At 41.3% G+C, this 72089-nt stretch overlaps 2 protein-coding genes across 2 annotated transcripts in view; both read left to right on the top strand.

The window, feature by feature from the left end:
- zbtb38 (zinc finger and BTB domain containing 38) overlaps positions 1 to 3313 on the top strand; it is an 11265-nt gene extending 7952 nt beyond the window's left edge. Inside the window, exon 2 of the mRNA XM_083695497.1 lies at positions 1 to 3313. This exon is cut by the window's left edge and continues 1877 nt beyond it. Coding sequence (XP_083551623.1) covers positions 1 to 1906 — 1906 coding nt within the window. The 3' untranslated portion in view covers positions 1907 to 3313.
- Positions 3314 to 12240: 8927 nt separating this feature from the next.
- On the top strand, positions 12241 to 57749 carry rasa2 (RAS p21 protein activator 2). The gene is made up of 24 exons (XM_083695442.1): positions 12241 to 12315; positions 17667 to 17790; positions 24872 to 24975; positions 25099 to 25193; positions 27117 to 27193; positions 28322 to 28405; positions 28528 to 28600; positions 28741 to 28817; positions 30854 to 30955; positions 32175 to 32328; positions 32458 to 32606; positions 33279 to 33393; positions 33527 to 33601; positions 35020 to 35143; positions 35606 to 35712; positions 36043 to 36129; positions 36562 to 36639; positions 43287 to 43360; positions 43524 to 43630; positions 52413 to 52495; positions 52660 to 52868; positions 53033 to 53136; positions 53468 to 53648; positions 53739 to 57749. The coding sequence occupies exons 1-24, from the start codon at positions 12258 to 12260 to the stop codon at positions 53767 to 53769; spliced, it is 2472 nt and encodes an 823-aa protein (XP_083551568.1). The 5' UTR covers positions 12241 to 12257; the 3' UTR covers positions 53770 to 57749.
- Positions 57750 to 72089: the final 14340 nt, after the last annotated feature.

Genomic DNA, 72089 nt, shown 5'->3' with positions numbered 1-72089 from the left:
ACTGGGCTGCAGCTCTCCCATCCCTCCATTTGAGGATAGTGTTGCTATAAACAACCCAGATGCTGGTTGTGGGACACAGCCTTTATTCTCAATGCCAGTGACATTCATGGCCACCCCAAAGGTGGTAGCATCAGTTATGCCTCGCATCAGTTTTGATCAGCCCTGTGACCAAGATGTTGACCAATACATGGGCATTGAGGTAGAAGGGTGTTTGCAGGGAGGCAGTAAATTCTCATCTACATGCGTAGGTAAACAGGCTGCTCCATCACATTCTGAACTTAATGGGCCGCCTTTGATCAGCTATAACTATAGAACCCCCTTGGTCACAATGCAGCCAGATGGGGAGGCCACTGCACTGGATTATGGAGATGGTGCTGGTGCAGCATCTCAAGCATTCAAGAGCTCAAGACGCAGCAGTCACAAAATGCCATTCTTAGAGCTGAATCCACTAAGCACTATGAACAGACTGGGTGAGCTGTCAGCTGCAGCACATAGACTTGAGGCCATGACTGATCAGCTATTTCAGCCAGGGGCAGAGAGTATAGCACTTAGCAGGGCAGTCAGGGGGAAAACTGAAACATACATTGCCAAGCCCGCCTGCCCAGGTCCATCCATGGACAACCACGTTCTGCCCCTCTGCCAGATAACAGTTAAGATAGGCAATGAGGCCATCATCCGCCGGAGGATCAAGGGCTCCAAACTGTTCCCCAGGAAAAGAAAGAGAAGCCAGTGCAACAAGATGGAGGATACAGGACGGGACCGACCTACAGAGGCCAGTGTGGAAAGCCCCAGCCTCCGTCTGAGGACAGAGGTCACTTCTGTCATAGAGCCAGACCCATGTGATGATCCGACTGACCGGGACACAGCTGACAAGCTTTGGCGTCCATATTATTCATACAAACCTAAAAAGAAGAAGAGTAAAAAGCTGAGATCAAAACACAAGAAAAAGAGACGTTTGAGCTACTCCATGACATCCACAGCTCCCAAGTCCAATGAAGACTATTTGGATACAAGCTGCAGGAGTGCAGATGAGAGCATCTCAAGTGAGAGTATGGAGATAAAACACCGTCTCAGAAACAGCATCCCAAAAACTATACACACCTGTGACATCTGTGCAAGCCCCTTTATCACTGTGTCTGGTCTGAGAGCACATATAATCGGCTCCCACCCAAATTTCTGTCGCACATGTGGGAAGCAGTGCCCATCCGGTGAGCCCCCCAGCTGTGACACCAATCGAGGCGGCAGGGATTTCATATGCAAGAACTGTATGGAAAATGGCTCTTGCTTTGACAACACTGCCCGCAGTCCCAGCACGGAAAAGCGATATCGCTGTTCCTTTTGCCCCCAGCGCTTCCTCTACCTTGCCACCAAGAGGAGCCATGAGAAAAAACATCAGGAGACGACTAGTAATGGGTACAACTGCGATTACTACCCCATACCTCTCAATAACTTAGCCACCCTGGACGTAAATCTGAAAAAACATGCCATCAAAAAAGAGGAAGGGGAGGATCAAGAAGATACAGATATAGAGAGCAAAGAGTCATTAGAATCAACAGGCAATTTCTCAAATGAGAAGATGGAGCCTAAGATTGAGCAATGGGAGGGCACAGGTGACTACATGTCAGTGTCTCCAAATATGGAGGATCCAGTGAGGATAAATAGTGATGGACACTATCATAAGATCACAAGATCTAACAGAAAAACACCAATGTCACTCCCCTGCACTGACACCCCCTTTTGTCGGTCCCCTGTGCAACATAGAAAGCCACAAAAAAGTTCAAAAACCACCCTGCAACATCAGACAAGCCTCACTTCAAAAAAGCAGAAGAAAGACTGTATGGATAGAGAGGTGCCCACCTATAAGGGCCCTCTGACCATGCCAAGAACAGACAGCTATGATAACTAGGGACAGTCTTCTCCTACGTGTCAGAAAGTGGAATCTGTCACCAGGGGAACTCCTCCCATCTGGCACAGGGCAGAGAGGCATGTGTGCAAAGAGGAGCCTTCTTTTCAAACTACTGACTATTCAGAAGGACATCCTTGTAAGTGATTATCTGTAGTGGTAAACTGGTATCAGTTTAACTCCAAGGCAAACAATTTGTTTCAAAGTTGCTTGTGCACAGCAGGCATTGCATTTCGGGATCTATTTGACACTATATTGCAATTTCTTCACTCTCAAAATTCAACTGGTAGTTTATAGTGTTTTTAAAAGAGTGTTTTATTTTTGTATGTTTTTGGCTCTCCGAGGCAAGTCAATGATTCTTGTGTTTTCCATCGTCTATATCTATGCATTAAGATAAACATTCATATACGTTCCTTCTTGGGTAGTTTTATCACCGCTGCACCACATGGACCATCAAATTGAATGAAAATTATTGCACATGTTTTTTTGTTTGATATAGACCACATGTTACTGTTGAGATTCTAATTGGACATCTAGACATGTTGACAAAAGCAGTTTGTGGCACAATCTTAAAAAAAATGTATGGCGCATCATGACAGCCATAGAGCACAGTGGCGACATGCCTGTTTTCCATTTTCATGTGTCTTGGGTTATTTTGCTTAAATAAATAGTCAGCCTGCCCAGAATTGCTGTGAAGAGCACTCAGATATTTGCACCTAACAATTTCATTAAAAAACAAGTCTACAGTAAACAAGTTGTCCCCACAATGATGTAGCTCCCCTCCTTGTGTGAATTGCCGACAATTATTCAAACATAGGTTTTGTGTCTTGACTATAGCTCAAATGAGACAGGAGAATTTAAGAATTGGGAGATTTGGAATTGAAGTTGTTACTATAGCATCACCCTTGGGCCAATAAGTGTCATTTCGGAATTTAAAAAAAAAAACTATTGTTTTTTACTTCTTATTAGAGGGCTTGCTTTGCCTTTCAAGCTATTCACACCAATCCAACTGTAAAATGTGCCCAAAACTCCAAATTATGAACTATGGTAAAAGCTTTCTGAAACCTATTCAACTTTTTCAAATATTAAGCCTTTTGTAACTCAAAAAACTTGCATCCGTTTACATGCTGTAATGTTGGTTGAAATTTTCAGAAAAGGGTAAACACGCACATCTCTCAGTTGGAGTCCAAAAAGATTTAATTAATGTGCTCAAACAAAAAGGTGCATAGTGATACAAGAATAAATAACTGCAGGCACGTTTCAGTCATGCGACCATCATCAGTGCATTAATAGCAGGTAGATATAGGAACATCAAAGGTGTTCAATCAGTTTTACAATCACATGTATAAGGTGAACTAGCCCTGGAGGGAGAGTTAACAGGGCTACATCATAGTTTCACACAGAAAAAAACATAAAATAGGTTCACAGAGAAAACATTGCATGATCTCTAGATATTGAGCATGCCACATATAGGCACATATGAGTGGCATCGGGACTCGTTGGTACATGCCGGCCCAACCTGCAAGGGCCTGGGAGGGGGGAGCATTGTTAGGGAAAACATGACAGGTTGAAGTCTTCATTCAAGCTATAAGGAGATTTAGTTTTGACATCAAAAATCCATTTGGTTTCCAGATATAAAAGTTTTGTTTCAAAGCCTGTGTCTCTGTGGTGCTGTAGTTCTTTTATCAATCCCTAACCCTATCCTAACCACAAAAACTGAGGCTTTCAGGTGGGGGCTTGGCTTGGGAAAAGTGTCCCATGTGAGGAGATTTCTCATCAGCTCTGTGGATAGCACTTTTGTGCTCTGTGATGCAAACACTTAACTGGCGATGGGTCTTGCCAATGTACTGTAGGCCATAAGGACAAGAGAGGAGATAAATATCATTGCTGGATCAACAGGTGATAAACTTGACCTCAGGGTCACAAGGCAATCTTTTGTAGAATCGATCATCAGGAAGTTGTCTCATTACCTCTTGTATGGTAGATTTATTCATGAGTACCAGCCCACCTCCTTTGTCGGCTGGTTACAACCTTGTGGATTGACTTCTGGTACTCATGAATGCGGACTACCATACAGAGCTAATGAGAGAACATTCTACAAAAGATTGCCATGTGACCCTACTTGTAAATTCAAATCTGAGATAGAAATCTTTTCTTATTAGTGAATGTGAAGTCAGACATTTATCTACTGAAAGATGTTACTTTGTGTATAACCATCCCTCTCAACCTGCATTATACATCTTACCCAAAGTGCACAAATCTTAAAGTAATGTTCCCAGTAGACCAATTATTAGTGGCATTAATAGCCTTACTGAGCCCTGTCTAACTACATTGGACCCCTAGTTGTGCAGCTTTATTGAACAGTACAAATCCTCAGAATAATGTTTTTTGGTGTTGTTTGATGTCACCAGTCTCTATACAAACATCCCTCATTCAAGGATTCAAGGCGCTGTGCTTTTTTGTAGACTCTAGGGATATTCCGATTCCCTCTACTGATCTACTTGTTGACATGGCAAATCTTGTTTAATCCCAAAATTATTCTTACGAAAAATACTTTTTACAACCTGTGGGCACTGCGATGGGAGCTACATTCACCCCTAACTATGCAAATCTTTCTATGGGCCTACTTGAGAATCAATATATTCATGCTGGTAACACTTCACATTAAGGTCACATTTGTAAAGGGTTTATAAATGGTTTATAATTAGTTAATAAATCACTTATAACCAGATTATTAGTCAATTATAAGCCATCTACACACAGTTATAACTCATTAGTTTAGATTGTTCGATATTCACTTGGTGTTTGCCAAATCAGGAGCCAGTTATTAATTCTTCATAAATGCACTTTAAATGCTATATATAATAAATGCTTTAAAAACTAACCCTGGTGTGAAGTCATGCAAAATTTGCAGAGTTGGTAAAGTTGTTTCCTGAATTGTGGGGATGATTCGGCTGGCACCAAACCGATTCAACGCATCTTTACATACAGTACAATGTGAACATCTCCCAAAGCACAGCACAGCTGTCACCATGTTTTTTTTAACCATGACCCTTGAAATCCTGATGTCCTTGTCAATATATTCCTCATTTAAACATGTCCACTGTGCAGCTTAACAGATTTTATTTCTTGATGTATCTATCCACTACATACCCCTTCTCTGTGTTCACTAATGAGTGGTTAGTGCTCTGAGCTGGTTTGGGTATATCAATGAGTAGACCACAATGATAATTAAGTCACGTGAGTACTCTTCTATCCTGTGTACTTATGGAGGAAACCTCTGACCATATAAGAGGTACCAACATATATAACTGATGAAATGTCACACCATTGATCATTTATGAATGACTTACCAACATTTATTAATGGGTTACCAATATTTCTAACTGATGAAATGTGACCTTAATATAAAGTGTAACACTGTTAACCATTTATTAATGAGTTACCAGCATAATTAATGTGCACCTACAGTACAACATCTAAAATAAGGCACTCCATGTAAAGTAGCCTTACCCTTCATAAGTAATTATGAACATTAATACATGGTTATAGGGGACATCAAGTAAAGTGATCCAACATTAAATGATTCATAGTAAGCAGTCATAAACTAATAATTCACATCAATTGTGTATTCATGCTTGTCTATACTAAAGTAATGACAGAGATGGCTTTCACTTTTAACAAAACATAACCCAATAACAAACTGCAGAAAGGCTACTGGCCTTCTTGCTAGCGCTACGTAATTTACATCTTCCTCTTTTTCTTCAAGGCAGCAGCTGGCCATAGCCTACCGATTGTTTGTAGATGTAATATATCATTTGATAGTTTTGACCAAATGCTGAGTAAAGATAGCAATACGAGAGAGAGCTGTCAAACCCAGTTCCACGTTTGTGATGTTTTTTGAAAGTCCTTCAAAATAGTAGTTATTTTTCACTTTAAAATAAGAGTACTGCCCTATAAACGGTTTAAATACTAGTCTAGCTGAATTGTTACCAGATAACCTGCTGTAACATACAGTGACCTGTATATTGTGTCCCAGTAGCAGCCATTAAATCCAAACTTACAGACCTTGACCATCGTTGCTTCAGACTATGATTCTTAGCACAGCGTTGCATGTGCATTATATCTCTTTCATTATACCATTGTACCATTTAGACAACATAGGGCACACACTGGACTATAGGGACATTTTATAGAGACATTATTACAGTGTTAGACAATCATCATGAAATATTATTGTTGTTGTTAATTAATCAATTTTCAAACTGTTTTCAATTATTATAAAACTGTACCCAGAGAGGCTTGGAGAACCGGTCTGCTATTGCTGTTGTCCAATAAGGTCTTGCCATACCAGAAATGACTCAATAAGTGGAGGGTCTCTGTTAACTCTCCCTCCAGGGCTAGTTTCAACCATATCTGATGATGGTAGTCATGGGGGTAATTGTAGGATAGAGGCATAGATAGATAGAGTACATTAATTAAGAGTAATTGCACCCATAATTACACAAATCCAGTGTAAAAACTAGCAAATACAATTTCTCAATTGTGCAACTACTATGCAACAATTGCGAATAATATTGCATTATTTCACATTAGGGTTCTTTAACGAAGCATTTATGAGTGCATTTATAAAGCATTAATAACTGGCTCCTGATTGCAAGCTCCCTATTTGACAAGCACCAAGTGAATATCAATCAGTCTAAACTAATGACATATTACTGTTTGTAAATGGTTTATAATTGAAAATAAACTGATTATAAGTGATATATTAACCAATGTGAATAAATGTGATCTTAATGTAGTGTTACCTTCATGCTAATAATACATTTTCTTCCCAAATCCTCTTCTACCAACGTTAAATTGACGAGCCTCTGAGGCTAGTTCGCCTTACACACCTGATTGTAAGACTGATTGAATACCTGTGATGTTCCTACTGTATATCTACCTACTATTAATGCCATTGTATTTCTCGCACTGATGATGGTGACACAAAACGCGTCTGTATTTATTTACTCTTGTATCACTATGCACTTTTTAGTTTGAGCACATTAATTAAATCACTTATATCTCAGCATTATTTATTTTTTTGGACTCCTGGTTTATCAAGTTTATCCTTTTCTAAACATATACAGTGGGGGAAATAATTATTTGATCCCGTGCTGATTTTGTTAATTTGCCCAATTACAAAGAAATGAGCAGTCTATAATTTTTATGGTACTTTTAGTTCAACAAATAGAGACAGAATATCAACAAAGAAGTCCAGAAAAAACACATTATATAAAGTTATAAATTAATTTGCATTTGATCGAAGGAAATAAGTATTTGATCCCCTACAAACCAGCAAGAATTCTGGCTCATACAGACCGGTTATATGCCCATGAGGCACACAGATTAGTCCTGTCACTTTAGGAAAAGTACTCCTAATCTCTACTTGTTATGGGTATAAAGGACACCTGTCAATAGAATCAATCTCTTCCATTCCAACCTCTCCACCACCATGGGCAAGACCAAAGAACATTCAAAGGACATCAGGGTAAGAGTTGTAGACCTGCACAAGGCTGGAATGGGCTACAAGACCATCAGCAAGAAGCTTGGTGAGAAGGAGACAACTGTTGGTGCAATTATTAGAAAATGGAAGAAATACAAAATAACCATCAATCGCCCTCGGCCTGGAGCTCCATGCAAGATCTTGCCTCGTGGGGTAAGGATGATCATGAGAAGGGTGAGGGATCAGCCCAGAACTACACGGGAGGAGCTTGGTAATGATCTCAAGGCAGCTGGGACCACAGTCACCAAGAAAACCATTGGTAACACACTACACCGTAACGGATTGAAATCCTGCAGTGCCCGCAAGGTCCCCCTGCTCAAGAAGGCACATGTACAGGCCCATCTGAAGTTTGCCAATGAACACCTAAATGATTCAGAGAAGGCTTGGGAGAAGGTGATGTGGTCAGATGAGACCAAAATTTAACTCTTTGGCATAAATTCGACTCTTCGTGTTTGGAGGGAGAGACATGCTGAATGCTACAATCCCAAGAACACCATCCCCACTGTCAAACACGGAGGTGGAAACATTATGCTTTGGGGTTGTTTCTCTGCTAAGGGTACAGGACGACTTCACTGCATTGAGGGGCCAATGGACAGGGCCATGTACCATAAGATCTTGGACGAGAACCTCCTTCCCTCAGCCAGTGCACTGAGGATGGGTCGTGGATGGGTCTTCCAGCATGACAATGCCCCAAAACATATAGCCAAGGCAACAAAGGAGTGGCTCAAGAAGAAGCACACTAAGGTCATGGAGTGGCCTAGCTAGTCTCCAGACCTTAATCCTATAGACAATTTGTGGAGGGAGCTGAAGCTTCGAGTTGCCAAGCAAAAGCCTTGAAACCTTCAGGATTTGGAGAGGATCTGTAAAGAGGAGTGGACCAAAATCCCTCCTGAGATGTGTGCAAACCTGGTGACCAACTATAAGAAACGTCTGACTTCTGTGCTTGCCAGCAATGGTTCTGCCACTAAGTACTAAGTCATGTTTTGCTTGGGGATCAAATACTTATTTCCTTCGATCAAATGCAAATGAATTTATAACTTTATATAATGTATTTTTTCTGGACTTCTTTGTTGATATTCTGTCTCTATTTGTTAAAATAAAAGTACCATAAAAATTATAGACCGCTCCTTTCTTTGTAATCGGGCAAACTAACAAAATCAGCAGGGGATCAAATAATTATTTCCCCCACTGTATGTACCCTTAACTAATGCACCCACGGAAAACACTCTTTACTGCTGGGTATTATGTGCAGTCTCTTTCCAATTATTACCTAGAAATGTTGGTTTAGGCCAGCATTCTGTGAGCTCCATTGTTACTGCAACTGCCATAGAACTTTCAGAACTCTTGAATATAAACACAGGAGACCTACCAAACAAATTGTTAGACTGATTACACAACAATGCACTCTCTTGGCAACCAGTTCTACTCCAATAAATTCACCTTACACTCTCTCTTTCTATTCATCTTACCTTAACAATCCTCAACCAGTTAACCAACCAACTCTACCATTCTCAACCAACCAACTCTCTACTAGAGCCCGACTGATGTCAATTTATGGGGGGCAAAATTCACAGATAACTGATATACAGTGCCTTCGGAAAGTATTCAGACTCCTTCACTTTTTCCACATTTTGTTGTGTTATAGACTCAATTTAAAATGCATTAAATTAAAAGAATTTGCTATCAATCCACACACAATACCCCAAAATGACAAAGCGAAAACACGTTTTTTGAAATTTCAGTAAATTTATACAATAAATAATTTATAAATACAAAAATACCTCATGTACATAAGTATTCAGACCCTTTGCTATGACACACTTACAATTAGCTAAAATGCAAAAATGTCATCAACAATAAGTTGAACTGAGTCCATCTTAATGCAAGGATAACAGTTCATGTAATTTTGTAATTAATATCTTTCTTTTTATAGGGTCTCTGCTTTGCATAGGAATCAATTACACACTGTGTAGATTAGGATGTCATTACCAACTCAGCCTTGGCCCTGAAATACTCCCTAGTTGCTGTATGCAGTATGTTTTGGGTCATTGTCTGATGAACCGCCATCCAAATCAAATTAAATCAAATCAAATCAAATTTTATTTGTCACTTATATGGCATACAGTTGTAATTGACAGTGAAATGTTTTGGGATCTTGCTCCACGCTCAACAGCGGACCAAGGAAGACATTTAGAGTGGATGACCGAGGATTGACTATAATTAAGAAAAACAAATCAGGATGTTTGTCCTACTATTGTACTATTGTCACTTATTGTCACTTTGTATGAGTTATTATTGAATTGTTGATTGTTTGCTGACTGCTGCTGTTGAGCGCGGAGCAAGATCCCAAAACATTTCACTGTCAATTACAACTGCATGCAATATAAGCGACAAATAAAATTTGATTTGATTTAATTTGATTTGGATGGCAGTTCATCATACAGTAAGACCCAAAACATACTGCCATTGAGTGATTTGTTGATGACATTTTTGCATTTTAGCTAATTTTAAGAGTGTCATAGCAAAGGGTCTGAATACTTACATACATGAGGTATTTCTGTATTTAAATTGTAATAAATTTACTGAAATTTCAAAAAACGTGTTTTCGCTTTGTCATTCTGGGGTATTGTGTGTGGATTGATAGCAAATTCTTTTAATTTAATCCATTTTAAATTGAGTCTATAACACAACAAAATGTGGAAAAAGTGAAGGGGTCTGAAAAGTGAAGGGGTCCAAACCATCTTTAAACTTTTTCCATTAACAAAATAAGACTTTGCAACTTATTTTTCTTGTTATTATTTGCCTTCTTCCAAATGTTCCCACTGCTACTCCCTCTACAAGTTTTAACCTATTCAAACCAATCCAACTTGACAATGTGCAGAGGTGTCTAACTTGGTGTGCTTGCACTGAACTTTGAATTTTGAAACTAATTATATTTTTTTAAATATTCAGCTTTTTGTAACTCAAAAACTCGATTTTAACTCAAAAACTCAATCTTGATTTAGGTCAACATTCTGAGAGCCCCATTGTTACTGCAAATGCTATCTATCCATCCATCCAACCTTCTCTCATCCATCTGTGCTTCTTTCATCCATCAGTCCATCCTACTATCTCACTTTCTTTCAACTACCTAGCTAATCTATCTATCGTCCAAACCACCTTTACACTTTTTCCACTCCCAAAATAAGACTTTGCAAGCCCACAAAGTTTCTTTTGGAACTTGTTTTTCTAGTTTACTCGACTCCCTTGGGCCAATCAGTGTAATTGTGTAGATGCCGAACCTTTATGGCAAGAAGCATCATTCACCCAAGTTTCATCAAAATTGTGGTGGTGTCTGAGATATCGTGTGTGACATACAAACGGATGGAGACAGATCCACAGTCCTCTCCTGGATTTCATCGTGGAGGACAGTTATAGTCAAAGCTAAACCATAAATACCCCAATGTTACCACATGCTAATACAATTTTGTTATTAAAGTTATATGTTACTACACAGGTATAGGAGCAACCTAATGTAAAGTGTTCACAATTGTGGTTAATTATTCAACTTTTCTCTTTTGTTCTCTCTAGGAAATAATGGGTGACTTTCATCCAGTGAAAATGGTTTAGTAAATCTAATACCCAAACCCTGTGTATTTACTCTAGCCTTCTGAGGATTCACTTCTACAGTTACTTGATGGCCTCAGGGGCCAACCCATCTGAGAAATTAATTCATTTTCCATCATCCCAAAGACAAAGCAGCATTTAGGCTAGAGCCTAGGCCTCTTGACACAATCTCTAGATGTGGCCTCTCTCTTTGCACCGACTGGCTCTGACATGGTAACAGAACTCTACTTAGCAACTCCTCTGTAAACCCTGTTTTCCTCATACAACATAATCATATCCATTCATAGAGCCTAACTAGTACTCTCTGCGCCACTGTATCAATAAAGATTTGAGAATTAAGTGTCTCACAGACCATGAGAGATGGTTATTTACATTTTAGGTAACACTTTACATAAAGTTGGTCAGCTGTTACAGATGTAGGCTTACTGCAGAATGGCCAAGACCCAAAATGCAAAGCAGGTCAGATGTGTGGAGGTCCCAACTGGAACTCCCTCTGACACTGGTCTCATTACAAACCTCTGGCAATCTAATCTGCTTCCTTCAGAGGTACGTGGTAATTTACTTACATACTAAACACTGATCAGATATACTGTATAAGACCCTTACTGTAAGGTCAGGGTTAAGATTAGTCATCTAGGCAAAACAGTAGTCACCTTGAGGGAAGAAAAAGAGGAGAGAATCAGTGAACAAATTAACATCAGTCAATGGCAAGTAATTTTCCCATTGTTACATGCTTTCAATATATTGCAAGGTTTTTAACTTTCAATATCTAACTACATCACAGCGTTTTTCCAACAACAGTAACAACGACACATTTCAAATATCAGCCTGCAAAATCGAATCGTTCGCTGAAGCAGTTCCTGGTTATATAAAAATCTGCATGTCCGTGGGGTACACCCCATTGCATTGATAACAGATACAGTATAGTGCACCCTCTGGGCAAGCTCTATGGGGTCGGAGTGTCGGTGGAGCATAATTTCTTATCCTTTGCAAATCCTTCACAAAGCTTTCGATTGTTTTACAACAGAGCCCGTGCCGTAAGTGGATTCACACAAGTATCCAGTCTAGCCTAGTAAGCGTACGACCAATAGCGCTCATAGTGACGCTATAGTAGGCTGGCCCTTTGCTAGCATTCATAAAAGGATATGATAACTGAGCGTTGAATGTACTGTAGCTACAGATACACAGTCAAGTCGGACCATGGCGGAAGAAGACGACACGACAATTCGGATTTTGCAAAGCCTACGAGGAAAAATATGTAAGTGCGAATAGTAATAACTAGCTATGGGTATTCTTAAACTGAGAGGGTTAAATTGGCGAACAAACTGTGAACGACGTGTAAAGAGGGGCGCGGTAGCTACGATCTACACGGCCAATGAATTCACCTATCTAGTAGTATCTAGCCAGCGTTAGCTAGCCAGTTAGCTAGCTGTTCAGGCATTGATTGACTGGTGCGAATGATTCATTCATGAATGTTGCCTGGGCATGATCAAACTTGCTAGCTATACGTTAGCTGTTTTCAGAAAACGTCGTCCCTAAGTGTTCTTTAAAAACACATTCTCATCCAACGACAAATGTAACAGCTCATGACAAAAGCCTACACAAAGACGATCATGTCAAGCCAGATCAGCTAGCAACACACAACATGGACAGGCAGCACCATCGTCAAAACATAGAACTTGCCACCTACTACAGCACTAGGTTGTACCGCATTTGCTAGCTAACCTGTCGCAATGCAAGTGAAGCACGCGCTAGCTGTCAATTAAATTGTAGGCCTTCCACTCGATAGACATGCAATGTTGTCTTATTTTAGTATTTGGATTGTAAACTATTTAATTGGTCATATTCACGTGTGCTTGCCAGCTAGCTAAATTAGTTATTTAGCTACCTTCCGTCTCTGTTTTCAACGAAACTTGCGAAATGCTCGTGGCAGGAAGTTGTGCCAGTCCAGTGTGGGTGAGATCAACATTCTGTCATTCATTAAAAGAAAAAGATTCACGTATGACACATACATATAGGCTACAATGTATTCGGTTACACTTTCTCACGCAGTCTACTCAAGCGAAGCATGAATATTGCCATTGGTTCTCAAACCCTGCTGGTTTAATAGTTGCCCATCATCCAGGAAAAGTTGTGCTGAAATCAATGAGGCTGAAATTGAACCGTTTGGGTCAATGGTCACACTTTACCCACATGTTGGTGTTAAACATACTTACATTTCAGCATTACATTTCGCCCTGGATCCACCAGGATTTCCCTAATTAAATCATTACATTTATACCACTGCATATACATGTGTAGTAGTAACTCTGTAATTACAATAGTAACAACATGCTGTATATTGGTAATGTCTTTGCATGTCTTTGAAATTGCATTACAACATGACAATGTAACAACATGTTAATACAATGTTGTTACTACAGTAATTGCAATGTTAGCCTACATATTGGTTCTTGAGACATATTTCATCAAGAAAGAGGCAAATGGGTCTAAAATAATAAACTACACCAGAAGACCACAAGGGTTTAAAGATTGCTTCCTCTCAGCCACTATTATCTTTTCTATGGACAGTTGTTGATGTATTTTCATACAGTATCACCGTATCAACTTCTATACAGTATACAGTTATAAAAGTGAGTAATTTTGTAGTTCAATCCATTCGACAAAGGAAACATGTAGTTCATGAAGTTCATGAATGTGGTATTGTCAGTTTTTGATGAAGTCAGTACCACTGAAACAACACCTCTGTTACTGGCGCTTGATGCTGTCATCTGTGACAGAGCTACACCTGTCAGTCAACTATAAATGAGACCATGACACTCCAAGTAGATCTGATGTGATTACATTAACCTGTTGTGATTTCAGGAAGTCCAGAAATATTAGAATAGGCCTACTTTCTGAGGTTATCCTAAAGTAAAAATGGACTATTACTTTACTTTTATTTAGGGTTAGTTTTACAGGGACAATGGACATTAATAAACATAATTACTGTACATACTGTAAATGTGCCAATTTTAGCTGATTTGCTAATTTTCAACTGTACCAGCCCTAGGTTACTTCTGCTCGTCACTCGCTGTCCTTCTCTCCCAGACTCTTGCTCTCTGATAGGCTATTCACTTCTCTAGTTGATATCACACAGCACATGTTCATACACACTAGCACTTAAAGTTGTGTCATAGCTGTGCAAAGTGTGTACTCATAACAAAATAGCATGTACAATGCCAGCAATACAAATAGCAGTTTCACTACCATGCATTAATGAGCACACAGGAAGCAGAAGAAGACAGAGGAACTACCATGGCAAGTAACTCAGTTTTCCATCTTACGAAACTTTGTTCTTCCTCTTGATCTTGTTCTTGATCCTTCGAAAAAGCATCAGTAGAGATGGTATTCTGTGTGTTTTTGTGAGGATGATGTGGAGGATGGAGTTAGTGAAGGCTTGAACTCCTTGTGGTTCAGGCTCACTGAGGCTTAGTGGCAGCTCAGGGTTCTTTGTGGTTTTCACAGTCCTTTTCTAGGATTAGACATATTAATAGCTCTTTAAAGAGTTGATCTTGACGCTGGCTTTTCCCACTCAGTTTGCTTGCCCTTATATATCCAGACCTCAGACCAGTTTAGACTGCTGTCACCACTATCCTACAATTCCCAAGACTCCCCTCTCCCTCAATTCAGAAGAATATTTGAATTTCCTGCCCACACCTTCTGTTAAACAGCGCACAAGCTAGTGTGTGCTGCTTTTCTGTGAATCACTGGCCTAGTAGAGCAGGGCCAAAGTGCGTAGTCTCAGGGTGACATATTTTGACGCGGCTATGAGACTCTTCCAAGGAATGTAGGCCTAGGCCTAATAAGAAGGAAGGGTCAGATACGTCATAATAACCCGTTATTACATTCCTTTGACTCTTCTAGGAAGTAAACACAGACCTCATGTTTCGATAGCTATGACGCAACCATATGCTAAATGATGGTAGTTTGAGATGGTATGCATCGTGGATTGACTAGAAATACACATGAAAATTGATTCTGGGTAAAATTCACCTTTCAAATAAATGTGTTTATTTGGATCCCTATTAGCTGTTACAATTGCATCAGCTACTCTAAATGCACGGTACTGTATGAGAGGTTTTCAAAGGTGTTCAGCATTTGTGAATCAACATTTCACTGTGAGCCAGCTGGGAAGAAGCGGATGCATTGTGTCGTCAACAACATCTTTCATGATCCTCAACTCAACCCAAGCCACATCCGCCCTGCACTCTGAACCAGACTCACTGACTGTGTTTACATGCAGCCTAATATTTCGTTAATAGTCCAAATAAACTCATGTTAACACTTCAAACAGAATAGAGTGACCATAATTAATTACATTTATTTCCGAATGGGTTGGGTTATACTTTTGATAAACCGTTTGATAGGACAATATTAGCTAATATTAGGCATGTAAACACTAATTTGGCTTACTTGCCCAATCAGAATAACCAACTTTCTAATGTGCATGCATCGGTACTGGGCGCAGCTTTCAAAGGCATACAAAACATTGCCAAGTCCAACATCAACGGGACAGACACATTTGTCCATAATACTTTCTGTAAGCGTGCACAAATTCGTAAAGGACAAGCGTGTCATTTGAAAGTTCTGCTTTCATTCCTCATGGGTAAATTCCAGGAGCAAATCTTTTCCCCAAGTCTTTACTCAGATCCGCTGAACAAGAGTGGAATGATTTGTTGTTTGTCTAATTGGCAAAACAATTATGAACACAAGGAGTACAAATGCAAAAAACATATTGGCTGCACAAGTTAGAAACTACTTTATTCAGATTATACACATATATATATATATATATATATATAATATATATATATATATATATATATATATATATAGTATATATATATATATATATATATATATATATTAGTATATATTTGTGATCATATAAACAGTTCTTTCGGAATTAATTCATTCGGAATGGCAAAATATTGTGCATGGAAACGTAGTCACTGTCACATAAGAACTAGATGCCACATGAGGATGTTGAAAACATTTCTTGATACAGTAGCCTTAACTGAAATGCAGTGAATTGAAAGATTTAGCTTATTGTCGTCAGTGAGTCATGTTTTTTGTTCTGAATCAGTCTCCACTAGTACTGATGAATAAGTTTCTATACGTTTTCTGATATAGTTGTAAAACAAGGAGTAAAATCATTGACCAAGAGTAAAATAAACAGACATGTTCTCTGGTCTATCCTTCTTTATTTTTTTTAAATTGACAACAATTTCAATTGTTGTTTCAAATTGACACAAACGCAATTAACTGGATCAGGTGAAATGGTGGAAGCATGTTAACTATGGTATGAGGTGAAAGATGATTGAAAACAGGGCCCTTTTGAATAAACATACATAACAAATACACATTTGGTCTTAAAACTGGGGAACGTTCTTGGTGGTGAGGATTAAGTACCACCCTCACACATCCTTCCCCTTCTCAACAAACGTCTTGAGCTGCATAGTACCTGAAAGAAACAGGTTACATAGATCCACATTGTAAAACTCTGTGCCTCACGGTGATGTGGTGACAACATTGACCTCTGACACACATTGCACCTGCCAAGACAACCAGCATCGCCAAAGGTATATGGTCCCTACAGAAGACCACTCCCCACTCTGGACACAAGAAGCACCAGCCCCACCAGCTCCCCCTCTGCATTCACTGCAGACTTCCTGGGGTTCCCAAGCTGAGGCCTCTCAATAGGCCCTGGGCTGCCTCCTTCCAGAGTCTCTGGAAAGCGTCCACATGGATCTTTGGACGTCGCCCTTCAAGGCACACCATCCCTCAAGTCCAACAACCTCTGGTGGTCAGCTTCTAGTCCATTCACCCTGTCAGTTGTTGGGCCTGCTGTTGTAGATGCACTGCTCCTTAAAACCTTTCTCTTAAAGAATAAAACATGTGGGCCTTCCTGTAGTGGCTAGGGAATATTATCCCACTTCTCACACCATATGTGACAGGGCTGGTCGACTCCCTCAGGAGCAGATTACTGAAATGTTGTTTTATTTGAAATGTTAGTAATAAATACAACAAAACAGGTTAAAACCAGGCAACGAGTTCAAATGGTGAAACAAGGAGTAAAATCATTGACCAAGAGATTGTCGATCCTTGTTAATAAAAAACAAACAAATTCCATACTGCCACTCTCCCATTACCTTTTAAACACCTGAACATATTCAAATGAATTATGCGGAGGGCTTGCAATTGCCTTCTAGCCAATACTACAGACACACAAACACTCAGTGAACAAGACAATTAACTGGATCAGGTGAAATGGTGGAAACATGTTAACTATGATATGAGATGAAAACATACATAAAAAGACACATTTAGTCATTAAACTGGGGAATGTTCAAATTCCTTCATGGTGAGGATTAAGTGCCATCCTCACATGCGCGCACACACACACACACACACACACAAACATTGACAAATTACACTAACATGTTAATAATTGAATAACCCTCTAATTCAAAGATGATCCATAAAGTTAATGTCCATCATTGCTGCACATGACCATTTACTTCACTTCTAGTACAGTCCTCTTACTCTCTTCTCATTGTCCTGCAGGTGAAGCAAAGAACCTGGGTCCGTGCTCGGGTCCAAACAGACAGCGAGATCTCTGCACGTTCTGTACAATCAGCCTTGACCAGGAGGAGGTGTTCCGGACCAAGGTGTTTGAGAAAAGCCTGAGGTAACTATCGACGTTTATGTAACACTTACACATGCTGGCTTTGGTATAAGCATATTGATTTCTCCTCGCTGGTACAGCCACTCTGGTCTAAAATTGTAGCTTTTTAGAAGGTGGGCAAATCAAAACAATCTGTAGCAAATACGGATTATTACCTGTTCACTTGACATGTCAGGATTTTATCTCAATGTTCTGGATAGCCAATTTTGTGATGGAAACTAGATAGTACCAATGGCTAGTGTAAACAAACAGCTCATTGTAATTGTGATTTTGACTAGTGGCAGCAGGGGAGCTAGATTTCATGTGTAACTCCTTTAAAGTATTTTACAGTATCCTTTTTAGAATATGTTTTTATTTAAGCCCCCTTTTTGTACCCCCAGTACTGAAGGGATGATCACACACATAAATGGAGTGTAACTGTTTACAAAGTGAGCACACAAATGCTACACAAGTACAACACGAGAGCCTGCAAGTGCAGCACAGCTAGCAGAGTACTAAAACATTGCAGTTGCCATGTTGTATTGTGCAACTGCCATGGTTGCTGACATGAGGTGATATCATATGATGTGTAACATCCTGTTACTGCAGGGGTGATATTTTTTCATTGATCATTTTTGTGTCAGATATTAGGAGACACGGTGATTATAAAATCCTTACTATCTCTATATTGTTGACGTGTTCTTTACTGTTGATGAGATCTCATGTTCAATCCAATTGAAAGCGTAAACCTTTATTGTTATTGGAACCTGGAGATAGTGCAGGAAGGACAGGACCGGAGCTGAGTTAGTGTGAAGTGTCAGGTTAGTGTGAAGTGTCTGTTGGGCAACACCAGACTATGGCTGACTCTTTTAAACCCTCCATGAAGGGCAGCCATATTTGATCAACTACTAGGCTATATGTTTACAAACGCCCCTTCACTGAAATGTGGGGGAGATGGACATCAGGGAACCAAATGTGTCTGGTTCTGGTCTCACCCATCTCACTGTAAACTCAGGCTTGTCTTCTCTCGGTATTTCACAACAGTGTTTTTCTCACTCAATTTCAAACCCATTGAAAGTGCTCCTTATACAGTGTCTGAGGAAGTGTGTCCTCCCACGCTCTTTCTCTCTCTCTCTCTCTCCTGCCATTTCTTGTGCTCTCTCTCTCTACTTTCTTTCTTTCTTTCTCTCTCTCTTACCATCTCTGCAGATGCATAGTTTTCTTAATGACTTTAAGAGAATCTCTCACTCTGTCTCGCTGCAGAGTCTCAAGGTTGTTGCTGCTGTCACGTTGCACAAAGATGTAATGTGTAAAAACAATTTTCATCAAGTGGTTCTACTGGTAGCACCTTCACATTATTGGGGAAGCTAGAAGTATAATATAGTATATGTCTGTATGAGAGAGAAAGAAGGGAAGAGAGAATAAGAGATAATCTATACTGTAGCATACAAGTGTGTAATTCCATGTGATTATGTGCACAAACTGGAGGATGCGTGGGTGTATGCGAAGCTTGGAAGTGTTGCCAAACCCTTACTGCGGAAGTGTCAGACAAGATCTTTCATCAACCATGAAATATATAGAGGGAAGCCTTATTTCAGGAACATTATATGTACAGCTCTAAACACTAAACACTGGTCTTTTTCTTTTGAAAGACTTTTCAACTATATTCCTGTCAGCTGCCTTGTGTTGTGTCTCCATTAGACAAACTAGCCAAGCCCTGGCCCGTAGCTACCTGCTTAGCCTCTACTGTTTGTCATGACAGATCTGCAGGATGGCATAGCTGGCTGCTGTCTAACAGGTCTGCTACACCACAGGCGTGAAAATCACGTCTATGAAACGAGCGTGAGACGGAGTTGATAGACTCCTATTGTAGTCAACGCTACCTGTTACACCAGCGCGTGCGTAAAACATAGACGCGCTAGCAGAAACGTTATTAGGATTGAAGTCTATTTTTCTCTGATCCACGCACATAAACCCCATTCAAAATACCTGAAATGATAGATTTCAATGCTTTTTGGACGCTTAAAAACATATTCACTCAGCTTCATAGTGTGATAATGTAAAACGCTGGTAAAGTGAATGCATCATAATGTCTGAGGACAAACATAGCAAGTATGTACTGGTAGCTTCAGAGGAGACTTGTAAATAAAACTATTTTAGCTACTTTTGGAGCGTGATAACATATTTTTATTTCATATTCGAGACGTGTACTATTACAAGTAATGTGGCTAACGTGACCACTCGCTAATATAGCTGAAAACATATTGTAACGACCCTGTGTAAGGCCCGTTAGCAGCTCCGCCAAGTGAGTTAACTCTCTTGGTGTTGTGGCTAGCGCGGCCGGTTTGTAAGCGGAAGGTTGCGAGTTCGATACCCGCTTAAGGCAAGCTGCTCTGCCCCGCCGTTCGCTACATTGGTGTCAGAAGTGGGATGGCGCCCGTGAGGCCATGGGAGAGGCGTGTCCACGTGAGAGACTTGTATAGTGAAGCGTGAGGGCACGCTCTCCCGAACGGAGGGGATAGTGTAACGACCCTGTGTAAGGCCCGTTAGCAGCTCCGCCAAGGGAGTTAGCTCTCTTGGTGTTGTGGCTAGCGCGGCCGGTTTGTAAGTGGAAGGTTGCGAGTTCGATACCCGCTTAAGGCAAGTTGCTCTGCCCCGCCGTTCGCTACAATATTTAGGAAAAATAAATCTTCTAACCTGCGCAGTATTTCACACTGTCTCAGTTTCTGTGATGATGGGGAAAGCGAAATAATGAACACCAGTCAAGGTTATTATGGTGGGATCAAGTTTGAGAGCCAAATATCTGCATTATCATGTCAGTAGAACATGCATATAATTGCGGCACCTGTTTGAAAAACGAGCTGATTAACTGAAATACAGTCCTCGTTTATATTTGGTAAAGGACAAGCCCCAACTCGGAAGATATTCAGATATGACTGGACTCTCAACTTAAAACAACACGTTCAGTGTCAGGAATTGATACATTTTAAGTTCCTTGCAGAAACAGACTCCGTTTTCATTAGAACAAACTATGCGGCAGTTTTCATTAAAATCCATTAAAATCGTTTTGCAACTTTGCCTTCTCATGTTAAGTCAATGGGAAACATTGTCTGCTAATACATGGGACCAAATGCACTGTAAAATCTACTGGACGCTAATTATGTTTCCATGACAACAAATGCCACCACACTGTACTAGCTAGCATGGACAACTCGGATGTCGATGCTATCTAGTCCCCTCCAAGGGTACAATCATTGGTTACGACAATAGCCAACCAACTAACTCATAAGATAGTTAATGTAAGCAAAACATTACAGTTACTGTTGTTGGCAATTATTTATAAATTATTATTAATTTAAACAATGCATTTTTGTGTGTTTTCCGGAATAAAATATACATTTTACAATTTAGTGGATGCTCAGACTGTGCCACAACAATACTGGAAAAAAAAACACTATCAATGTGCAGTGCACTGAACATGTGAAATTCTCATTTGGCATAGAACAAGTATATGCACATATACTATGCACATATATATTGAGTAAATGTCATTTCATGTCAATATCAGACCTTCCAGTAAAAAATAATATTTAATCAGCCAATCACATGGCAGCAACTCAATGCATTTAGGCATGTAGACATGGTCAAGACAACCTGCTGAAGTTCAAACCGAGCATCAGAATGGGGAATAAAGGTGATTTAAGTGACTTTGAACGTGGCATGGTTGTTGGTGCCAGACGGGCTGGTCTGAGTATTTCAGAAACTGCTGATCTATTGGGATTGTCACGCGCAACCGTCTCTAGGGTTTACAGAGAATGGTCAGAAAAAGAGAAAATATCCAGTGAGCGGCAGTTTTCTGGGCGAAAATGCCTTGCTGATGCCAGAGGTCAGAGGAGAATGGCCAGACTGGTTCGAGATGATAGAAAGGCAACAGTAACTCAAAGGTCGGTGGTGGTGGTGTAATGGTGTTGGGGATATTTTCTTGGCACACTTTGGGCCCCTTAGTACCAATTGAGCATCGTTTAAACGCCACAGCCTACCTGAGTATTGTTGCTGACCATGTCCATCCCTTTATAACCACAGTGTACCCATCTTCTGATGGCTACTTCCAGCAGGATAACGCGCCATGTCACAAAGCTCACATCATCTCAAACTGGTTTCTTGAACATGACACTGAGTTCACTGTACTCCAATGGCCTCCACAGTCACCAGATCTCAATCCAATAGAGCACCTTTGGGATGTGGTGGAACAGGAGATTCGCATCATGGATGTGCTGCCGACAAATCTGCAGCAACTGCGTGATGGTATCATCATGACAGTGTCATGTCAATATGGACCAAAATCTCTGAGGAATGTTTCCAGCACCTTGTTGAATCTATGGCACAAAGAATTAACCCATTTACTCCTAAAACGCCTGCTAAAAACGGCTATCAAAACCTATGGTATTCTAGGATAAATGTCCTTATCTCCTGAGGGTTTTCCGAAAAAATACTAAGAATTGTCAACGTCTACCAAAACCTTAATATCTAAGCCTCTGTAGCACATAGAAACATGAAATAAATTGCATTTTAAAGGTAAGAATCACAGGTTGTATTAAAACATGCTCCCTTAGCACTAACATACCAACACATTTTTCTAAAAATCCTCAAAATCAGGGGAAGAAAAAATATATTTTATTTTATTTATTTATATAACAAATAACATTTTAAACATGCCAACACACAGACCAAGGCACCTTGGTATGAGAGAGAAGTGGGAAAGGAGTGGGGAGGGGTGGGAAAGGAGTGGGAAGGAGTGGGGAAAGTCCTGAGGTGGAACTGGGAACAGTCTCAGTTTCACTATATCCTGAATCGAAGGACATGGTGCATGAAGCACTCGCGGTGCAGAGGAACGTCACACTGCCTGCACCCCATCAGAGTTGACCCAGGACGCACGTTGGTGCCGTGGTGCTTCAGAGAACACTCCCTACAGGTCTTCCTCTTATTGTTAATCTGGACCAGGTCATGCTCAGCAGAAGCTCCAGCTGGGGTGGTGGGGAGCACCTGGGGAGCACTTCTTGCAGTGACGGGGACGATCAGCTCCATGGTCAGATCCTCCAGCCAGTCCTTGTAGCCGCCCCTCCTATACTTCCACTCGGCTCCTCCTGCAGACCTGGCAGCCACAAAGGCATTGTAGAACGCCACCGTAGCAAAGTAAAAGAACAGCCTCCTCCACCACTTTGTAGACCGATGTTGGATCTGGTAGTAGCCCACCATCTGGTCCAGAAGGTCTACCCCCTTCATATGTTGCTGATAGTCAGCAAGGCATGCTGGCACCCGAACCTCCATCTGGCATTGACCATTGGCCTTCCTCCTCACTGACCCATAAGCTGTCGGGTCATGGTAGTTGGAGAGGACCATCACTGCCTTGGTGTCCTGCCAGATGCAGAAGGTCAAGTCATCCCGCTGCGCCACCTTGAACTCATGCCTGTTCAAGCCAGCCTGCTTTGTGAGGTCCTTGTTCTTGGGGAGGTCCTTCCTGTTGGCACGCACCGTTCCACAAGCTTGCACCCCCCTGGTCTTGAGGTCCACCATCAACTTCACACCGGTGTAAAAGTTGTCCATGTATACGGACAGGTTGGACCCGAAATAAGGTGTCGCCAGGTCTGAGACTATCCGGTGAGCCAGGTCTTTCTCTGTCTTACCCTGAATGGCCCCCGTGTACACCTGAAAATTGGTGACATAGCCTGTATTGCTCTCCGCCATGACCCACACCTTTATTCCCCACTTCACCGGCTTCATGGGGAGGTACTGCCGGAAGCCCAGGCGTCCCTTGAACTTTACCATGGACTCATCCACGGTCACAAAGCCATTGACCTCATAAAGTGCCTGGAATCTAACCAGGAGGAGGTCCATGAACCCCCGGAGCTTCCAGAGCTTGTCCGATTTGTCCACGGCAGGGTCCATGTTATCTTGGAGATGGAGATATCTGAAAATGCATATGATAAGATTAATGAGTTTAAGCCTAACATGTATTGCCATCATTGTATTTATTTATATGTATTAAGTAAGAGAACGGAACTCGGAAGAGAGCGCAAGAAAACAAAACACAAATCATTACCTCCAGATCATGTCAAAGCGGTCCCTTGCCATGGCCTTGGGGACGTGGGTCTGGTACAACCATTTGGTCTGCCTCCAGTAATCCCTGCGTGCTGGCAGCTTCAAAATGCCGAAGGTGAAACACAGCCCGACAAATGTCTTCATCTCCGTTTTGGAGACAGGGTTCCACTTGGAGTTGGTGGGGGTCTGACCGCGCGTCTCTTCAGCGTACCGATTCGTTTCCGTCACCAACATGTCCCAAAGCTCATCGGTAAAAATTCGCGAAAAGACATCCAGGGGGCTAGCATCCACGGGGATCGGCTGCTTTCACCCCCGGTTTGCGGGTGAACTGTTTCGCATTGCGCGGCTGGTAACCCTCGGTTTTCCAGTCTACCTGGAATCCGAGAAAGTCGTCCTCCTCCTCTCCGTCTGTCTCGAAATCCCACTCCTGCGCTCTATCCAAAGGATCATCAGGTAGATAATCATCCTCTACCTCCTCCTCCCTTTCAAACTCCTCAATCTCTCCCAACTCTATGTCACTGCCCTCGCTGTCAAAATTTTCCTCTGCCGTAGCCATTTCGCCGCTCTCGAAATAAAATCTACAATAAACGCACGTGTATGTCTGATTGATTGACGTGATTTTCGGCGAACCACAAGACATTTGGGTGGTCAAGTATTTTTAAAAAATCAACAAGACCCACCTCATCTGTATTTGAACCAATGACAGTGCATTATATGCTGCACGCCTCATGAAAAATACGACAAATAAAAAATGCTGCGCCACGCAGCATCCGGCAGGAGAGGCAATGTTTCGTCGCGCAGCATCCGGCACAAGGCAGTTCTGAAGGCATCCTTGGACATTTGGTTGAAATGTTGTAATTCAATTCCCTTTAAAACGTAGGGGGAACAGAATCTTAAGAAAATGTCATTTTGATCTAGATTAAACATTTTTAAAAACTGGCCTCTTGGATATTCAATAAGATCTTCAACTGTGGTATACACTTAAGCATCATTCTGTGTTTTACAGCCCTTTCTATGGAGAGGACTTCTACTTTGAGATCCCACGACCATTTCAGTGTTTGTCCTTCTATGTGTATGCCAAGAGCGTTTTCCAAAGGGACCTGCCTGTTGGTGAGTAACTGACGCACACACACACAAACAAACAGACACACACACACACACATACACATACACACACATACACATACACATATGTTCATAGCTGCATGAGAAGATTTATGTGTGTGGTTTCAGGAAAGGTGTCTATCCGTAAGGAGGAGCTGTGTAAATTCAGTGGGAAGGAACACTGGTTTGGCCTGCAGCCGGTGGATCCTAACTCTGAAGTCCAGGTGGGTCCCTGTTCTCTTGGTTCACTTCACTCACTCAGCTGTACAGCAGGGCACAGAGCAGGGTGACTCACCCACATATGATTTAATACTCTCTCTTTAAAAAGTTTGTTGAAAATAAACTAAATGAGAGAAATGGGGGGGGGCTTTTGATAAGCTTGATGAATCATTTGTTGAATGAGAGTAAAGTAGAACTTTAGAAGTGACCGAGGTTTATTTAGAAGGTTAGGTGGAGGCCATAGTGACGCTTAAATCATAAGAGGCTGTAGAGAAGCTGTCAGAGCTGCTAGAGCGACCATCTGCACACCCCGTTGGTGTGGGGTGCCAAGATCTTCAACTTACAGCTTCTGTGTGTCTGTGTGTGGCTATTCACCTACCATCGTGCAGTCCAATCAGATTGATTAGTTAGTCACCACCCTTGCCTGATCCAACTGTGTCTCTGCTGACAAAGCCTCACATCCTGTTTTTGATTTTCTGCGTGCTGATGGGGTTTGCAAATGACGCTGATTCACCCCAGCTTTACTGCTTATGACACAACCTCAGGCTCCAAGGGAGATTGAAGGAGAGAGGAGAAGGGAGAGGAGAAGGGAGAGAATAAGCAGCGTCTATGCACGTAGGGCTCCCAAGTGCAAAGAAACACATTTATTTGTGTGTGTGTGTGTGTGTGTGTGTGTGTGTGTGTTTTGCTCAGGGCCACATAACAGGTTGAGCCGGCTCTGAGAATAGGATAGTGAAAACGGATAGTGACTTCCACTTTAGAATGTTTCCATTTGTTAGTATTCTAAGCCTCAATGGAGTGCATCTTTATTATCTGACCTGGCTGAAATGTTGCCCAGATGACACTTTGGTTGCTTATTTGTTTGTCCTTAACCTGGGGTGAGAGTGGCAGGCATTTGTTCTGTGCGATAAGCACTTTAGTACACAGAGATCTGGTGGAGAACGGGATGAAATAACCGTGTGTCCTGCTACTAGAGCATCCCCAGCCCTCGACCTGTTCACTACCATAGGCTGTGTATCTACTGGACAACGTTTTACTCAAGCCTTGTAACATTTTACCTGTAGTAGTGGCCTACCCCAGGCTATTCTGGGCAGGTTTTGTTACACAAATCCCCCAGAAGTAGGTGCTCTCGAACTTTGATTACATCAGTGACAAAAGTGGGGGTGCATTTGAGGGAGATGAGTGAGTTATCTTGTGTTGTTGATGGTACAGGCTGAGGCATGTTGGAAGGTCACCGGTAGTGAGCTGGTGACATTAGCTCAGCCTGCCAGGGTAATTATCACCACATTGGCTAAGGCTTAGCTTTCATTAGGGAGAACTGCTGCTATCTGAGCTCAACTCGTACTGAATTGCGGAGGGAGAGTGCGAGTGAGTGGGCGTTTTTTTTTTTTTTTTTTTTCTCTCTCCTCTGACACTTCCTAAGGCGAGGCAGCAGCCTTCACCACATCCGACCTGATAAAGACTGTAAGTGTTCACTGACATGACAGCTACTGCAGCTCATCTCACATACTCATGCAGCTACAGACCTGAACCATAGAGCCTTCTGAGGTAGAGCAGGGTCACATAGGGACTTACTCATATCCTCTGGAACTCAATAGGAACTCTACTTCTAGATTTACTCTATTTTAACCCAGGGAAGTCAATATGGACTGAATTTCACAGAACACACTGAGCCATTGCATTTCATAACCATAGCATAGCCAATAGAACATCTCGCTAACATCCTGACACCAAAATACTACAAGGCTGATGCTGTGATAATCTGTTGAACTGACTGAAAAACAAACACATGAATGTTTCACATTTCGATATGACATACAACATGCTGTATGCAACTTATGGGTTATGAGTCATGATAACACAGAGATTGGGGGGCTACTCTGCTAAAGTCATGTGACGTCTCCTTCTCTCCTCCTTCCCTGGGATAGGGAAAGGTTCACCTGGAAATGCGGCTAAATGAACTGATCACAGAGAACGGCTCAGTATGTCAACAACTACTGGTCCGGTGAGTATAGCCTGTCATCTCTGAGCTTTATGTTTATAGGAGTCCATTATATTGGAAAATGCGCAATTTGCTAAACGTCCGGGATAATGACTTAAAAGGTGTCTTGGTGTATCTATGGACTGGAGAGAAGTTGTGTGGTTAATCACAGAAATTATTATCCCTTGGATAATGTCAGGATGGGAGTAAGGTAATCATATCACTGATCTGTGGTTAGAGGCAAATTTTATCTCTTGCATTAGAGGCTTGCCTAGCTCTCTCTATTAGTCCAACACCATAGAGTCCCGCAGGCAGAGGCACCAACACAACAACAATAGCCTAAACTAAACCACAACCATGGTTTACTCTCTCCACAGCTCCCTTAGAACAGCTGTGTTCTCCTACACTGACATTCCCCTCTGCATTAACTTTCAACATCCTCTTTCCCCAGTGTGTGTGGTTGTGTGTGTGACGTGTGCTTCTCATTCACATGTACTCTGTGTCTCCTCTGTTATATGTTGTAACTATGCAACCCTGCTGTAGTGCTATATCTGAGCAGTCTCTTTGGCATTGTACTGTGTTTGTACATTTCTTAGAAACGGTCATCACTAGGTGTGTGCGTGCGTGCGTGCGTGCGAGCGATGCGCACGTATGTTGGAAAGTGTCTGACCTGACAGTCTGTGGATCTTGTTTTGTTTGCTACTTGCACTCATTCATACTCAGTGAACAAGTTAATGAGTTAATCTCGACAGGAAGACAACTGTGGTCTGCTTCTAGTGTCACTCACTGCGCAGCAGTCTTTCACTGAGACATTTGTGCTATTACCTGCACAATGTGACCCCCACCCTGTCTCTCATCATAGATGACTGTAGATATTGTTTCATTAGTCACCTCCATGAGTGGCTAGGGAATATTGTTGTGAAACCCAGACAAACAACATGCACACACTTCCTGCTTCTTCTGCTTTTCTCTAACCTCAGAGTCACATACTGATGGGATGTATTGCTCCATTCACATTCCCTCATGTTGATATGAGAAATGTTGATATAAATTATGTTTATATTATATTGTCACTGGTCTATAGGTTTAAAGTATTTTCCCTGGTGTATAGATTCACAGTATTTTCCCCATGTTGTTGTTATTTTTCCGCAGGATAATTGAGTGCCAGGGTTTGCCTTTGATAAGTGGCCAGAACTGTGACCCATATGCCACTGTCTCTCTCGTTGGGCCTGCCAGGTAACTCAACTGTCCTCTTCGGAGGAAGATGACTACACAAATATAATGTATGTAGGATATCAAACCCAGAGCACTCAATTTGTGCATCCTAGTGTAATACTTTTCTGATTGCTCTCCCCTAGGTCTGACCAGAAAAAAACAAAGGTTAAAAAGAAGACCAGCGACCCTCAGTTTGAAGAAACCTTCTACTTTGAGGTACCATCATCCTTATTCATGCATTTGGCTAGACGACTCTACCCAGATGTCCGATTTGATCAGCAAAGTAATCAACATAGGTATTTGTTGGAAACCGAGTTAGATAGGACAGAAAGAAATGTCATGTGTCTTATCCCTAGGTCACAAGGTCCAGCAGCTACACGAAAAAGTCTCATTTTCAAGTGGAGGAGGAAGACATTGAAAAGCTTGAGATTAAGTGAGTTTACTTTCTTTCCCACAACCCCCCCGCCCCCCCCCCCCCTTCCCCCAGAACATTGACAGAACATCTAATTTCCATCATTAGCAGATAGGTCCGCCTTTCTGAAGCAACTAATTTGTACTGGCAAAGTTCATGTAGGCATTGATCCTGTTTATATACGTTACAATCACAGAGCAAGTGTAGTGTGTACTGAAAGACCATTGTGATCGGTTAAGGATGTGTGGGGCTTGTCTCTCTTTGCGTCACCCTACAGCGGACTCATACAGTAGCTCACTGGGTAAGACTAGGCTGGGCCCGGAGAGGTAAACATGCATGCATGGTTTGGATTTTAGGTGATTTTAATTGCATGATGTGCATTTAAAAGTGTACGCAGGAGTTTATTTTGTGTTTTGTGTTGACATTAATGTGGTTAGTTTTTTTAGATGATTGCCCATTGGCTATGCTCTGACCTGGATATTAGGGACAAGGCATCTGTGCATCTGTAATGCATTCAATTTACAGTGCGTAAATAATGGGACAGTGAAGCATTTTTTCTTCATTTGGCTCTATACTTCAAAAGTTTGGATTTGAAATCAAACAATTACTATGAGATTAACTTATAGATTGTCAGCTTTTATTTAAGGTTATTTGTGTACTTATTGGTTTCACCATTTACAAATGACAACACTTTTTATACATAGTCCCCTATTTCAGGGATTCAAAAGTAATGGGAGAGATTCATATAATGTCCAAATTAAGCACTCCTGTTTAGTATTTGGTTGACAATCCTTTGCATGCAATAACTGCCTGAAGTCTGAGACCCACTGACCCGACCAGATGCTCTGTATGTTCTCTGGTGATGCTCTGCCAGGCCTGTACTGCAGCCATCTTAAGTTGTTGTTTGTTTTAAGGTCTTTTTGCCAAAAATCTTATCATCAGGAAATTAAATGCATGTTCAATTGGATTTAAATCTGGAGATTGACTTGGCCACTCTAGAACTGTCCACTTTTTGGCCCTGAAAAACTCCCTAGTTGCTATGGCAGCATGTTATGGGTCATAGTCTTACTGTATGATGAATGCCATCCAATCAATTTGCTTGTACTCGAGCAGACAGATGTTTCTGTACACTTCAGAATACATTCTGCTGCTGCCGTCAGCAGTTACATCATCAATTAAGACAAGTTAGCCAGGTCTAGTGGCAGCTGTACATGCTCAAACCATAACAACCGCTACCATGTTTCACAGAAGAGGTGGTATGCTGTAAATCTTGGGCAGATACTGTTTTCTCCAAACTTTCCACTTGCAATCACTCTGGTACATGAAAATATTCTTTTTTTCTGCAGGATCTGCAGGATTTTTTGGTACTTTTTAGCAAACTGTAACCTGACCCTCCTTTTTGAGGATAACTAGTTTGCACCTTGCAGTGAAGCCTCTGTAATTGGGCTGGTGACATTCTGCGGATAAGGTAGTCTCTGACACGTTTACGCCTACCTCCTGGAGAGTGTTCCTGATTTGTTTGAGGTTGTTTGAGGTTTTTTCCTGATTTGTTCCTCAGTTGTTTGAGGTTTTTTCTTAATTATAAGACTCTGGTTTTTCTGAGTTTTTGGCTGATTGTCAGCCTAATAATAGCTTCCTAGACTTTCATTGACACCTCTTTGGTTCTCATGTGGACAGACACCACTAGCAGACTCCAAAGGCAAACACAAAGCCTTTTTGTTTCAAGAATCAGTACTAGACATTTACAGCTCTCTTATGCCTCCAAAAATGATGTGATAGACCATACTTGACTTACCAGAAACACCTGTCAAGCCAATTGTCCTTGGTGGTGAAACCAATATTTACACAAATACCCTCAAATTAAAACTGAGAATCTCTATTTTAACCTCATACTAATTTTTTGATTTCAAATCTAAACTGGAGTATAAACAAAGAAAAAATGCTGCACTGTCCCATTGCTTAAGCCCTCTCTCTCTCACTCTCCCACTCTCTCACTCTATTTCTCACTCTCTCTCTCACTCTCTCTCTCTTTCCCACTTTCCCACTCTCCTTTGCAGAGTTGATTTGTGGAACAATGGGAATTTGGCACAGGACGTTTTCCTGGGAGAGACGCGAGTATCTGTCAAGATCCTGCGAAATGACCACATCCACAGGGCCTGGTAAGGACCAGTATAGATACACACACACACACACACACACACACACACACACACACACACGCACACTTGTTCCCCACACGCGCACACATTCTCATGCTGATACTGAGTTACTGACACTAACTTGTGAGATTTCATATACTGTGACACACCAGTATGCAAAGACGTACATGCAGCACATGCTTAGGGAAGCACACAGTCCTACTACACATTACTATTACAATATTCTTACACACTTACTCAAGCTTCCACTATGTATATGCAGAAACACATTGAAACCCTCTCTCTCCCATGGACACATGCACCTACATGCACCCACACGCCTGTTGCCTGAAGAATGTAATCGGCAGCAGTAGCTGAAATGAATAGGCTGATTTAACAAATGACTAGGGCAGATAAGAGGACATTACACACACTCTGTTACATACACTGTGTTTATCAGACTTGAGAAGCAGTTACTCTGGCGTCACTGCTGGCGTCAATGTGACCTTCTGTGACCTTCCTTATCCCAAGACACTGGATCACATATGCATTTGGGGTAGTTGAATACACTTTATGGACGTCTCTTCCAATATTTCTTCTCACTTCACAGAACATAGTTGCTCTTACCTGGGTTTAACACTATGTATTTTGAAATTTGTTTATGCAGCCTGTGCTGGTAACTCTATATCTATGACGGGTTTTTGGACCTGTTGCTTCCTTTGTGTCCTCAGACTACTTTGAACATAGCGTCCTTCCGGGAGCTGTGCGTGCGTGCGTGCCTGCGTGCGTGCCTGCGTGCGTGCCTGCGTGCCTGCGTATATGATAAGGGATTGTGCAGATACTGATCTATGTGTTTTGCATGAGGGCTGTGAGATGACTGTGTGGGCGGCAGTTGCTTGGAAACAGCACCCCATCTCCTCTGTAGTCAGGAGAGAGTGAGAGAGACTAACATCACTTAAAATCCAGACTGTAACATACACACACATACCTATAGCTCAGCTGAATCAAGATATGGGGTGATCTATTGATTTCTTTCCAGAATACAACTCAACTCTCTCTGTCTGCCATGATTTCAGTACAAGCAGATTACAAACAAACATAGCAGCAGCTTTTGAAGCAATGCAGAGTTCAATGCTGATTTAACTCAGTCAACTGCTCCACCTGTTGGTCACTGAGTATCTCTGCAGACAGACCAAGCCCATTATGACACATCACTGTTCTCCTCTGGCTCTGCCCACAGGTATCTACTTCAGCCCAAAGGGAATGGGAACAAGTCCAAGCCGGATGACCTGGGTTCACTACGCCTGAATGTGACCTACACAGAGGACAACATCCTGCCATCTGCCTTTTACAAGCCTCTACGCACCGTGTTGCTCAAGTCCCCAGACGCCAAGGTACTTACTACGGTCCTGTCTGTCTGTATGTATCTATGTCTGTCTGAAGAGTACTTCATGCCCAAAGGGGTATTCATGATCTGGTTCTCTCTCTCTCTCTCTCTCTCTCTCTCTGTGTCTGTCTGTCAGCCCATCTCTGCATCTGCAGCCCACATCCTGGGGGATATCTGTAGGGAGAGGTATGAGGCGGTGCTGCCCCTGGTCCGGCTCCTGCTCCATCATAACCGCCTGGTGCCCTTCGTCTCTGCCATTGCTGCCCTGGAGCTGGAGAACACTCAGTGAGTACAGACACACAGCTGGAGAACACTCAGTGAGTACAGACACACAGCTGGAGAACACTCAGTGAGTACAGACACACAGCTGGGGAACACTCAGTGAGTACAGACACACAGCTGGAGAACACTCAGTGAGTACAGACACACAGCTAGAGTACACTCAGTGAGTACAGACACGCAGCTAAAGTACACTCAGTGAGTACAGACACACAGCTGGAGAACACTCAGTGAGTACAGACACACAGCTGGAGAACACTCAGTGAGTACAGACACACACAGCATGGCATCTCAAAACTCCACTGGTAGGAAGCCTTCAGCTAAGCCATACCTGATCAAGATGGTGCTGCCGAGTATGGTAGCCGTTTTGCAAGCTCCTCCTCAACTTTGTATTTTACTTAGTATTTTTCGTGTTCATTTTAAATATTTGTACACTTATGCCTATTACACTTATTATCTATTGTGTCATTATTGTGTTTTTATTCTTACATCCTGATATTTGCACTGTTGAGAGGAAGCTGGCAAAGTAAGCATTTCATTGTACCATTTACAACTGCATCCTGTGCAATAAACTTTGACTAGACTATCTCACTGTAAGAGGTAAGGTGCATCTCAGGAGTAGAAAGGGGTTTGAATATGAACTCTGAGTCACTCTGTAACATCCCTCTGTCTGTCCAGGGAGGCTAACACAATTTTCCGTGGAAACTCTTTGGCCACACGTTGCATTGACGACATGATGAAGATTGTGGGGCGGAGCTACCTGACAGTTACCCTGAAGCCTGTATTAGATGAGGTATCATATGCTCCACAGAGTGAAATATATATTGACTCACATAGACACTGATCCAAAGAAGTAAGCCCATATTCAGCATTTATTATGTGTTTGATTATATTGTGTCAATACTCATTACTCTTTTTCGATTTAGATTTGTGAATCCAACAAAACATGTGAGATTGATCCGGTCAAACTGAAAGAAGGGGATAACGTGGAGGTCAACAAGGTACATTATACCGGGGTGTGACTTTATGAGATTTTTGGTAGCAGTTGATCGCCATGCAAATAATAGTTATATAACCGCCATAACAATTTATTTACAACTTTTTATATTTAAATAGGCTATGCCTGTCTGAGGCTGAACCTACCTTCTGATTGGTGTCTCCAAAATACGTTTTACATAAGCCACTGTTGAAAAGAGGATAATCTCAGTATTTTAGCAAAAACAATATTATGTTCTAACACCCAAAACTACATGAAAAGCGAGTGACACTCATTTTACCGGAGTATACAGTGATACTGAGAAAAACATGTTTCTGAAGGCATGTGCGAATTGCCACAAACCATCGGGAACAATTTACAGTAGCTTGCTTCAATGTCAGTTTTCTCTAATTATAATGCAGGTGAAATCTATTCAACAGAAATAAAGAATATCGGGCATAAAATAAAGTGCACACATCAAACGAAAGTTACCAAAAGTGAACTTGATAGTGAAAGTGATTATGCATTACGCCCTCTCCCTCAAAATGTTCTCGAAGAGGAGAAGATTTGAAAGTTTGATAATGGATTAAGGTAGCAAAACAATTGTTAATGATCATTAATTTACACTCCTGCTATTGGGTAAAGTATATCTAAATAAAAATAAAATATTTACAAATCTCACCATGTAACCATCACAGCCCTAATTATACCACAGCATACATTTGTCTCAAGCTTTTGTACTAGCTGTACATTTACATTTATGGCATTTAGCAGACGCCTTTATCCAAAGCGACTTACAACAAATACATTTGTTTAAGTAAGTGAATCATCTATCCATCAGTCATCATAAGATAAAGTAATCAATGCTCACACCAGGGGCCATAGGCAGTCACAATGCTAGAAGAAGGAAACATTATTATTTTATTTTTTTTATTAACAGGAGAGAAACTTGTACAGGGGGGGTAGTGGGGGTGAAGATGTCTTTAGGAGGGACCGTTAAGGTAGCCTGAAGAGATGGGTCTTCAATCTACGGCGGAAGATTGGTAGTGACTCTGCAGTCATGACAGCAGGGGGAAGCTCATTCCACCAGCGGGGCGCCAGGACAGTGAAAAGCTGTGACCAAGTAGTGTGGCTGCTGCATCCACGTAGAGGCGGCGGTGCCAGGCGGCCAGCCGAGGTGGAAGAGCGAAGTGATCGGGCAGGGGTTTGGGGGCTGACCATTGCTTGCAAGTAGGGAGGGGCTGTTCCCTTTGCCGCCCGGTAGGCGAGCACCAGGGTCTTGAATCTGTTGCAAGCTGCTACTGGGAGCCAGTGAAGGGTGTGGAGGAGGGGGGGAGTGACATAGGAGAAGCTGTATGTCAGTCTTGTGTCTTGTGGGGGGATAGCGTGTACTGTACAATACATAATGTCAATAATCGTGTGTATGTGCATGTCCCTCTATAGGAGAATCTACAGGGGTATGTTCAGAAGGTCTTCTCATCCATCACACAGTCAAGCTCCAGCTGTCCCCCCCTCATGTGTGACGTCTTCAGATCACTGCGTCACATGGCCTCCAAGCGCTTCCCAGGTGAGTTCTGTAGCAACTTACCTTTCCCACCCTCATCCTCAGTCACGTCTCTCACATCTATACTTGCATTAAGTTTAGAATGCTTTACAAACACCTTACACAGTAATCCTAAATTTAAAGTGTTGTCTCCTGAATTAACGGGATATCCCAGATGATTAGATGATGGATCTCTTGTCCGAGTATTTACCTCTGGAAGTTGAGGCAAGTGTAATGTAGGTATATCAATAAGTGTAATGTATGTGTAGTGTATGTATCAATAAGTATATTGTAGCCACCATGCCCACCACAGGGTGGAGCCAAAAGCCAGACAAAAGTCCAGGATGTTGCCTTGTAGCTGATCTATGTGACAGGCTCCTCGAGGATCCACTGCTCTGTGAGGACTAAAAAAAGTAAATAACACTCTGTGTCGCTAATGTATGATGTCGTTGGTGTTGGACCTGTCCCCTCCGCTCCCCGCTGCAGCTGACCCACACGTGCAGTACTCTGCGGTTAGCAGCTTTGTGTTCCTGCGATTCTTCGCTGTTGCCGTTCTCTCGCCACACACCTTTCAGCTCCGCCCCCATCATCCTGTAAGTGTTCCCGCCCACACCTGACATCCCCCTACAAGAAAAGAGCCTCAAACAGTCCAGAAACCAAAACACAAAGCAGAAAACCCAGTACGTGGAACACCTGCTGGAATATAACCTAGAACAGAAACCGAAGCATTGGCAATGTATTTGTGATAGTACAGTGTGTAGTTTTAGACATTTGTTGTAAGAGTGGGTATAGGTGTCTGTTTTACATTCCAAGTGTTAGGGCTGGAGATGGCCATGCTTTAGGTCTCTTTGCAGTGGTGTGGTATAGATGTAAATGCAGTGTGCACTCAGTTTGACAACTGTCTTTTCTACCATGCGTCTCAGGACCCTGAGATCTCTCGCACACTTACTCTCATCTCCAAAACCATTCAGACTCTGGGCAGTTGGGGGAGCCTGTCCAAAAACAAACTGGTAAGACCATAGCCTGCCCTTCTATACATGTGTAGCAACACCATAACTTTAAGGGGCAATCTGGGATTGGAAAATTAACTTTTAAATTAATGATATAAAGACATTGATTCTGGAAAAATATTACTTATAAATGACTGATGATATATAAGTTGTTTGTAAACAATGTAATGGATTACTCCTTAGTTACATTTCTCCAGCCCCCAGCAGTTTACCAAAAGAACTGGACGGATGCCTGCCTCGTTGTTTAAATCCTAGATTGCCCCTTTAATGAATTCAATACAAAGTGGTGTTTTTAACTCTGCTGTTTCCGTAACAAGTTATGATGATGAACAGCAGTCACAGAAATTGGCTTATTTTAAATCAAAGTTATGATGTGATATCTCTGAAAGGTTGCATGACAGGGAACTAACTCTTTGTTTTGTTTCTCTTTAGTCTAGTTTTAAAGAATCCTACATGTACGATTTCTTCAAATCATTCCAAGAGGACAGGTGTATAGAAAAAGTTAAAAAGGTGATTTTGTTGTTACATTTTTTATAACATCTTATGTGTTTGCTTTACATGTCTAGCTAATATACAGTGCCCTACATTTTGAACCATTGTTCATGTTTTGGCTTTGAATTTGAAATCAAACACTACTATGAGGTTAAAGTAGAGATTCTCAGCTTTTATTTGAGGGTATTTATGTACATATTGGTTTCACCATTTAGAAATGACAACACTTTGTAAACATAGTCCCCCTATTTCAGGGCACCAAAAGTAATGGGACATTACATTGGCTTGACAGGGATTTATGGTAAGTCAGTTGTTTTCCGTCACATCATTTGTGTAGGCATAAGAGAGCTGTCAATGCCTAGTATTGATTCTAGGCTTTGCGTTTTGTCTTTGGAGTCTGCTATTGGTGTCTGTCAATATGAGGACCAAAGCTATTAAGTAGAATGTCAAAGAAGCCATTATTAGGCTGAAAAATACCCAAAACTGTAAACTTGCCAAAATCAACAGTTTGGAACATCATTAAAAAAAAAAAAAAAAAAAAAGCACTGGTGAGTTCAGCATCCGCAAACGGGCTGGTAGGCCAAGGAATACTTCATCAGTACAAGAAACAACAACTGAAGATGGCTGCAGTACAGGCCTCACCAGAGAAGTTACCCAGTGTCTGGAGGGGTCAATGGGTTGCAGACTTCGGGCAGTTATTGCATGCAAAGGATTGTCGACCAAATACTAAACATGAGTTCTTAATTTGGACATTATATGAATCTGTCCCATTACTTTTGGTGCCCTGAAATAGGGACTATGTATAAAAAGTGTTGTCATTTGTAAATGGTGAAACCAATATGTAAACAAATAAAAGCTGAGAATCTATATTTTAACTTCATAGTAATTGTTTGATTTAAAATCCAAACTTATGGAGTATAGAGCCAAAGGTAGAAAAAATGCTTCACTGTCCCATTACTTATGCAGGGCACTGTACGTATTTGTAATTAGGCAGAGTTGCTCCAAGCAAGTCCAACTCTTGATTCTATTATTAGTAGGCTTTCTTCAGCAAGTGCAAGTTTTAACATGGAGGTCTATGGAAACCAAATATACAATACCACCACTACTCTTACACCTTTTAAAGCTATTCAAACCAATCCAAGTGTAAAATATACCAACAACTCCAAATGATCAACTCTGATAAAAGCTTTCTGATACCTATTACATTTTTTAAACTATTAAGCTTTTTGTAACTCCAAAAACTCTCATCCAGTTAACATTGTGGAATGTAGATTGATCTATCTATCTATCTTTCTATCTGTCTAACCTCTCATTTATCTACCTATCTGTCAATTCATCCATCTATCCAACCAAACCATCTTTAACTTTATCCGCTGCCATAATAAGACTCTCATTTTCTTTTAACTACCCAGCAAATCTATCTATCTATCTTTCGTCCAAACCATCTTTAAACTTTTTCTACTACCAAAAAATGGCTTTGCAAGCCCAGAAAGTTTCTTCTGCAACTTCTTTTTCTATTTATTATTATTCCAATTCTTCCTACAACCTTTTAGCTATTCACACCAATCCATTTGGTCTAACTGATGTTGGACCTGTTAGACTTTTGGTGTTGATAACTTTTTAAACGATTTGATTGTGTACTTTTTAACATGGAGGTCTCTTACACCTTTTAAGCTATTCACACCAATCCAACTGTAAAATTTACCAAAAAAAACAAATTATCAACTGAAAGCTTGTTGATACCTGTAATTCTTTTTCAACTATTCCAAAATCCAAAACTCTCATTAACTAACATGGTGTTAAAAACAAAACTTGGAACTAACACAAAGTTAATAGTGGCCCTTACATTGCTGATTTAGGGGGGCAAAATATATGTGATATATATTTATATATCTTTTTTATATAAGTTTTTATATTATATTATATACAGTCATGAGAAAAAATTAGGACACCCTATGAAAACCTTTGTCTTCTTCAACATATTCAAACATATGGACATTTGATATTCATTTGAACAATATTGAAAAATTGAGGTAATATAACTAAACAAATACAACTGAAACAAATTATTTAAAAAATGATTGGTAAAATGTAATTAATAGAAATGCAATCTTCTTGTGAGGAAAAAGTTAGGACACCCCCACATTTAGTTCCACTTAAAATGCCTAAAATTATAATAAAGAGCACCACATCAGGTGCAAATGATTAGAACATCGTTACAGAGGATTTTGGAGGAGCCTGTCCTATTTAAGCCTCAGATATTTAGTTTGGTTTGCTCTTGATTGTTGAAGTGAGTTGCATCACCATGGCGAGATCAAAAGAGCTCTCTGAGGCCTTCAGAAGAAAAATTGTAGATGCATATGAGTCTGGGAAGGGATATAAAAAGATCTCCAAACTATTCGAAATTGGCCATTCCACTGTCCGGAAAATAATTTACAAGTGGAGAACATTTAAAACCACCACCAACATGGCCAGGTCAGGCCGCCCAAGCAAGTTCAGCATAAGAGCTGACCGAAAGATGCTTAAAGAAGTCTCCAACAATCCCAGAATGTCATCACGAGACCTACAGGTATCTCTTGCCACAATTGATGTCAAAGTACATGCATCCACCATAAGAAAGAGACTGAACAAGTTTGCATTACATGGGAGGTGTGCAAGGAGGAAATCCCTGCTGTCAAAAAAAAACATCAGGGCAAGACTAAAGTTTGCCAGAGAACACCTAGAGAAAGACCAGAACTTCTGGAACAATGTGCTTTGGACAGATGAATCCAAAGTTGAACTATTTGGGCACAGTAAGAGTAGACATGTTTGGCGCAAAACCAAGACAGCATTTGAGAACAAGAACCTCATACCAACTGTGAAGCATGGGGGTGGAAATGTCATGGTTTGGGGCTGCTTTTCTGCAGCAGGGCCTGGTCAGCTCACCATCATAGAATCCACTATGAATTTTGTATTGTATCAGAGGGTGCTTGAGGAAAATGTGAGACCATCTGTTCGAAAGTTGAAGCTGAAGCAGATGTGGACCATGCAACATGACAATGACCCAAAACATTTCAGTAAATCTACCAAGGAATGGCTCAAGAAAAATAAATTGAGAGTTCTGGAATGGTCAAGTCAAACCCCGGATCTTAATCTTATTGAGATGCTGTGGATTGATTTGAAACTGGCTGTGCATGCAAGACACCCCTCGAACATCACACAGCTGAAAGAATTCTGCAAGGAGGAGTGGGAAAAACTTTCTCCCAATTGATGTCAGAGACCTGTAGACAGTTATAAGAAACGTCTAATTGAGGTTATTTCAGCCAAGGGGGGCAATACTAGCTATTAGGGCATAGGGTGTCCTAACTTTTTCCTCAGTAGGAATTGGCATTATTGTTAATTTTTCGTTAAATAAATGATTACAAAGTTACATTTTCATAGTTTTTTGTTCAATTACATCCCCTTTATCTATAGACATTGTTAGAAAGAAGATAACATATTGATATGTCCATATTTTTAAGAGAATAACTTAATATTTTGGGGGGTGTCCTAACTTTTTCTCATGACTGTATATACACAAATGCACAGTGAAAAGCAGTCTTAAAACATACTATTAGAAAACCCCCTGCACTTTTTAGTTGCCGACCACTGTTATTTCCAATAATGGTTTGTTAAAGCCCTTCCTCTCCCCAAGACAAACTTAATCAAAGTGGTAAATTCCGATCACTTCTCGAGAGGAAACAAACCTGCGTTGCACAATCCATGCTGTGATACGGTTGATTGTAATACATACCAAGTGCTTGTGACAAAAGCTAGAACAAGAGAAAGACTCTCAAATTCATGTATACAAACTAGCCATGTTAACTAGTGAAATCAATTATTAGTAAACAATATCTTACTGGGTGGCTCCTTATGCCTTTTGTTCAGTCAACATTCTTTTAGTTAGCAACTGTGATAATTGACTGCAATCCAAAGAGCTAAAGTTGATCAAATCAGCCATTTCAGTAGGCACTTCAGTAAGAGCAAACGGCATAAACAAGTCTATTCATTTCTAAAAATCCATATATATATATATATATATATATATATATATATATATATATATATATATATATATTACACACACAGTACCAGTCAAAAGTTTGGACACACCTTCTCATTCAATGGTTTTTCTTTATTGTTAGTATTTTCTACATTGTAGATTAATACTGAAGACATCAAAACTATGAAAGACACATATGGAATTATGTAGTAAACAAAAAAGTGTTAAACAAACCAGAATATGTTTTGGCATTCTCTCAATCAGATTCATGAGGTAGTCACCTGGAATGGTTTTCAATTACCAGGTGTGCCTTGTCAAGACTTAATTTGTGGAATTTCTTGCCTTCTTAATGTGTTTGAGACCATCAGTTGTGTTGTGCAAGGGTAGTTGGTACACTGTATAGAACTGTGAATAGCCCTATTCGACTACTGTTCTAATCCATAATATGGCAAGAACCACTCAACTAAGTAAAGAGGAAACGACAGTCCATCATTACTTTAAGACAGTCAGTCAATCTGGAAAATTTCAAGAACTTTGAATGTATCCTCAAGTGCAGTCGCGAAAACCATCAAACGCTATGATGAAACTAGCTCTCAAGAGGACCGCCCCAGGAAAGGAAGACCAAGAGTTACCTCTGCTGCAGAGGATAAGTTCATTAGAGTTACCAGCCTCAGAAACCGCAAATTAACAGCACCTCAGATTACAGCCCACATAAATGCTTCACAGAGTTCAAGTAGCAGACACATCTCAACATCAACTGTTCAGAGGAGACTGCGTGAATCAGGCCTTCATGGTCGAATTGCTGCAAAGAAGCCACTACCGAGGAAGAACAACAAGAAGAAGAGAATTGCTTGGGCCAAGAAACACAAGGAATGGACATTAGACCAGTGGAAATCTGTACTTTTGGTCTGACTCCAAATTTGAGATTTTTGGTTCCACCCGCCGTGTCTTTGTGAGACGCAGAAAAGTTGAGCGGATGGTTTCTACATGTGTGGTTCCCACTGTGAAGCCTGGAGGAGGAGGAGGTGTGATGGTGTGGGGGGTGCTTTGCTGGTGACACTGTTGGTGATTTATTCAAAATTCAAGGCACACTTAACCAGCATGGCTACCACAGCATTCTGCAGCGACATGCCATCCCATCTGGTTTGCGTTTAGTGGGACCATAATTTGTTTTTCAACAGGACAATGACCCAAAACACACCTCCAGGCTATGTAAGGGCTATTTGACCAAGAAGGAGAGTGATGGAGTGCTGCGTCAGATGACCTGGCCTCCACAATCACCCGACCTAAACCCAATTGAGATGGTTTGGGATGAGTTTGACCACAGAGTGAAGGCAAAGCAGCCAACAAGTGCTCAGCACCTCTGGGAACTCCTTCAAGACTGTTGGAAAACCATTCCAGGCGACTACCTCATGAAGCTGATTGAGAAAATGCCAAGAGTGTGCAAAGCTGTCATCAAAGCAAAAGGTGGCTACTTTGAAGAATCTAAAATATAAAACATATTCTGGTTTGTTTAACACTTTTTTGTTTACTACATAATTCCATATGTGTTCCTTCATAGTTTTGATGTCTTCAATATTAATCTACAATGTAGAAAATAATAAAAAAATAAAGAAAAACAATTGAATGAGAATTGAACATATACACACACATATACACACACATATACACACACACACACACTTTGCTCTGGAAAAACCTGAGAAGCTGACGCACATCTTTGGTGCTGTATCAGTATAATAGCGGAGGAATATGTGCCGATACAGATATTTCTGTAAAAGGCTAAAATCGGCCTATAATATCTGTGCTCCGATATATCTGTTGGCCTCTAATAAAAACTGCCATTTGGAAGGTGAAAAAAATGTGCTATCTAAGTAACAAGTAAGCCAACTATATTAAATAACTATCTGTCATACTTGCTTCAGCAAGTCCAACTATAGTTCTTCATATTACTTATTAATGGCTTGCTTCAGCATGGCTCATACTTATAATAATTTGTGGGCTTCAGTTTGCTTGCTTGCATCTATCTATCTATATCTAACCTTCTCTCATCTATCTGATGTCCTACCCTCTAACAATCTTTTATCCCTCTGTCTATCCTACTATCTCACTTTCTTTCAGCTACCTAGCCATCATCCTTTCTTCGTATCACCAGTCACTAATGCTTTACTCAATAAAACCCATACAGATTAAAATATTAATTGTATTGATCTATCTATACTTCCACTCTCTCATTTATGCATCCTCTATATCTGTCTATCTATCTATCTATCTATCTATCTATCTATCTATCTATCTATCTATCTATCTATCTATCTATGTAACCTGCTCTCATCTATCTGGCTATCCTACCCTCTGACCATCTTTTATCTTAATCCATCTGTCCATCCTACTGTCCATCCATCTCACTTTCTTTCAACTACTCAACTACTCTTCCTATTGCCAGTCACTACCGCTTTCTCAGTATAAAACTTAGTACTTATGAAACTTAGTTATTGATCTATCTATCCCTCCCATTGGTCCATCCTACTATCTCACTTTCTTTTAACTACCCAACATCTATCTATTGTCCAAACCATCTTTAAACTATTTGAGTTGCATGGTATTGCACACTGTAACACTGTGATCTCTTCCACCTGTCCAGTTCCTAGATGAGATTTCCTCCAATGTCAGTAAGGAGTCCAGTGGGATGGAGGACTCTGTGGTTCTGAAGGAGGGGTAAGCGGGTCTGCTCATGGGTTCTGGTGGGTTGAAAGAATATTTTTGTGGAAAGTAACTGAGGAATTATTAATTGCTGGGCTTGTGAATGTTCTGTTGGGTTTTTATGACACGTTCAGACTGGACTTCGGCCATGACTCAGTGTGTGGCTCTGTTTCCACAGTGAGGTGCAGAAGCGGGCCCAGGGAAGGAAACGGATTGGCAAGAAGAACTTCAAAAAGAGGTGGCTCAGAGTGACCAACAGGGAGCTCTCCTACCACAAGCACAGAGGTGAGACTCCCCACCACTACCACAACACACCACTGATCCCTCAACAGGCTGTAGTTAGCCCCATCTTATCCCGTTGTATCTTCACACTGCTCACATACTAATGTAACTAATCAGTTGCTGACAAAGTCTTATTACCTATTTGCCAACAACTTTCCCTAGCACTGGCAGTATATTTGTGGTACATATATTCTTAAACTTTGTTGCTGTGAGTAAAATGTCATAGTCGCTGCAAATAAACTATATAAAATCCACTTTTCCGCTTCCCAAGTAACTACAATTTGAAAACAAACTACTAATTCATACGCGACACTCAGAGCCTCAACCGACAGGGCAAATCAATTATTTTTCTCACAGAGAAAACGTTGGGAAAACACTTTTCTGATGCAATCAGAAGTCTGCAGGTTACTGGTAAAACAGAAGAACAAACACTTTCGTGGCGGCCATATTTGCCATATTGCAGTTTGTATTCAGTTTGTTTTCGTGATATTTACACAGCAATATATGAGATTGAGTTTGCTCAGTGATATCTCTCTTGATGTGGAATTAGGAGCTCTCTACAGGAGCCTCTCTCTGGCTCCCTTTGTAGGGAGGCTACTGGCCATGGACAGCTCAAGTTATTACTACAGTAATGGACGCCTCCCAACGCTCCACGCTTTACCTCAGCCCAATGATTGGCAGGCTCCGCTCTGGTTGACCATGCAGAGCTGCAAGCTCCACTGCCAAGCTCCGAAAAAGGGTGGTTGTGAGAAGCCAAAATTTGTTGTTGTTTCAGTACCTGGGTTATGGCTGAGCTACAAGAATGTTGGATGTATATTCTGTAATGCTAGACCACTGTTTACCTTGATGGTTGAATGGTTGCAAGTATACCTTGCATCCTTGGGATCAGTAAAACTGTATGCAGAGCCAAACCCTGATCAACGTCGGGTGTCCGTGGACTGTCAGATCCCTGTAAACTCTCAGATTCTCTAGCGTTTGAGAGTCAGTAGCTATATTTTGTGTGAAATTCTGGACCATACACAAAGAAACAAAAACATATTGTATAACAGTGTGGGTTTTTGTTTTATTATTGTTGAAGTCAAGAGTGATTTTCAATCAGTCGTAAATTACTTGGAGCAAGCTAAAGCCAAATTCAGCCTTAAATCAATTTGCTGCACTTCAGAATTCTTTGGCATATTCCACGAAGTCTGTTCCACAACATTCACAAAATCATTTTGATTAATCTCCCCAGCCAATGACGTTTATTAGTGGGCTTGCTTCTTCTTCTTCTTCTTCTTCTTCATGCTTATCATTATCATTTGTATTAGTGGCCTTGCTTCAGTAAGTCCAACTATTGTTCTTGCTCATACAGTAGGTCACTGTTTAATGCATGTTGTCATCATTACATTTTACATTTATGGCATTTAGCAGATACCTTTATCCAAAGCAACTTACAACAAATACATTTGTTTAAGTAAGTGAATCATTTATCCATCAGTCATAATAAGATAAAGCAATCAATGCTCAGATCAAGGGCCATAGGCAGTCACAATTTATTTTTATTTTTTTTTAAAAGAGAAACTTGTACATGGGGGTGGTGGGGGTGAAGAGGTCTTTGAGAGACCATTAAGATGTAGCCTGAAGAGATGGGTCTTCAATCTACAGCGGAAGATTGGTAGTGACTCTGCAGTCATGACTGCAGTGGGAAGCTCGTTCCACCAGTGGGGCGCCAGGACAGTGAAAAGCCGTGACCGAGTAGTGCGGCTGCATCCACGTAGAGACGGCGGCCAGCCGAGGTGGAAAGGCGGAGTGGTCGGGCAGGGGTTTGGGGGCTGACCATTGCTTGCAAGTAGGGAGGGATGGTTCCATTTGCCGCTCGGTAAGTGACCACCAGGGTCTTGAATCTGATGCGAGCTGCTACCAGGAGCCAGTGAAGGCTGTGGAGGAGGGGAGTGACATGGGAGGATTTGGGGAGATTGAACACCAAACAGGCAGCGTTCTGGATGAGCTGCAGAGGCCTGATGGTGGAGGCAGGGGAGACCGGCCAAGAGTGCATTGCAGTAGTCAAGGCGAGAGATCACAAGTGTTTGGACCAAAAGTTGTGCTGCTTCTCTGGTGAGAAATGGACGTATCCTTCTGATGTTGTAGAGGAAGAATCTACAGGAGCATGCTGTCGCTGTGCCCAGCCTTGAAGCCGGATTGGTGAGGGTCAAGGAGGTTGTTCTGAAGGAGGTAGTGATACAGTTGGTTAGAGACAGCACGTTCAAGGGTTTTAGATAAGAAGGAGAGAAGGGATACCGGTCTGTAGTTATGGACAGCAGACGGATCAAGAGTTGGTTTCTTGAGAAGAGGCTTGACACTGGCTGTCTTGAAGGCAGCTGGGACAGATCCTGTGGATAGAGAGGAATTGATTACGGTGGTAAGGAACGGAAGGATGTCTTTGGAAATGGATTGGAGAAAGGGGGAGGGGATGTGACCAGTTTTAGAACATCATCAGGGGGGGAAGAATCTGATAATCCAGAGACCGAGTGTAGCGCAGTGGGTCTGGGAGGAGAGGTAGCAGTGTTGGTGAGAGGTAGAGGGAAAGAGCTGCTAATGTCATCAACCTTCTTTTCAAAGTAGGTGACAGTCGTCTGCAGGGGAGAGGAGGTGGGTTGAGGAGTGAGGAAAATGTGGAGAACAGTTTCCTTGGGGCAGAGGATTGAATTTTGGAATGGTAGTAAGAAGCGTTAGCAGCTGATGCAGATGAGATGTAGTTGAGGAGGAGAGAGAGATAAGGTTCTAGGTCATCAGGGAGGCCAGATTTTCTCCATTTCCTCTCAGCTGCCCGGAGGCCTATTCTACAAGCTTGCAGGGTTTCAGACAGCCAGGGAGCACGTGGAGAGGATTGTGCCAGCCTTGAGGTCTGTGGACAGAGAGTTGAAGGATGAGGAAAGAATGGACGGGAGGGTGGAGGAGGCTGCATCAGTGGATAGAAGGGAGAAGGATTCAACAGAGGGTAGGGTGGATAAGACAGAGGAAGAGAGAGCGGTGAGTGAGAGGGTATGTAGGTTGCAACAAGAGGATACAGTGTGGGTAGAGACTGACTGGGAGGGGGAGGATTTGAGAGGAAGGGAGAAGGATACAAAATGATGATCAGAAACCGAAAGAGCAGTAACAGTAAGGTTGGAGGTATGGGAGGATCTGGTGAAGACAAGGTCAAGCTGATTGCCCACCTTATGAGTCGGAGGAGAGTGGGACAGGGTAAGGCCGAAGGAGGAGAGAAGGTGAAGTGCTCCAGACGAGTGAAGCTTCTTCTACTGGATGTTGAATTCACCCAGTAGTGTGGGCGGTGTGCCGTCCTCAGGGAAGAAGCTGAGAAAGACATCCATCTCAGTATATACTCAATTTGAGGTGTGAACTCAAATTGATAGCCTAACACTTTTGTGATTGCCGTTTTTACACCTTCTCAGTATATACTAAGAACAGGGCATGTCCAAAAGACATGAGAATGATCTGCCAGTGTGGCCCCACACTGTCTCCAGCATTGATATGGAGTACCTGTCTGTTTTGCCTTGTCTTTAGGAGTAATACAAAAAAAAAGTAATATTCTTCCAGCCAAACTCTCTCCAACACTGAGAGTTAGTGAAGCAGATGTTCATCTACGCCCCATCCAGTATTTCAATATTAAACTCTTTCTCCCATTTTTCTTTTATGTAGTTTGTTGAAAGATCCCGACAGTAAAATACCTTGGTATAGCCTGCCAATGGCTCTTCTAGTACCCCTGGATTTATAGGCATCAATGAAGACCCGCATCACTGTTGATGGTTGTCCCGTGTTACTGCATTTCACTTCCTTCCAGAAGTAATTGTGGACCTGCGTATACCTATCGAAATCTGGTCTCTCAAGTCCATATTTTCTACTCAGGGTCTCAAAGCTCTCAAGTTCCCAGTCATTTGTAATAAGGCAAATAGATGTGATATCGCTCCACCTCCATTGTCTGTATTTATGCTCTATTGCTGCTGGTCTGAAGTCAGGGAGATCCATCTATCAAGGTCATCAAATATCTTCCTGATAATATGACTATAGTTTATCTCCAAAAGTTGAGACAGATCTTTTGGTAGATTTACCCCCAGATACTTGATGTATGTGGAATTCCACTTAAAACTTGGTGCACACAGTATACTTCTGGAGTTCTGAGAGGGGGAATAGTTGAACACCAGAGCTTGAGTCTTCTGAACATTAAGCACATATCCTGAATAAGTTACACACATATCCAGGAGATTAATTAGAATAGGTTCATTATCTCCTGGGTGCTTAAGGGCTACAAGCACATCATCAGCACATTGGCCACAAAAGTGCCAATTTTAACATGAACCACTGCTACTCTTGCAAGTTTTAAGCTATTTACAGCAATCCAACTGTAAAAATGGGCCAAAACCCAGATATTATTAACCCTGATCAAAGCTTTTTGAGAACTTTTAAGCTTTTTGTAACTTCAAAAACTCTTATCCGTTAACATGGTGGAATGTTGATTTAGCATTCTGTGAGCTCCATTGTTGTTGCACCTGCCATGGAGCTTTCAGAACCCTTAAATAAAAAACAGCAGGAGAACTGCAAAACTCATTCTGAGAATGATTACACAACAATGCACTCTCTTAGCAACCAGTTATACCCCTATAAAACCATCTTACACTTTCTCTGTCTATCTATCTATCGATCTATGATACACTTTAAAATTCCTCTCTTGCATGTTTTAAGCGAGACACTTCAATTCAACTAGAAAATGTGTAGTCCTTCAATTCAGTTTTTTATACTATTTAGACTTTTTAAACTGTAAGCATTTTAGGCTGCATTAATTAACGTGGTTTTCTATGAGGATACACTTTTAAATGTGTCTCCTCTTTCATCTTTTAAGCTTGACACCTCAATCCAACTTTAAAATGTGTATAGTTGGCAGGGGTTTAATACTAGCACCCTGACATTGCAGTGGGGTACACCTCAATGCTGCTGCTGCAGCGGACACACAGTGTGAAGTGCTGCCGAAAGCCACCACAAGGTGGTGACGAGCTGTGAAGGATGTTTGAAAAGAGAATGGTTTGCCTTATCAGATAGATTGGCAAAATCACGGTTATTATAGCAGCTTATGAATTGCAGAGATGAAGAATGGAAATGGCTTAAATATCTGGTTATTTTAAGGAGGACCAAGCAATGGGATCAACTGCTATCTACTCTCATACCGTCATCAAGCATTCTCTCACAGCGCAGAGAAACAGGGAAATGTTTTAGCGCACTCTGACATGAATAAGGCTTTAATAATCTAATGTATTGATTACAGAATTAAGTTTCATGCAAGACAGGAATAAAGATGTTGGGTTTCAGTGGGATTGAAACTAGATAGAAAAGTAGCCTACAGTTGTTATCATTAAAACTATCATAGTAGGTGCGAACGTCAACATTTTCAGCAAGGGCAGCCTTCTCTTGTTTACACAAGGTAATAATAATAATGATGCATTTATTTTGTATAGCGCTTTTTGAGGGATCTTTTGAAGACAGGGAGCGTGCTGGATAAATTGTCAAGCTTTTGTTTGTTAATCGGAAACAATCAAGCAAGCACATACAGACATTTAATTCCCCCATCCCCTTCCCCCACCTATTTGTTAACAATGGCCACTGATGGTTTGTGCTGTTATTAGATTTTGAACACTGTCCTATATAGGTTTGTTATCATTGAGTGTCACAATAGCCTCAGCCAAATCCATGCGCATTCAGACTGTCCTTGTAGTGGACATGTACGCTACAAATGACACATTGCACTGTATGCCTTATGTACAACCTTCAATTAACACTTTTCGGCATTTTTTATTTCTGCATCATCGAAATGTTATACACAGTATACAATAAACTCACAAATAATAATAATAATAACTGCAAAAATAATTTTTCAACTATATTACGAATTGTCACAGTTAGCCACGTTACTTGTAGGCCTACTAGCATACGCCTCAAATACAAAATATATTTTATCACATTCAACAATCTAGTTGAAATAGATGTATTTACGGTTAAAAGATTTATTAAAAAAAAAAAAAGAAGAAGAGATAAATATAAAAATATAATATTTTAAACGGCTTTACCATTTAATATATCACAAATATCAGTTGCTCCACCTGAATAAATGGTTAATGATTAATGTTTGGAATGTTGCACAAGTGGGCAGGCCTACCACTCTGTATTGAATAAGTGTTCATGTTTGGAATGTTGCACCCGACCGTACTGTACTTCCCCTGTCTCATCTGTTCATCCTTTCTATCTATGTGTATATTTATCTAGCCGTCCATCCATGTATCCTCCTATCATCTATCTGGCTATCCTACCCTCTGACTATCTTTATCCTTCTCTCCATCCAATCTCACTGTCTTTCAACTACACAGCCATAATCCTTTCTTCCTATTGCCAGTCACTACTGCTTTCTTAGCACAGTATAACTCATACTTATGAAAGTCTTCAAATTATTGATCTCTCTATCCCTCCCCTCGTTCATCCATCTTTCTATCTATCTACCCTTCTCTCAGCTATCTGTCTATATATTCTACCTAAGACTTTGCAAGCCCACACATTTTCATATGGAACTTCTTTTTCTAGTTTCTTTTGTTCATGCACTTTTTCTGTTTACTAGTTCAGGTCCATACATTCTAGGGCACTGCAAGTATCTGAGTATTTCTGTCATGTGTGGTGTGTCTGCATGTCTTTCTTGATGTCTGTGTGTCCATAGTGCCAGCCCCTGGCATATACTCCTACTTTTATATTGCGCCATTGACTTTATGGGCCCCTTTATGGATCTCTGGGTTCGCAGAAGGTTTGTGCGAGCGCTAACCAGAGCCGTGTGTGGGGGCCAGTCCTCTGCCTGCTCGTTCTGGTTCTGCTTCCTGTGCAGTGCTTTCATAGCGTGCCAGAGCGAGTGGGGAGTCAGGGCTGTATGGAAGAGACCTGCACTCTGCCTGACCCCAGCCCCGCCCAAGGGCGTGAAGGACTTGGTGCAGATGTACAGCACCTCTCCTGTCTTCTCTGCCTCATTTTCTCCCTCGCCTCTTAATGCTTGGTGCACACAGTATACAAACACAGTCACACACCCACGACAGTCAGCAGGCTCAGTCCTTGCCAATGTGCTGGATTACTGTATATTTCGTCCTCTAGATTCCCACAACTGCACATGATTTTAGTTTCTATTGATATCTTTCCAATATGTACGCCTTAGGCCTCCAGATCACAAGCCTTAAAGCTGAGACATAAGATTCCTGTTGAGTCCAACTTGCAAAAAGATCCTTTTTGCTACATTTTTAGTGGTGTGTTGTGCAACAGACCCAATGAAAGTCAGGGTCAAAGCAGGCAAAGTCAATGCTTTCGAAAAGGCAATAAGAGCAGGCACATTGTTTTAGTATTTCCGTTATGTTAGTGAGTATGGTTGTATTGAAATGGTCTGACCATTAACAGCCTCAGGTCCCTGTTTAATTGAGAAGTAAAAACAACACTCACTGTCTATTTCAATCTAAACATACTTTCATCACCTATCTCAAACCAGAATTATAGAGGGAAGTTGCTGGGATTAATTGCAATGGCCTTGTGTACACCGGAAAAGAAAAACATAATTTGAAAAGAAAGTGGCATGCAAACAGGTGTAATCTAAAGTCTCTGGATAGACATCACAAAGTAAATATTTCGTTTATTGGATGTATGTGAGAGAAATAGTTGTATTCTAAACTCTCACAACATACTCTCACACATGAGGCTGAGGACGTCTCTTCCATTAGTGTGTGTGTTGTGCATGTGGGCTGTGCTCTTTGCACTGCTTGCTCTGGTGTATAGGCTGTGTAGGTTCTGTCTCTCCCAATATAGTGGCAGCAGAAGGTTTGGCCTGCTCCGTTTCAGCACCATGGAAGCAGTAGTGGGGTTCTTATGTTACTGTTTGGGGAAAAGTGTTTGCATTCTTGAAAGTTTTGGTCGAAGCGTTTAAAGGTTTTGTCTCCATTTAGTTTTGCTATGGTCTGCTATGATTTGTTTTAGCTATATATCTTACACATTATTGGGGTAAAATTACAGTTCTTTAATGGAAGAGAGAAGTACGGGGCAGTGGTATAGGGACATGATGAGTATTGACTGGTCCTCATGATGGAGACCCCTCTAAACTTATTCCAGATACATATAAGAAGTGATGAGATATGTGTACTAGTGCTTGTACATGGCTACATGGACAAGCACAGATATCCTCCCAAGTTTTGCTGGTGTTGGTAGGAGATCTCATGGAAAACCTGTGAAGAGAACTGAAGATCTGAATGTTTTTTGATTTTATAATGCCTTGGCAGCATAGTACCTTGGACATCCATAGTAATAAAGTAGACTCTAATTGGGATTTGAGAGTGGGAGGGAGATGAGAAGATGGAGCCTCGCTCTCTGCAGGACTCCTGAGGGGTTTGGAAACTGCACTGGGAGATAATGTGTCAGAGCTTTGGTGTTTACGACTGCTATGATTTGTGACCTGCTGCCTTGAGATGAAGACAACTCCTCTGTCCTGCACTCTTTCACCATGGAGGAGAGATGAGCAGATTGATATGACTGCTTCATGCTGCCCATCTATTACTGGATTTATATTTGCTCTCTGATTTATAAGGATGATAACAGGGTTGAATGCATGGCCAGTGGTTCAGATGCCACACTTGGCTCAACATGAGACTGGTTGGTTTCATGATATGGCTTTTATGTTTCTTATTTGTATTGGAAGGAGATGCACTGGTGAAATGTATGGAAATAACAGTTTTCTTTTCTCCAGGCAAAGAAGCTCTCTGCATCATCACTGTGAAGAATATCCGGGCTGTGGAGAAACTTGATGAGAGTGCCTTCAACCGCAAAAATGTAAGCAGGACCGCAAAACGCTCTTATGAATGTGTTGTGATATGTTGTGCTGAATGTTCGAGCTTGCAATCATGGTTACATATGTACAGTAATGTGATGAATATTGTGTTACTGACTGTGTGTGTGTGTGTGTGTGTGTGTGTGTGTGTGTGTGTGTGTAACAGATGTTCCAGGTGATCCACTCAGAGAAGCCACTGTATGTGCAGGCTGGGAACTGTGTGGAGGCCAGTGAGTGGATTGAGGTGTTGAGCCAGGTTAGCCGCTGTAACCCAATGCGACTGGGCACCTTCCACCCCTCGGCTTACTCCGCTGGAGCCTGGCTGTGCTGCAGAAGTCTGATTGACAGCCAGCCAGGCTGCAAACCCTGCACCACGTGAGTGTTATTCATCATGACCAACTACAACCTGAATCCAACAACCACATCTCACCATATTCAACTAAGCAATTGACCATAACTACTGCCCATTTAAATGAGGCAGTTACCATAACTCTATGTGGTATCTAATCTGGGCCCTCGACCTCTCTGTTCTCTCCCAGTACTATGCTAGCCAACCTCCAGCTGGACATTGACTGTGATAGGGAAACTGAGAGAATCTTCTCCCTCCTCTCCTCCAACTACTCCAAACTCCAGAAAATGGAAGGCAAGTGTGACCTGTCAGTCCAAACATGCACTTATCGTTAGAGAATTTAGAAGATTATTCATGAATGATGACAAGCCCTGAGTGCTGCACACAATGGTCTAGGAACCCACCTTTCCTTAGCCAAGACCCACAGTCAATATTTTGACTGTACGGTTTACATAGTAGCTTATTGCAAGTGATCTTTTTTCTCTGTCTGTGCCTGTGGATGTAAGTCGGCGGGTTTTTGAGTGCAGTTATTTCCAACTCTGCAGTGCAGGACCATGCATGACACTTTGTGTGTGTGTGTGTGTGTGTGTGTGTGTGTGTGTGTGTGTGTGTGTGTTTTCCACAGATGCCTGTGCCAGTATAGCTGTGTACCAGGGTCCTCAGAGGGAGCAGGAGGACTACTCCTTGTTCACCATCCAGGACCCCAAAGAGACCTTTCACACCATCCAGCAGATCAGACACATACTGGAGGAGCTGCAGGGGCAGCACAACACCAGGAGCGCTCTCACTGCACAGTACGGCAGCCAGTAAGTCAGCACACACACACACACACACACAGATCTACCATATACAGACAGGCACTAATTTACCATGTTTTTTTTTTCATGTCTTTTCAGGGAGAACCCAATAGTGGGGAAAACATCCTAACCAGCACAGGCAGGTCTGGCCTGAGACAGCCATGCCAGCAGGTGGCAGTATGCCACAGTCCAACACTGGAGACACAAAGCGCTGGGATTCGCACTGAGAGCGCTGCCTGCCTCCAAGAGGACAAAGAACGCACACTCCTGAGGTCACGCTGCATGACTGGTCGGCTGAATAGAGGAAGTAGAACTGTCACCTGACCCGTGCCAGGATCTCTCATTGGTTCTTGCAAAAGGGGAGTTCTCAATAGTTTTTGTTTCCTCTATGCCCCTTTGTGTCCCTCTCTCTCACACACCACTGGCCCTAATCAAAAGAGAATGTGCTCCCTCTCCTTTCCTTGATTTGCACAAACTCAATCATGTAATTTCTGTCTTTTTTACAGTTCTGAGCAGCCAGACATCATTAGTTGGTGTGTGTGAATAGGCTGCTAAAATACTATCTTTTATTCACATTAACGTTTGTATCTTGATTGTCAACAATCATAATGATGCTTTCACAATCTTTTCTGGCTTTTGCTCTTTCGTGTCTATTTACGAACAAACAGCAGGCAGTTAGTTTATAGCTCAATGTGTATGAAAGTGAAAATCCCCTCATCCTCCACCCACCACTTTCTCTCCTGTTTTTCTCTATTTTGTGCTTTGAACAAATGTTGTTTTTCAGAGTACAGTTAAGTGGATAAAACCGATCTGCCTTATTTTGTCAATGGGTGTCTCCTTCACATCCTCGGGTTAGGAAATAATGCAGAAGCACTTTAAATATTTGGATTATTCCAGATGGCATCATTTAGATACGTGGTATCAATATACCCCATATTGATCAGTTAAATGATCTTGTGTACATTCTTGCTTCATTCCTGTACAATAACATTTATAGCCTGTAGATTTTAATAGCTATTTTTCTTACACCAAAGACGACAATTTCATAGGGTTGACTTGAAAAGGGTATTAATGTATTTTGAATACAGACATTTTGAAATGGATACAAATATATATTTTGTTCATGTGTACATTTTGGTAACATCATTTTTCATCATTTGAGACAAATTGATTGAATAACCTCTAATGTTCTCTGGTAATGTAGGCCATAGTTGAAAAAAAACGATGACAACAACCTAATGGATGAGTCAGTAATTTAATTCTGCTCTCTAGAGCCTGATTGGATTGGATCATGGGTTCATAGTGAGGTCGACTAACGGGCCATTATATGAGTTTGATTTGTGGTCTCACAATGGTGCAGGTATATGTCAGATCTGTGATGTCACCACATTTATTGCATACCAATCGCAGCCCAACCCTGAATAGAAGTTCTAGACAATCACAGTCCCAATCTAGCACACATTACCCTTCTTAATCTGGTCCTCTGCCACTCTTATGAACTCTCACGGCCTTGGAGTCAGATCACTTGTGACAGGGGTAAGTGTCCTGAAAGCTTCTTTATCCCTTTTGAAAATCCAGGCCCGCTACTCTCCTAGACCAGCAACGTCCTTATTTAACAAATTTCTTTAACACAGAAGATTGACCAGCAAACATTGATTTTACAGTTATTACTCTCTCGCAGCAGGGTTGTTGGCAAAAATGAAGTACTAGGCCTAGTACTTAACTGACCCCAGATCTACTATCAAACCCAGATGGAGATTCCTTTTTACCCATTAATTGTTTTGTAAACTTGAACTTACATTGACAACAGAAGTTAAACATGTAATGCCATTAGCACAGGGTTAACCGTAACCATGTATATTTTTTGCTTGTGGAAATATATGCTGTCAGGAGTTTTCTCTTTGGTCCGTTATATATTTCTAACATGCATGTCCTGTATATTTAACAGTATTTTTTTTAGAGTATGTTTTGTATGTGCATATGTTTTTTTTTAACACTGTGATCTGATGACTTACTATATTGTGTTGATTAATGGTACCTTGTTCTTGTTCAGTGGTACTAGGAAGCTGGCTGCTTTTCTTCATGTCATAGAGGGTCAAAGGTATGGTAGTGTACTGCAGTGTTACAGAGATTAACATTATCTAGGGTTCCATCTGGCTCTGTCTGAAGGCTATTAGTCTCATAGTTCTTGTCCTTGGTTGTTGGTATCCTGTAATTAATTCATGTATGAAGTTAAAAAATGTATGACCTCTTGTTTGCTGGTTGTTTTCAACAATCTCAAATGTTTTTGATTATAAGGGAATTGTATCACATTTTCATCTCCACACCTTACCTCTCACAAACCGGGTGTGTTTTCATAATGTACATATCTTAAACATTGTCAGAACTTTTCTTGAATGCATGTATCCAAATATGCAGTGGCCTTTAATTATCCCCCCAAGGAGAAGCTGGGTTGTCATATTGTACACAGTTTTGCACTTAATTTTCAAGGTTGGCTTGGCAAATGGCAGGGTACATTCTAGGTTTACTCTAGCTTCACAGTGAACAATATCTACATCCAACAATCAGAACATTATTGTCAGAGAACAGACAGAGAAATTACATTTGTGTCAAGCCAAATCAGAAACGGTGTGCCTATAAAATGGGCTATGCACATGGTTGATCAAAACCGGAGAGTCGTAGCTTTGAGAGCCTTGAATGACTATCCATATCTGTCAGGTCAGCACCATCAATGTTTGAGAAGAGAATGGATTATGTTTCCTATTCCTATACAGTGGCTTCGGAAAGTATTCAGACCCCTTCACTTTTTCCACATTTTGTTGTGTTATAGACTCAATTTAAAATGGTAGATGTTGTAAATTAGAAATGTTTGCAAATGTATTAAAATTGAAATACAGAAATACCTCATGTACATACGTTTTCAGATCCTTTGCTATGACACTTAAAATTTGCTCAGATGCAAAAATGTCTTCAACAAGTTGAATTGAGTCCATCCGAATGCAAGGATAATACTTCATGTGATTTCGGAATGAATGTCTTTTGTTTTTATCGTCTCTGGTTTACATAGGAATCAATTACACACTGGATTAGGATGTCACTACCAACCCTACAAATTTCTCATTTTCTCTTGATCCTGACAAACTCCCCAGTCCCTGCTGGTGACAAACATACCCCTAACATGATGCAGCTACCACTATTTATTCACATGAGGGATGGTGCACATGCATTGCATGTGCTGGATTTGCACTAAACGTAATGCTTTGTAGTAAAACCAAATAAACACATTTCCAGCCACTATCTTTGCTGTATCACTTGACTTCATTGTTTCAAACAAAATTATGGATATGAGAGAGATTATTTTCCATTAAGGGATTCTTTTTTGGACACTTGGTTATAGACCAATTTTGTCGAGTGACTGAGATGATGCACCACTCAACTTTGTAGATTTTTGGAAGTCTCCCCAAGCCTCAGGGTAGCATTCCTGAGCAGTTTTGTCCCTCTCCATTTGCTGATTAATGACAACCTGATCCACACAGTGTGTAATTGATTTCTATGCATATCAGAGACCCAATAAAAACAAAGATATTAATTCCAAAATCACATTAACTATTATCCTTGCATTAAGATGGACTCAGTTCAACTTATTGAGTGACTTGTTGATGACATTTTGATGAGCTTATCATTTGAGTGTCATAGCAAAGGGTCTGAATACTTATGTAAATTAGGTATTTCTGCAAATGTTTAGTACATTTGCAGAAATTTCTAAAATGTGTTTTTGCTTTGTCATTATGGGGTATTGTGTGTGGATTGATAGCAAAAACATTTTTTTAATCCATTTTAAATTGAGTCTATAACATAACAAAATGTGAAAAAAGTGAAGGGGTCTGAATACTCTCCGAAGCCACTGTATACCATACCAGTTCAGCCCCCTGTAAGCTCATCATTATGTATGTCTGTCTCTAACAGTACAGGAGTATTTTTTATTTTATTTTATTCTATTTTTTGTTATTTAAACCTTATATAGTTGTTTTCACACAAAAAAGTGAAATGTTATTTGCTGTTTTTTATTTGTTTGTTTTAAATAATTTACAATAAAAATGTTGCCAATGCTTTCACCTTTGGCATGTGATCCATTATATACCAGCTCAAGGGGAGGCAGAAGAGGGCAGAGAGACTTGGGAGGGAGAAGAGAACCAAGAGGAGGGTATATCCCCTCTTATCACACACAGGAGCCCTGAAACCATTCTGTGCATTGGAGTAAATACTGAGACCTTTACATCGTTTGAAACTGTCATTCAGTTTGGAATTGAAGATTTAAACTCACTGTAGTACTATGAGCATGACTATGACACACTATTTATGTTTATACAGAAAGTCATGTTCTTCTAGAGCTAAGGTGACGGCTTGCCCTTAAAGATAGACCATAACCATAGAGTGAGAGGAGAGGAATGGGAGACATTCTTAGAATGTCAAACTGTGGATCCGATATACATGATAGAGAGGAGAGAGTGATAGCAGGGCATTGATGAGTGATGGGGGTTTAGTGTCTGTATGCCACATTCCCAGAGGTAGGGCTGCTCCTGTTCAGTCACAGTAGCATGATACCTCTCATCATTTCACCCCAGCACCCATAACCCTGTTCTAGTTCAGATTGCAATGTCTAGTACAAACACCTCTAAATGGTTAATACTTTTATCTGTGCAAATAAAAAATGAATATGAAGTCAGACTTGATAGATTTTAAGTCAGAAAACATGCTGGCTAAGTTACGTAACTCTTTGTTTGGTTGCTATCATATCAGACTTCCTTGCTTTCATGTGTTAGTTAGATGTTGGCTGCATAGTGGGAGACCTCTGTACACACCTGCAGCTCACACAGTCTACCCTTCCTCTGCTGATTGCTACCATTCTCGGTTTTGAACGATGTGTACTGTATCGTCATATTTCACAGTGCAGCTGTCAAAAGGTTATGAAATTTCTTCTTTACCATAGATTTGTTCTCAGACAAACTGATACATTATCCCTTTGATGCACAACATGGGTCAAAAGTGACCCGACTGAGTTTTTATTTTCTATATCTTTGCAATAAATTAATTTCATCATTCAGTATTCCAGGTATTCCTCAATTAACTTGTTTTTGATCATCACAAGTCCTTATTTTCATTTTTCCTATTTTTGTATCTCTACCCTTCTAATGCACAACATGGGTCAAAAATTGCCCATATTTATTCCCTATGTTATTTCATGCATGGCTGAGTGTTTCTTTGCTATATCTTTTAAATACATGTATTTTATCATTTATTATTCCAGGTATTCATTAAATATCTTGTTTTTGATGACCACAAATCATTATTTTTATTTTCCCTTTCTTACTTTATGAACAAACATAGTTTTTGTATTTCTATATACATTTTTACACACATGGGTCAATGACTCATATGTATTCACTATGGAATTTGTTAGGAACTTTTGATATTTGTAAATGTTTGCAATTAGGAACATATTTACTTTGGACAACTATTCACCTGCCTCACATTTCACAACTCAACACGGCTGCTTTAGCACATCTGATGCATGTAAGTCTTATTTTACAATTGTTTTACCTAAGAAAATATTTGATATCTTGTGAAAGATAACTGTACATAATATTTGAACATTGGGTTAATGTTACCTAGACCTTGACATCCATTACTAGTGAGAAAGAGAAATATGTCCAATACTATTAGCTAGCTAGCTGTTGACATATTCTATTCTGGCTAGCTAACGTTAGCTAGGTCAACAAAATAAAACTGGAAATAGAACAGTATATACTTGATCAACTGATTGATGTGCATTTGAAAATATTCTTGTGCTTTTGATTTTCTTTATCCAGAGTGTTAGTATGGCTGGTCCCAGTCATTCCAGATTTATAGCTAAAATGGTCATAGAGATGCTGCATTAAGAACAGGATGAGGAAGATGAGGAGGCAATTCTTGATGACAAGAGGACCAGGGCTTTGCGACTGGAAACAGACCACATGGCGGCATTCAGGTATGTGTGGGACTGTTTCCTGGCGAATAGATCTGCCCAGCTGCCAAAGACAGAAAAGTCAGCAGCTGGTGTTCCCAGTGCACCAGGCCTGTGTGCAAGGAGCACAAACATATAGTTGTAATTTGTGACATTTGTGAGGCACTGAGATGGCAATTTGTGCTGTACCCATGGGATTTTATTTCATCAGTTTTATTTTATTTTATTTAGTCACATTCACCACAGTTCACTACAGTTACACTACAGATACACTACAGTTCAATATCAGTGTTATCGGTTATCAGTGATACGTGTATGTTATGTGTGACAAATAAACATATTTCAAATATTAAATGTATTATTGTTTGGTCCAAATCACTGCTAAAATAATTCTTTTTTAAAAAGTACTTGCATACTTGCATACATGGGTAATTTTTGACCCATGTGTGTAAACTTGATGTAGTAATAAAAAATATATTTTTGTTCATAAAGTAAGAAAGGAAAACTGAAAATAATTATTTGTGGTAATCAAAAACAAGATGTTTAATGATTACTTGGAATATTAAATGATGAAATAAATTTATTTCAAAAGATATAGCAAAGAAACACTCAGGCATGCATGAAATAACATAGGAAATTAGTACAGGTCATTTTTGACCCATGTTGTGCATTAGAAGGGGTTTACATAGCTTGTACATCAAAGGGTTATGTCGACCATTGAGGTTCAAGAGCCTTTGAATTAAACCTGACAAATGTAATGAAAATAAAAAGTGAAAATCGTCTAAGTATGAGTTAGTTGTTGACACAACCCTACAAGCACATCCACACACACACACACACACACACACAGACACTTTGATCTAGCAAGTGACCACCCCAGCCTGCCACAGACGCCTTGTCTATTTTGGCACATCTCCATTCTTATCTGCTGTTTTGTCTGCCAATACGAGGTTTGCAAAACGTTGAGAATGAGGATGATTTCACAAGGCTTCTCAGCGTCATTCCTCATCATCAATCTTGAAGGGTTGGACAGAGCCAGAGGGCCAGCCACAGGAGCAGCTAAGCCGACTTGACACTAACCCTCTGTTAGGAGAGCACAGCACAAAAGACAGCTAGTGGTACTGTAGATCATGTTTACACAGAAAAGGCTTGTGGCACTACTGATTGTTAAAATGTGGGTTCATACATTCATACTATTGGGTTTGTATGGATCACACCATGACACAGTCGTAGCATCAACTCAACACTTGTTTCCTCACACCAAATCACATAACAGAATCAAGCAATCAAACACGTATTGTCTCACTCAAGCATAATACAACAATCACAGCTATATATATATGCCATTTAGCTGACGCTTTTATCCAAAGCAACTTACATTGCAGTGAGTGCATATGTTTTTCAGTATATATGGTCCCAGCGGGAATCAAACCCACAACCTAAGCGTTGTTAGCGTCATGCTCTACCAACTGAGCCACAGAGGACCACTGACCTCTGATGCATCACTGCTAACCCAGTGTGCAGACATAACACCCCCGCCCCTCAGCAGGATTTCAAACGTGAAACATTGTGACAAAGTCCTCCAGAGCGTGGCCAGGGCGTGAAAGAGTGTGAGCAGGCCGAGGCGGGGGGAAGATGGCTGAGGCCGAGGAATGTCTGGGGCCTGTGTAGCAGCTGCCTGAGGCACAGGAGCTTCCAGCCACGCTGAGCGTGTGGCTTGGGGTGTGCTTCCGTCCTTGTTTGGAGGAGCTGGCACCTTTCTGAAACGGCAGGAATGAGTGCCATCATTGAGGAGGTAGGTGGCTGGACCAATCTGACGGGTGACTTGGAGAGGAGAGGACCAGAAGGAGGCCATTTTATTATCCTGGTGGGGCCTACGGACTCTGACCCAGTCTAAGACGGTGATGTCTTGTTTTAACTGGTCAAAGCGCTGCTTCATCTGCCTCTGCTCTCTGGTGACTGAGGCTCTGGCCCCAGGGGCAGGGGCCTGAGCCTGTCAAGGGGCAGGTTGAGCTCCCAGCCGAGCATGAGGGAGGCTGGGGAGACCCCTGTGGTCGAGTGCTGTGTGGCTCTGTAGTGCAGCAGAATGTGGCGGATGGCCTGTTTGAAGGGGCACCCTTGGGCTAGGTGCGCTCAAATGCCGTTCTGCAATGTCTGATTGAAATGCTTGACACTCCCATTGGCTTGGGGATGATAAAAGGCAGTGTGGACATGATGGATGCCCTTGCTCTCCAGGTAGGAGGTGAACTCTGCAGAGACCAGTTGAGGTCCGTTGTCAGTGGTGATGGTCTTTGGGAGGCCCAAGTGGGAGAAGAGAGTCCCGGAAGTCAATGTTGACCTGAGAGTTAACAGAGCCGATAGTGGTGACCTCTGGCCATTTTGAATGAAGGTCATATGCAACCACCAAGAAGCATTGATGGTGAGGGACCCCGTGAATCCCACTACAGATGTCCAGCAGCAGGTGCTCCCAAGGCTGGGAAGGCCAGGCGAGAGGTTGCAGGGGTGGGGGGAGCCTGTTGGCCAGTCTTGTCACTCATAAGGCAACCAGAGCAGTCCTTGAACAGGGCCTCAATGTCTCTGTCTATACCTGGCCACCATACCAGGTCTTGACAGTGCTGTTTCAGCTTCACTATGCCCAGGTGGCCCTCGTGCGCCATAGTCAAAACACAACATTTTACATTTACATTTTAGATATTTAGCAGATGCCTTTATCCAAAGCGACTTACAACAAGTACATTTGTCTAAGTAAGTGAATCATCTATACATCAGTCATCATAAGAAAAACAAATCTATGCTAGGACCATTTTTTCATTCATTTTTTTATTCATTTTCAAATTCATTTTTTTATTATAATTTTTTTTCATTAGCAAAAGTATGAGGTTGTTACATAGTCACATAATATGCAGACATTAATTGGTACACAGATAAAAGTAGGTATTAGGTAGTAGCTAATCCATTGGGCCCAGAAAAGACGGCCATTTATCCCGCAGTCTCTGCCCCTTCTCTGTCCTCAATCTTAAATTAAAGGTCAAACACTCCATCTCAAATATATTATTAACTATGTCTTTCTACTGGTCTAAAGTGGGAGGTTTCGCTACAAGCCAGCGTCTCGTGATGACTTTCTTGCTAGCAGCCATGAATCCTTTTAAAAAAAAATATGTTCTAAGGGCATTTCTGCTTTATTGGGATAGAGATAGTAGAGATTGACAGGAAGGATGGGTGAGAGAGAGAAGGGATGACATGCAGGATATGTCGATGGCCGGATTCGAACCAGGATTACAACCACAGATATCACTGGATATATCACCTAAGTAGAAGGAGAGAGGTGTGAACTCAAATTGATAACCTAACACTTTTGTGATTGCCGTTCTTACATCTTCTCAGTATATACTAAGAACAGGGCATGTCCAAAAGACATGAGAATGATCTGCCAGTGTGGCCCCACACTGTCTCCAGCATTGATATGGAGTACCTGTCTGTTTTGCCTTGTCTTTAGGAGTAATACAAAAAAAAGTAATATTCTTCCAGCCAAACTCTCTCCAACACTGAGAGTTAGTGAAGCAGATGTTCATCCACGCCCCATCCAGTATTTCAATATTAATTAATTCTATTCTTAATTCGAGAATTAATGTAGTTTGTTGAAAGATCCCGACAGTAAAATACCTTGGTATAGCCTGCCAATGGCTCTTCTAGTACCCCTGGATTTATAGGCATCAATGAAGACCCGCATCACTGTTGATGGTTGTCCCGTATTAACGCATTTCACTTCCTTCCAGAAGTAATTGTGGACCTGCGTATACCTATCGAAATCTGGTCTCTCAAGTCCATATTTTCTACTCAGGGTCTCAAAGCTCTCAAGTTCCCAGTCATTTGTAATAAGGCAAATAGATGTGATATCGCTCCACCTCCATTGTCTGTATTTATGCTCTATTGCTGCTGGTCTGAAGTCAGGGAGATCCATCTATCAAGGTCATCAAATATCTTCCTGATAATATGACTATAGTTTATCTCCAAAAGTTGAGACAGATCTTTTGGTAGATTTACCCCCAGATACTTGATGTATGTGGAATTCCACTTAAAACTATATCTCTCCCTGGAGTTCTGAGAGGGAGAATAGTTGAACACCAGAGCTTGAGTCTTCTGAACATTAAGCACATATCCTGAATAAGTTACACACATATCCAGGAGATTAATTAGAATAGGTTCATTATCTCCTGGGTGCTTAAGGGCTACAAGCACATCATCAGCATACAGTACAGATCATAGGCTCAGTACCTCTTATTGTTATACCTTTGAGTGCTGGTTCCTGCTTAACTGCCTGTGCTAATGGCTCAATAAAAAGATTAAAGAGTCAGGGACAAAGGACAGTCCTGGCGAGAACCCTGTTGCAAATGGATCATCCCAAATAGATGACCATTGACCTTTATTCTGGCAGTTGGGGAAGAGTAAATTGTCCTAATGCTAAAATCAACTCTATTCATAAGCTGATATACATACTCCCATCCTACTGAATCGAAATGGCACAAGTCTTTTCTTGGACAACATGATCTATCACATGAAGAGCCCTCCTTATGTTATCCTGAATCTGTCGGTTTCGAATAAAACCGGATTGATCCATGTCTTATTAAGTCCAGGATCACAGCCTCCATCCTCTTGGCCAGTATAGATGCATACAACTTGTAATCCACATTGAGAACTATTCTTCACATTCTTGATCACATTCTGGATGGGCCACCTTCCAGCTCGATAACCACTTGCTGAACCTTCCTTAAGTGATCGGTGTACTTGTTGCAGCCTGCTCTTATCAGCATCAGGAATTCCCCCTCAGTTGGAATGTTGTGCCCCCTTAGTTTTGCGCCCCCAATTTTATGTGGATCTTCACTCTGAATTTAATGTCGGCAAGAGAAATAAAGGTAGGCGTTCTCACTATAGGAATAAAGCGGTTATATCACACAAAATCAAACATAACGAGGTGAGCAGAGTTGACCAGTGCTAATGTTTAAGCCTACTCCATCAGTAGGATTATGCGTGTGTCTCCAAAAAAACGTTATGCATTATGTTATCTCCAACCAGTGCTGGGCGAATTTCGCAGTAAGCCTGATGTAATCAAGAGAACAAATTACTTATCTTTGATTTTGCATTAAAAGCCTACATTAAACATTAAAAGCCTACATCCAACCAGAGCCAGTTTTATCATTAAAACTGTCATACTAGGTGTGAACGTCAACATTTTCAGCAAGGGCAGCCTTCTCTTGTTTATACAAGGTAATAATAATAATGATGCATTTATTTTGTATAGCGCTTTTTGAGGGATCTTTTGAAGAGAGGGAGCATGCTGGATAAATTGTCAAGCTTTTGTTTGTTAATCGGAAACAATCAAGCAAGCACATACAGACATTTAATTCCCCCATCCCCTTCCCCCACCCATTTGTTAACAATGGCCACTGATGGTTTGTGCTGTTATTAGATTTTGAACACTGTCCTATATAGGTTTGTTATCATTGAGTGTCACAATAGCCTCAGCCAAATCCATGCGCACTTTATTGGGAAGCTGATATCTAATCAGTGACAAATGAGGCTAAATCAGCTGGAATCGCACAAGTACCAAGTACAGGATTAACGAGTTGTTGCGCTCACCGAGGGCTACAAATGACACATTGCACTGTATGCCTTATGTACAACCTTCAATTAACACTTTTCGGCATTTTTTATTTCTGCATCATCGAAATGTTATACACAATATACAATAAACTCACAAATAACAATAATAACTACCAAAATAATTTTTCAACTATATTACGAATTGTCACAGTTAGCCACGTTACTTGTAGGCCTACTAGCATACGCCTCAAATACAAAATGAAAATATCTTATCACGTTCAACAATCTAGTTGAAATAGATGTATTTACGGTTAAAAGATTTATTAAAAAAAAATTTAAAAAAAAGAAGCTAAAATAGCTTTTGCCTACTGATAATTCCGAGATAAATATACAAATATAATATTTTAAAAAAATGTCTTTACCATTCAATATATCACAAATATCAGTTGCTCCGCCTGAATAAATGGTTAATGATTAATGTTTGGAATGTTGCACAAGTGGGCAGGCCTACCACTCTGTATTGAATAAGTGTTCATGTTTGGAATGTTGCACCCAACCGTACTGTACTTCCCCTGTCTCATCTGTTCATCCTTTCTATCTATCTATGTGTATATTTATCTATCCGTCCATCCATGTATCCTCCTATCATCTATCTGGCTATCCTACCCTCTGACTATCTTTATCCGTCTCTCCATCCAATCTCACTGTCTTTCAACTACACAGCCGTAATGCTTTCTTCCTCTTGCCAGTCACTACTGCTTTCTTAGCACAGTATAACTCATACTTATGAAAGTCTTCAAATTATTGATCTCTCTATCCCTCCCCTCGTTCATCCATCCATCTATCTATCTATCTATCTACCCTTCTCTCAGCTATCTGTCTATATATTCTACCTAAGACTTTGCAAGCCCACACATTTTCATATGGAACTTCTTTTTCTAGTTTCTTTTGTTCATGCACTTTTTCTGTTTACTAGTTCAGGTCCATACATTCTAGGGCACTGCAAGTATCTGAGTATTTCTGTCATGTGTGGTGTGTCTGCATGTCTTTCTTGATGTCTGTGTGTCCATAGTGCCAGCCCCTGGCACCCCTATACTCCTACTTTTATATTGCGCCATTGACTTTATGGGCCCCTCTCTGGGTTCGCAGAAGGTTTGTGCGAGCGCTAACCAGAGCCGTGTGTGGGGGCCAGTCCTCTGCCTGCTCGTTCTGGTTCTGCTTCCTGTGCAGTGCTTTCATAGCGTGCCAGAGCGAGTGGGGAGTCAGGGCTGTATGGAAGAGACCTGCACTCTGCCTGACCCCAGCCCCGCCCAAGGGCGTGAAGGACTTGGTGCAGATGTACAGCACCTCTCCTGTCTTCTCTGCCTCATTTTCTCCCTCTCCTCTTAATGCTTGGTGCACACAGTATACAAACACAGTCACACACCCACGACAGTCAGCAGGCTCAGTCCTTGCCAATGTGCTGGATTACTGTATATTTTGTCCTCTAGATTCCCACAACTGCACATGATTTTATTTTCTATTGATATCTTTCCAATATGTACGCCTTAGGCCTCCAGATCACAAGCCCTAAAGCTGAGACATAAGATTCCTGTTGAGTCCTACTTGCAAAAAGATCCTTTTTGCTACATTTTTAGTGGTGTGTTGTGCAACAGACCTAATGAAAGTCAGGGTCAAAGCAGGCAAAGTCAATGCTTTCGACAAGGCAATAAGAGCAGGCACATTGTTTTAGTGTTTCCATTATGTTAGTGAGTATGGTTGTATTGAAATGGTCTGATCATTAACAGCCTCAGGTCCCTGTTTAATTGAGAAGTAAAAACAACATTCTCACTGTCTATTTCAATCTAAACATACTTTCATCACCTATCTCAAACCAGAATTATAGAGGGAAGTTGCTGGGATTAATTGCAATGGCCTTGTGTACACCGGAAAAGAAAAACATAATTTGAAAAGAAAGTGGCATGCAAACAAGTGTAATCTAAAGTCTCCGGATAGACATCACAAAGTAAATATTTCGTTTATTGGATGTATGTGAGAGAAATAGTTGTATTCTAAACTCTCACAACATACTGTCATTCATGAGGCTGAGGACGTCTCTTCCATTAGTGTGTGTGTTGTGCATGTGGGCTGTGCTCTTTGCACTGCTTGCTCTGGTGTATAGGCTGTGTAGGTTCTGTCTCTCCCAATATAGTGGCAGCAGAAGGTTTGTCCTGCTCCGTTTCAGCACCATGGAAGCAGTAGTGGGGTTCTTATGTTACTGTTTGGGGAAAAGTGTTTGCATTCTTGAAAGTTTTGGTCTAAGCGTTTGAAGGTTTTGTCTCCATTTAGTTTTGCTATGGTCTGCTATGATTTGTTTTAGCTATATATCTTACACATTATTGGGGTAAAATTACAGTTCTGTAATGGAAGAGAGAAGTACGGGGCAGTGGTATAGGGACATGATGAGTATTGACTGGTCCTCATGATGGAGACCCCTCTAAACTTATTCCAGATACATATAAGAAGTGATGAGATATGTGTACTAGTGCTTGTACATGGCTACATGGACAAGCACAGATATCCTCCCAAGTTTTGCTGGTGTTGGTAGGAGATCTCATGGAAAACCTGTGAAGAGAACTGAAGATCTGAATGTTTTTTGATTTTATAATGCCTTGGCAGCATAGTACCTTGGACATCCATAGTAATAAAGTAGACTCTAATTGGGATTTGAGAGTGGGAGGGAGATGAGAGGATGGAGCCTCGCTCTCTGCAGGACTCCTGAGGGGTTTGGAAACTGCACTGGGAGATAATGTGTCAGAGCTTTGGTGTTTACGACTGCTATGATTTGTGACCTGCTGCCTTGAGATGAAGACAACTCCTCTGTCCTGCACTCTTTCACCATGGAGGAGAGATGAGCAGATTGATATGACTGCTTCATGCTGCCCATCTATTACTGGATTTATATTTGCTCTCTGATTTATAAGGATGATAACAGGGTTGAATGCATGGCCAGTGGTTCAGATGCCACACTTGGCTCAACATAAGACTGGTTGGTTTCATGATATGGCTTTTGTGTTTCTTATTTCTATTGGAAGGAGATGCACTGGTGAAATGTACAGAAATAACAGTTTTCTTTTCTCCAGGCAAAGAAGCTCTCTGCATCATCACTGTGAAGAATATCCGGGCTGTGGAGAAACTTGATGAGAGTGCCTTCAACCGCAAAAATGTAAGCAGGACCGCAAAACGCTCTTATGAGTGTGTTGTGATATGTTGTGCTGAATGTTCAAGCTTGCAATCATGGTTACATATGTACAGTAATGTGATGAATATTGTGTTACTGACTGTGTGTGTGTGTGTGTGTGTGTAACAGATGTTCCAGGTGATCCACTCAGAGAAGCCACTGTATGTGCAGGCTGGGAACTTTGTGGAGGCCAGTGAGTGGATTGAGGTGTTGAGCCAGGTTAGCCGCTGTAACCCAATGCGACTGGGCACCTTCCACCCCTCGGCTTACTCCGCTGGAGCCTGGCTGTGCTGCAGAAGTCTGATTGACAGCCAGCCAGGCTGCAAGCCCTGCACCACGTGAGTGTTATTCATCATGACCAACTACAACCTGAATCCAACAACCACATCTCACCATATTCAACTAAGCAATTGACCATAAATACTGCCCATTTAAATGAGGCAGTTACCATAACTCTATGTGGTATCTAATCTGGGCCCTCGACCTCTCTGTTCTCTCCCAGTACTATGCTAGCCAACCTCCAGCTGGACATTGACTGTGATAGGGAAACTGAGAGAATCTTCTCCCTCCTCTCCTCCAACTACTCCAAACTCCAGAAAATGGAAGGCAAGTGTGACCTGTCAGTCCAAACATGCACTTATCGTTAGAGAATTTAGAAGATTATTCATGAATGATGACAAGCCCTGAGTGCTGCACACAATGGTCTAGGAACCCACCTTTCCTTAGCCAAGACCCACAGTCAATATTTTGACTGTACGGTTTACATAGTAGCTTATTGCAAGTGATCTTTTTTCTCTGTCTGTGCCTGTGGATGTAAGTCGGCGGGTTTTTGAGTGCAGTTATTTCCAACTCTGCAGTGCAGGACCATGCATGACACTTTGTGTGTGTGTGTGTGTGTGTGTGTGTGTGTGTGTGTGTGTGTGTGTGTGTGTGTGTGTGTGTGTGTGTGTGTGTGTGTGTGTGTTTCCACAGATGCCTGTGCCAGTATAGCTGTGTACCAGGGTCCTCAGAGGGAGCAGGAGGACTACTCCTTGTTCACCATCCAGGACCCAAACTCCAGAAAATGGAAGGCAAGTGTGACCTGTCAGTCCAAACATGCAGTTATTGTTAGAGAATTTCCATAGAGAATAAGACCTGAGTGCTGCACACAATGGTCTAGGAACCCACCTTTCCTTAGCCAAGACCCACAGTCAATATTTTGACTACACACACACACACACACACACACACACACACACACACACACACACACACACACACACACACACACAGATCTACCATATACAGTCAGGCACTAACTTACCATGTTTTTTTTCATGTTTTTCAGGGAGAACCCAATAGTGGGGAAAACATCCTAACCAGCACAGGCAGGTCTGGCCTGAGACAGCCATGCCCGCAGGTGGCAGTATGCCACAGTCCAACACTGGAGACACAAAGCGCTGGGATTCGCACTGAGAGCGCTGCCTGCCTCCAAGAGGTCAAAGAACACACACTCCTGAGGTCACGCTGCATGACTGGTCGGCTGAATAGAGGAAGTAGAACTGTCACCTGACCCGTGCCAGGATCTCTCATTGGTTCTTGCAAAAGGGGAGTTCTCAATAGTTTTTGTTTCCTCTATGCCCCTTTGTGTCCCTCTCTCTCACACACCACTGGCCCTAATCAAAAGAGAATGTGCTCCTTCTCCTTTCCTTGATTTGCACAAACTCAATCATGTAATTTCTGTCTTTTTTACAGTTCTGAGCAGCCAGACATCATTGGTGTGTGTGAATAGGCTGCTAAAATACTATCTTTTATTCACATTAACGTTTGTATCTTGATTGTCAACAATCATAATGATGCTTTCACAATCTTTTCTGGCTTTTGCTCTTTCGCATCTATTTACGAACAAACAGCGGGCAGTTAGTTTATAGCTCAATGTGTATGAAAGTGAAAATCCCCTCATCCTCCACCCACCTCTTTCTCTTCTGTTTTTCTCTATTTTGTGCTTTGAACAAATGTTGTTTTTCAGAGTACAGTTAAGTGGATAAAACTGATCTGCCTCATTTTGTCAATGGATGAATGTATCAGTCTCCTTCACATCCTTGGGTTAGGAAATAATGTAGAAGCACTTTAAATATCTGGATGATTCCGAATGGCATCATTTAGATACGTGGTATGAATATACCCCATATTGATCAGTTAAATGATCTTGTGTACATTCTTGCTTCATTCCTGTACGATAACATTCATAGCCTGTATATTTGAAAAGCAATTTTTCCTCCACCAAAGACGACAATTTTGTGGGGTTGACTTGAAAAGGGTATGTATTTTGAATGCATTTTGAAATGGATACAAATATATATTTTGTTCATGTGTACATTTTGGTAACATCATTTTTCATCATTTGAGACAAATTGATTGAATAACCTCTAATGTTCTCTGGTAATGTAGGCCATAGTTGAAAAACTTCGATGACAACAACCTAATGGATGAGTCAGTAATTTAATTCTGCTCTCTAGAGCCTGATTGGATTGGATCATGGGTTCATAGTAGAACTAATACATTAAGTCAACCATTGAGATTCAAGAGCCTTTGAATTAAACCTGACAAATGTAATGGAAATTAAAAAATCGTCTTAAAATCGTCTTAGTATGAGAAGTTGTTGACACAAACTTACAAACACACACACACACACACACACACACACACACACACACACACACACACACACACACTTCTTTGACCCAGCAAGTGACCACCCCTCCCTGCCACTGATGCCTTTTTTTCTATTTTGACACATCTCCATTCTTATCTGCTGTTTTGTCTGCCAATACGAGGTTTGCGAAACGTTGAGAATGAGGATGATTTCACAAGGCTTCTCAGCGTCATTCCTCATCATCAATCTTGAAGGGTTGGACAGAGCCAGAGGGCCAGCCACAGGAGCAGCTAAGCCGACTTGACACTAACCCTCTGTTAGGAGAGCACAGCACAAAAGACAGCTAGTGGTACTGTAGATCATGTTTACACAGAAAAGGCTTGTGGCACTACTGATTGTTAATATGTGGGTTCATACATTCATACTATTGGGTTTGTATGGATCACACCATGACACAGTCGTAGCATCAACTCAACACTTGTTTACTCACATCAAATCACATAACAGAACCTTACAGACTCTGACACAGTTTGGCTTGTTTTAACTGGTCAAAGCGCTGCTTCATCTGCCTCTGCTGTCTGGTGACTGAGGCTCTGACCCCAGGGGCAGGGGCTTGAGCCTGTCAAGGGGCAGGACGAGCTCCCGGCCGAGCATGAGGGAGGCTGGGGAGACCCCTGTGGTCGAGTGCTGTGTGGTTCTGTAGCGAAGCAGAATGTGGCAGATGGCCTGTTTGAAGGAGCACCCTTGGGCTAGGTGCGCTCAAATTCAAATTCCGTTCTTCAATGTCTGATTGAAATGCTTTACACTCCCATTGGCTTGGGGATGATAAAAGGCAGTGTGGACATGATGGATGCCCTTGCTCTCCAGGTAGGAGGTGCAGAGACCAGTTGAGGTCCCTTGTCAGTGGTGATGGTCTTTGGGAGGCCCAAGTGGGAGAAGAGAGTCCCGGAAGTCAATGTTGACCTGAGAGTTAACAGAGCCAGTAGTGGT

The sequence above is a fragment of the Argentina silus genome (genome assembly GCF_951799395.1).
Source record: "Argentina silus genome assembly, chromosome: X".
Taxonomy (NCBI): Eukaryota; Metazoa; Chordata; class Actinopteri; order Argentiniformes; family Argentinidae; genus Argentina; species Argentina silus.
Note: the sequence above shows the minus strand (reverse complement) of the source record. Positions and strands in the feature narration are given on the sequence as shown.

Excerpts from the sequence above, each read along its gene's own strand:
- rasa2 (XM_083695442.1), top strand. The coding sequence starts at position 12,258 with ATGGCGGAAGAAGACGACACGACAATTCGGATTTTGCAAAGCCTACGA. Across the intron at positions 17,791-24,871 it reads GTGTTTGAGAAAAGCCTGAG|CCCTTTCTATGGAGAGGACT; the intron begins GTAACTATCGAC and ends TGTGTTTTACAG. Across the intron at positions 33,602-35,019 it reads ATAACGTGGAGGTCAACAAG|GAGAATCTACAGGGGTATGT; the intron begins GTACATTATACC and ends GTCCCTCTATAG.